This window comes from Cricetulus griseus, chromosome X (genome assembly GCF_003668045.3).
Source record: "Cricetulus griseus strain 17A/GY chromosome X, alternate assembly CriGri-PICRH-1.0, whole genome shotgun sequence".
Taxonomy (NCBI): domain Eukaryota; kingdom Metazoa; phylum Chordata; class Mammalia; order Rodentia; family Cricetidae; genus Cricetulus; species Cricetulus griseus.
The window spans coordinates 70,907,555-70,979,235 of NC_048604.1; the positions used below are offsets into that span (position 1 = coordinate 70,907,555).

Sequence of the window (71,681 nt, forward strand, 5' to 3'; positions counted from 1 at the left end):
GCTAGCAGAGCTGAGTTCTTGAAGCAAAGTGGTATGGCCTCTCAGATGTCCTCTGCTGAAGGCAGGGCAGTTGCAAGGGGTAACAACAGCTTGGAGAGGGAGAGGCAGAATTTATTAGCACGTCCTAGCAGGGCTCCTGTGAGTATGTGTGGTGGTGGTGGGGAAAACTCCCCAAAGAGTGCAGAGGAGCCGGTGGTAAGGCCAAAAGTCCGGAATGTGGCGACTCCAAACTGCATGAAACCAAAAATATTTTTTGATACTGATGATGATGATGATGTAGTACCACAGAGTACTCCCAGGTGGAGAGATGCTGCCAGTGCTGATGCTGGCGAAGCCCATGCAGAGGGCCTAGCAAGAAGAGCCCGAGGTGAGGGTGCAGGCAGCTCCTCTGAGCCAAAGTATCCTGAAGACAAGAAGGATAACAGGAATGGGCAGGTGAAACCAGAGAAAGTGTCAAGACGGCGACGCACCATGGCTGACTCTGACTTCTGGGCATATACTGATGACTACTACAGATACTATGAAGAAGATTCTGACAGTGACAAAGAATGGATGGCTGCTCTGCGCAGGAAGTATCGAAATCGGGAACAACCCCAGTCTTCCAGTGGGGAAAACTGGGAGCCTCTGCCAGTAAAGGAAGAACCGGAACCTCAGCAAGCTTGTGAGAGTGTGAACGCCAGCGGAGCTGGGAGCCTTGCCAGTACCAGTGTTGGCAGCAATGGAAGTGGCTATCCTGAAGAAGTGCAAGAACCGTCTCTTCAGGAAGAGCAGGCCTCCCTGGAAGAAGGAGAAATTCCTTGGCTCCGGTACAATGAGAATGAAAGCAGCAGTGAAGCGGATAATGAGTCCGGCCATGAGATGATGCAGCCTGGGATGTTCGTGCTGGATGGAAACAACAACCTGGAAGATGACTCCAGTGTGAGCGAAGACCTAGAAGTGGACTGGAGCCTATTTGATGGCTTTGCAGATGGGTTGGGAGTGGCAGAAGCCATCTCCTATGTGGATCCTCAGTTCCTCACCTACATGGCTCTCGAAGAGCGCCTGGCCCAGGCGATGGAGACTGCCCTTGCGCACCTGGAGTCTCTCGCCGTTGATGTCGAGGTGGCTAACCCACCTGCAAGCAAGGAGAGCATTGATGCGCTTCCTGAGATCCTGGTCACTGAAGATCATGGTGCAGTGGGCCAAGAAATGTGCTGTCCCATCTGCTGCAGTGAATATGTGAAGGGTGAGGTGGCAACTGAGCTCCCGTGCCACCACTATTTCCATAAGCCATGTGTGTCCATCTGGCTTCAGAAGTCCGGCACCTGCCCAGTGTGCCGCTGCATGTTCCCTCCCCCACTCTAAAGGCCAAGGCTCTTTACTCTTAGCCTGGTTATTTTCCCTATCTGAAACCCACAATACTACAGGAGCCCTCTTTCAAAATTAACAATGGCAATGAAATCAGTTGGTCAATTAAACTAAACTTGTTGATTCCTTGTGATTATTTCCAATGTGAAAATGGTTGTGTCCAATTACATTTAAAAACCATCCTTTCTTTTAGAAGGTAGAAAGGGGAAACTAAACTTTCTAAATGCTACTTGAGATTGCAGCAAGAACATAAATTTTCTAACCTGAAAGTTGAAACAAGTCATATTCGTTCTGTAGACTATGTTGCTCTTTCCTTGTTGATGTCAAGTTTATCTGTTAAATACGTTGGAAAGACAAAAATCACTTGCGTTGCATGTTATGGGTTAATGTTCCTGTATTCAGTGGTGTAAAAGCTTATTAAAGTTCTTCTTTTGGTTTGACACAGTACAATGGCATCCTTTGGGTTTTGTCTGAAATGATGATCCCAGGTAACTATAAGTTGATTCCTTGCATTTGCAGCAAAAGTATCATGTTTCAGTGTTCTCAAGTCTAGAAAACTGTTTTTTCCCCACTAGAAATGCTCATCAGAACGCCAAGAAACTTCTTTAAGAAGTACGAATAAGGTATGCAATTGCCTTCTGTATGAAAAAGATTGACTAGAGAGAGAAAAACGAGAGAAAAAACCTACAGAGAAACAATGGTAAAAATAAAACCAAACTGGCGGGGTGGAAGGGGGGTGAACAAGTTCAGATCACCTTAGAGAAAATAGAAACTGTCAAAATGGGTTAAAAAATAGATCTGAATGCCAGTTACACATCTTAACAGTGACACAAATAGGGTGCTGCAGGACAGCCAGGAGCCACTTGTTTTAACAGTTGGCCGTGTGGCTTCAAATACTTTTCTAGAATAAAACTCAGGCACAAGTGAATTCCTCACTCCTTATTTTACCTTCATTCATCCACAGAGGTAAGCACTACCCAGAAAAATGGTGTAAATTCCTTGTCTATATCTCTAGACATGTACACTGTGTGTGTGTGTGTGTGTGTGTGTGTGTGTGTGTGTTTGTGTGTGTGTGTGTGTGTCCACAGCAACTGGGTTTGTTTCTAAAATGGATATAGTTGGTGGGATGTATGCTGTTGTTTTCCAGCTTGATTTCTTTTCACTCAATGTTATTTTTCTGTATTTGGGATATTACACTTTTGGTAGATATTTGGTTTCTCATCAGCATTTTATGGCTTTTTACTCTAGTAGTAAGAACATAAGAGTGAAAACCAGAGTGCCATAGTTTGAGCATCTTCACCAAGTAGATATGGCCAAAATGCTGTCTTGAGTGACTGCACTGGTATTCCATTTCTACCAACAGTTTTTGGGAGGAGACTCATCATAACTGAAGAAGCCTGGGCATTGTTAGTCTTCAGCCCTTCAACTCACTGGGATTCAGTGATGGGTCAATGAACACACCAGAGAAACATACTCTGTTCTCTGGAAAACAGTTGTTTGTCTTCCTGATCATATCTAGTTTCAGCCCAGAAGAGGAGTGAGAGGACAAGCAATTGATACACATCTGAATTAGCTGCTTTTAGACAGCAGTTTGCTAGTAGCTAGCAGTCAACTGTACCCAATTGTTAGATAGTTGGGTAATATGGAATTAAAACTATGCAGTGGTTACAAGTTTTATCAAGTGCTGATAAAGAAAGATGTCCAAGACATTATGTTATTAAGGAAGAAAGAAAAGCATGGCATAGAACAGTAGAGACTCAGTGTGAAACCTTACAAAGCCAAACTAGAGAGCCGGTGAGATGGCTCAGAGGCTAAGATCACTTACTGCCCCTGTCAAGCAAGGACCCAGGTTTGATTCATAACACAGACATGATGGTTCAAAATCATCTATAACTCCAGTTCCAGGGGATCTGATGCCCACTTCTGATCTTAGGCACCAAGCACAGATGTGGTACACACCCACACATTCAGACAAATCACACATAAAGGAAAAGTAATAAACCTAATAAAATTTAAATTCAAACTAGACATGAAAAATGTCTAGAAACTCAGTGACTACATATCTTACTGATGGCACAAGATAACTTGTGGAAGGATAGAGTTGGGGCAGAGGAGTAAAGAGAGGGGCTATTGATCTTTCACTTGATAGAATGCCCATCCCCTGGCACTTGACAGTCTCTTTGTGTTTTCATCAATACTAGCTGGTAGCCAGCATAAAAAAAAAAAAAGTACACTTACAGAAAGGTTTTCTCCCACTTCACAGAAGTATGTGGAGAAGCCACAGCCCTTTTTGCTGCAACTGCTTGGGCTGTGACCTACAGCTTCATTCCTCATTAGTATTTCTGTGTTCTTTCTGGGTCTTGGCCCAATATAGGGCTCTTTTGGTGGATTCTGGTGGTTTGCCACGAACGATTTCTGTGCCCCGAGTGGTACCACATGTAAGTATTTTGGGAGTGCCCTTGGGTGCTGGTCATCTTCTCATTCCCATGGCATAACGGTGACCCACATTTCCCATTTAGGCAGAATGAGTCAGTTCATGAAAGGGGATGCCTGCCAGTGCCAGAGGGCCCCTACTAGCTGGAGAAACGTACCACTGCAGTCTGGGTAGACTCCAGACCTGTGCCTCTGCGACCCTGAGCAGCTTCAGACTCACACGGAGGGTGCCAGCCAAGGGCATCACACCTCTGTTTCCAGGCCTTGAAGTCTGAAGGAAGGATGTGTGAGGACCAAGAGTCCAGAAGCATTTCCTGTTGTGATGGCAAAAGCAGCAGTGACAGCTTGGGGCCACAGTAGTGTGGGGCCCTTGCAGCAGGCTACCAGCACTAGTGGAGGCTGTGTCTGCATCTGTCTGTTCTGCTCCTCCATTTTACACTCCCCAGCCTCCTGGATGATGTCACCCAGGATCCCCTCCTTCCAATACAGTGTTTTTGATGCTGAGTTGCTTTCTGTTACTTGTAATAGAAAGCCCCAGTGGTACACCTGTTGGCACCCTAGGCCCACTTTTTTGGCTGTGTTCCTTTTAATATAAAATATCCCAAATGGCTAATGGCCAGGCAATTTCTGCTTAAAATATAGCAGATCCATTATTGGCACCTGGAGCCATAGTTCTAGAACAGTAGGCCTCTAGAGATGGAGCAGATTTTTTTGAGACATATTCTTACTTTGTAACCCTGGCTGGCCTGGAACTCACTATGTAGCCCAACTAGGTCTCCAACTTGTGAACCTCCCTGCACCTCCCAAGTGCTGGGATTCCAGGACCCTACCACCATGCCTGGTAAACTCAGTCATTTTTTGAGAAGTTATTTGGTGTGTCAGTTGAAGGTCCTACCCACCACAGTTCATGGTTTCTGGCCTTGGTTTCTGGATAGGGAATAAATAGTCCCAAATTTTGGCCACTAACTTGCAGCATAAGCTACCATGTCTTGCCAGACCACATTAAGTTTCAGAGGTGGGACCCCCAGCTGGCACCCAGATTTTATAATCATAAAGCTTTTTCTTTGATCAAAGACACCATCCTGTTTTTATCCCTCTATTCTACCAAAACCCTTTTACCTATGTGCTTAGGGACCATGGTACTGAAATGTTCTTATAGCTGCCCCAATTCTACTCATCCTTCAAGAAGCCTCTTGTACCACCTCTGGAAAAAAGTTCTTGTACCCCTTAGTACCATTCCTCTTCTTAAAAGTATTGTATAAAGTAAAGGGGGAGCACATGGACCCCAGCCTGCTGTCTGGGAGGCCAGCACAGGACTGAATCAGACCCCTGAACATGGATGTCAATGAGGAGGCCTCGGCACTCTAGGGGGCCCCTAGTAGGGGATTAGTATTTTTCTCTGGTATAAGAAGGGACTTTGAGAGCCCATCCCATTTGAAGGGATACACTCTTGCCCTGGACACATGGGGGAGGACCTAGGCCCGGCCCAGGATGATGTGGCCGACTTTGCAGAGCCCCTGTGGAGGGCCCTACCCTGCCTGGGGAGTGGAGGGTGGATGGGGTGTGGGGCAGGTGGGGGTTTGGGGGGAGGGGAAGGAGAAGGGATTGACACGTGAAACAAGCTTGTTCCTAATTTGAACTAAAAAACATTAACTGCAAAAAATAAAAAAAATTAAAAAGTATTGTATATATGATATGTGTGTTGGGGAGGGTGCATGTGTGCAAAACACGTAGAAGTCAGAGGACAACTTTCTTGAGTCAGTTTCATGCAGGGATGAACTCAGATCAACAAGCTCACACAGCAAGCAGAAAATTCACCTGTGTAAGTTCTTCAGGTTAAGAGTTATGTTTCAGCCATTTCCATAGCCCTGGCATGTGGTGCTCAATGAAAGTATTCAGCAACATTTCCTGGGAGGGTGACTGGAATACTATCCCAAGGCAGGTGGGTGGAAGTATGGATGTGGAAGGGGGAGTGTGTGTGTGTGTGTGTGTGTGTGTGTGAGAGAGAGAGAGAGAGAGAGAGGGGGGGGAGGGAGGAGGGAGAGAGAGAGAGAGAGGGAGAGCGCCCCTCATTCTCCCACAAGCCTCAGCAGGCATTTCTCTGGCCTGGGTTGAACCTCAGACTCAAGTGCAGATCATAGCACTCGCCTACCCTGTCACAACCTTGGACTGTCCTCATACTGAGTAAGGAGTATGCTGGATTGTGGGACCCCTGAGCCACCTTTCCAAATGCCATGGCATTTGCATCTGCTGACTGGCACTTTGTGAACTCTGCATGTACTCCCCCATTCCAGTTTTCTGTCTCCACACTTCACTATCCCAAGATGCTCTTGGGACCCTGCTGCCCCAAGCCCCTTCCATACAATGCTTTCCCTGGCCCCTTCTGTTAATCTTAGAAGGAGAGTAGCAAGGAGGCTGGCTCCAGAAGCCAGTGACAGTCTGCAGCCAGAACAGAAGGATGCTGGAGGAATGGCAGCAGGGATGTCTTAACCCCAGCACCCCTAGTCTCAGAGCAGCTAGGAGCCAGTAGGAATCTGGAGGTCTGTGGAAGAGCTAGACCTCGTAGACCTTCTTCAGGTGTTTCAGTCACAGGTGCTATGTGTTGCCAAGCTCTTAGAGATCTGCCAGCTGCATACTGCAGATCCAGCATGGGAGCAAGGGACAGAGGGCACCTTGCTTGTGGTGACAGGAAAAGGAGAAACAAGACACGGGTACCTAAAGGGCACCTTCTGAGGAGCTGGGGATAAGCAGACAGCATCTGATCACAGAGACAAGGACATTGGGCTGGAAACTAACCATAAGAGAGGAGAAACAGGGACACTGACACAGGCAGCCAGTCTTCAGGGAGCAGGGGAGCCGAGCAAGGCCTGCTCAATCAGGCCCATGCTTGTGTTCAGCCAGCAAGCTGAAGCATAGCAGACTAGGATTTTTGTGTTTTCCTTCAGAGCTTTGAAACAGGGCCTCAATCTGTGGCTCAGGCTAAGCCCAAACTCACTGCAGTCCTCCCACATCAGCCTCCTGGGTGCTGGAATTACAGGCAGACATCACCATGTTTAGCTCTGTTTCCTTCAACAGCTTCTGCTTGTAGTGTGTTCAATCAGGGCCTGCAGGAGATGAATGGAGCTTATTCCTTTTCTCAAAGAATTTGTGCTCTAGAGTAGGAGATGGGTTCAAGACTGGACAGTCACATCCTGGTGAAAGTGGAGGCAAACACAGAGTATGCTGAGGGCACAGCATCTGATGGGCCAATCTGGGAGGAGGGCTGGTGCTCCCAGACATCAAATGTGAGGCCATTTTTCAACCTTAAGGAGGTACCAAGAAAAGGACAGTTGGAGAGAAGGATGGGTCCTTTTAGGGCCTGTCACTGTTGTCAACTGGTTGTATTTGTTTGAAAGATACTTCAGTGAGCTGTATTAGCATTTCAAATCCACACACACTGGCCCAGCAATTCCATTAGTGGGGATTTATCCTACACGAGCAACAGCACAGTTCGTTTGTACAAGAATATTTATTGTTGTGTTGTTTGTAGTTGCAAGATGAGCAAGTGTTTAAACGTCCATCACTGGGGGCCTAGTTAAATAAATTATGGCACAGCCATCAGAGGCTTTACTGGACAGCCTAGGTCCATTGCAAAGGAGACCCTCCAGACTGCTGTGTAAGTCTCCAGAAGCCTGCAAGTTACAAAATCCAGGTACAGTGTAGTGGCCTGTTCCACAAACGACCATATTTCACAAAAAGATATATGTGTGTCAGTGCTTAGCTAGCTGTACCACTGGAAAGATATACATAAGCTGGGAACAAGGTTGGCAGTGAGGATGCTACTTTTCCTTTCTTCCTCCTTCTCTCCTTCCCTCTCTCCCTCCCACCATTCCTTTTCTTTATAAAGTTTTTGTTACGTTTGTATTGGTGTGTGTGTGTGTGTGTGTGTGTGTGTGTGTGTGTGTGTGTGTGTGCGCGCGCGCACATGGGTGGAAGTCAGATGGTCAATTCTCTTCTTCTATTAAACTTAGGTTGTCAGGCTTGGAGGCAGGCCCTTTATCTGCCAAGCCATCTTGGTGGCCCCTCTTCTTATCTTCTGCATTGGTGGAGGCCTAAGGCATGGAAAGCAAACACTGTACCACTGAGCTGCACCTCTAGCTTACTGTGTGCTTTTTGTAATGTTTGGCAATTTGATTTGCTTTTGGCTTGTTTTTGTTTTTGTTTTTGTTGTTGGTGATGGTGGCTGGTTGTTTTGTTTCATTTGTCTGTTTTGAGACAGAGTCTTACTATGTAGGCCCTGCCTGGCCTGGAACTCACTATGTAGGCCAGGCTGGCATCAAATTCACAGAGACCCCCTGTGTCTGCCTCTGCCTCTGGAGTGCTGGGATTTCTTTTAATCATATGCATATATGACAGAAACAGAGAAAAGAAGGAAGAAGAGAGGCAGGAGGTCGGGATCTCAGGCAAAGGTAAATGAATGAACAAAAGTCTGGAGGTATAGCATAGGATGTAGTGTGTCTTTGTGCCCCTGCATCTTGGGGCAGAGACTCTCTCAGCTGATCTCCAATAATGTGATGGAGAATTCATGGTCAGGAGTAAGGGGGGGGGGGGCTTAAAGCACTCTCAGCCACAAGGCCAAGGCCCCAGAAAATCACAAGTGTTGGCACATGTGAACCTCCTAGGGAGAAGTAGAACCCAGCTAACCTGAACTCATAAATATACAGGGTACATGCTAGAATGTGGGAGGTGGCCTAGAGCAGGGCCACTGGGATCTCAGGCTGCCAAATAGACCTTGTGTATGTCCAGAACTGCTTACCAGGAAATCTGCCATTGAGTTGCCTGCTGCTGATTCTCTTTTCACTGGTGGGGTTATAGGTCATTTTAATTATCTGTGTGTTTGGGGGAAGGGGCATTTCTTAACTATTCCTCAACCAGCACACAAATGGGGAGTAAATTTTTTTTAATGGAAAGTTGCTGGAACACTGACTCACCTTCTCAAGGTGGGACTCTCCTTAGGGAAGCAGAGCAGGCCCACCAATGGTTATCCTGTGTCTTTGAAGGACTTGCAGATAAGCTTTGCTTCGTCTGGGGTATGAAAAGACTTTTGCATATGAGACACAAGCCTAAAACAATTTCAGTGCTAGTTATCTGTGAGCCCTGAGCAAGACGCAGGACACTCAGTCTTGTTTTGCTGACTTACAAAATAGGACACAAGGATCCTACAGGGTGAGTTGAACGCACTGAGATAATGGATGGGCAGGCACTTAAGCCATTCTCCCAGCTCTCGCCTCTGGGCTTGTCGCAGCCCGGATCTCAGGAGAAAAGAAACGAGCACCCCCTATGTGAAAAGACCCCACACCTCATCATAATCTACGAAGACTAATTCAGATGGCTGACCCCAATCTAGAGGCCAGGGTTCCCTTTGGAGGGAGTATGACAAGGTGGTGAGGATGAAGAAGCAAATATTTTTTTTTTTCCTGTGCAATTGACTGTTCGCTGAGGCCTTTGCTCACCAATGTCTGCAGGCACAGATGGCGGCTAAGGCTCCTTGGTGCAGGGCTTGGCTTCCGGTTGAGCACTGAGCATGCTCGCCCCATCCAGTCCAGCTGAGGAATGTGGGCTGGTCTAGGCTGGATGGGCTCTGTGTCTCCTCTGGCTCCTCCCAGAGCCCCAGATTGACCCCTCCTCAGGCTGAGATGAAGGAGCCTCTGTCTCTTGGGGCCCCTGCCTGATTAGACATGGCTGCCACATCAGCTTCTCACTTGCAGTCAGGCACTGAGAGAAGAAAGGCCCAAGGCCTCCAGGCTGAAAGTAGCTGGCTTGAGGTCTCATCGGGGAATGGATGAGTCAGAGGTCCACGCTGGTCTCTGTTCCCAAGAGGAAACTTTGAATCTCCCCAAGTTTTTAGGGCAGTGAGGGTGGGACTTGTCCAGCCTTGTCGCTAGAGTTATCAGTGAAGGCTCAGGCCACATATGCAAATCCGATGACCCTCTAGTTCTACCCAGTGCTGCTTCTGCAGAGGTGGAGCTTGTTCATTGGCTGCAGTGGGGTGGCAGAGGTGCCGCCTGTGGTCACTACACAAGTAGCTGATTGGGTTGTTACAAGTACCTTGCAGCTCTGCCTTGACGGGAGGGGTTTTTCTTCCTGTTCTCCCAGTTATGTGCATGCTTTCTATCTCAGTATCCTATGTACTGAGCCTCAACTTCCTCATCAGGAAAACAGGCACAATAACATCTGGAATGTCTGTGAGGAGGACTTAGGGACCTAGTCCACTGACAGCCATAGGATACCTTCCATAAGGCCATTTCCTTCCTATATTTACTGACTACTTCCTTTTTGAAACTCCGAGGAATCCTGAAGTGACTTAGTCTCTGCCCTCAAGCAGTCTCATGGGTTTGAGTTCCCTTGGCCACTAGCCCAGACCTGAGCTTGCTTTTGGCCAAGAGAATTGTGGCCTGTCCTCTGGTACTGCCTCAAGGCCTGCTGGAGCCCATAGCCAAAAGATGCTTCTCTCTGGGTGGGCTGGCAGGCTGCTAAGCACTGCTGTGGATATCATACCTTGAAATTTTCACAGCAGCCCCTCAAGGAGTGGCTATGCAAGAAGGCTGCAAGTCCCGATTCTGTTTCACTTGCTCTGTGACCTCTCTGTACCTTAGTTTTCTCATCTGTGAAACTAATTAGATTAAAAATAGCTCTGTTTCTAAGAAGTAGTTCTAATGTAACTTCGCATATGCCTGATAAATAGTAAGTTTCCCAAATGTGTTAACTGTCATCCTTAGGAAATGACTTGCTTAAGGTCATTCAGTCAGAAGCAACGGAGCCAGGCATGAATCCTGGAGCCAATGCCCCCTTAATCAGGACCGGTCTTTCTAGCTTCCTGCCAAGACGATTGCAAACACCTGTGGCCAAGGTCTCTCCCTGCAAACCTTTGTTTCCCAGGCAGGCCTTCCTCTGGGCATCAGTAAGGCAGTTTATTATCATGTCCTGCCACACTCTGTATTTTAAATTGTGGGTTTTCCAATTTTATTTATTTTTATTTTATGTGCATTGGTGTTTTGCCATGGTTGTCAGGTCCCCTGGATCTGGAATTACAGACAGTTGTGAGTTGCCCTGTGGGTGCTGAGAATTAAACCCGGGTCCTCCGGAAGAGCAGTCAGTGCTCTTAACCCCTGAGGCATCTCTCCAGCCTCCATACTCTGGTATTTGAAATAACAATGCTAATAGAACTCTGAATGCCTCTCACTTTAAATATTCACATATTCAATCCCGAGTTTAGAGCTCAGGTGTCTCCATTCTCCACACCAGAAAACTGAGGCATAGGAAGATGAAGTGAATAACAGCCCAAGGCTCCACAGTAGCAGACTGAGAAACCAAACCCTGGCACGCTGGCTCCAAAATCACTGGGAAAGCTCGACACTGTAGCACGTGCCTGTGATTGCAGTATTTGAGAGGCTGAGGCAGGAGTACTACCATAAGTTCAAGGCTAACCTGTACACAATGCAACCCTGTCTCAGGTACCCTCAAAAATTAAATTACACAAAGCCTAAAATAAATCACGGCTTGAGGTTAGTATGCTCTAGCTCCTCCAGTGAAGAGTGTGAGCCAGTTGGATGTACATGGCAGGTGCTGAATAAACAGTGGTTGAATGAGTGGGTGGGTGAATGAATGAACGAAGTAAGTTACAATAGAGTGTTGGCCATAAAAAGGGAGAGATGAGACAGATTTGAAAGCAAACTGACTAGATTGGGAGATGAAACCAACTGGGATATGAAGCAGCCTTGGATGACTCCCAGCATTTTGGATTGGGTTGACTGGATGATGAGGTCATTTACCAAGATGGGAAGCCCACCGGAGGGACAGCATGCAGGGCTGCGGAGAGCAGCTTTGATGAATTTAGTTCATGATGAGTCTGTGGTGTCTTTGATGCAGGATAGCCAGGAGGCTGTGGGATAGCAGGTTAAGAGGAGGGAGGTGGGCCTCCTGCCCAGCCCCTTCCCATCAACCCCCACCCCTTCCATCTCACCCGAAGCCGCTGGCCCCTTGGCCTTACTCTTCCCACTGGGAAGGAAGGGAAGGGATCTTTGATGGTGGGAATAGGAGGGGTGGACTATTCTAAACCAAACAAACGCATACACAGTGCCTGCTTGTTGCCGCTCCGCTTGCCTGGCTCTGGGCACATGTAGGCTGTTTTCCAGGGCAGACCCCCCCCCCCCCCGCCAGCCCCTGCTGCCTGCTCCCTGCCAAGGTGAGCTCTGACAGGGCGACTTGTCATCTTTTCAACACCTCATTTTTCCCTCCTTACTCACTGCCCGGGGAGAGGTCCTTCCTGTTTGCACACCTCGGGGGCTAGGCCCTGAGGAGGAACAAAAACAGCCTTCATGGTGAAGGGGGAGGGGAAGGCAAGGGAGAAGGCCCAGGGAAGAAGGAGGAGAGAGATGGGCTGAAGAGGAGGGAAGAAGACAGAGCCGATGCCACCCCCTCTCCTGCCCCGCCCCCCACGAGCACACAAGCATACCGCCTGCAAGGCATCCTGGCCCTGGGTGGCTGACTCTCAGGTCAATTCTCTGGCTCAGGACCTAGCTGCGTCTAGAAACCAGCTGTGTCTGGAAACTAGTCACTATCTTGCCTTTTCTACCTCCACAGCAGAGGCTTCGTTCGGGCCAGAGTTGCACAGTTGAGAACCCTCAGTCTTTTTCTACCCACAGTCAGCCGGGTTCCCAGGGCCTCCGTCGCAGCTTCCCCACAGGTTTCCTCTGAACCTCCAGGTCAGCTAGTCTGTACCCTCTGGCTCCAGGCCCAGGGCTCCTCCGCCCAACAACCCTCTCCCTCCTGGGAACCCCACCCCGACCACTGCCAAGCAGGTAGTCCTCTCCCTTTCCCCCATTGCTGACAGCTCCAGCCTCTTCCAGTCCCGCCAGGTCCAGTGTCCTCCAGCCCGCCCCCGCCCCCACTCAGCTCCCACGTGGGGAGCCTGGCTCCCAGGCCTGGGCTGCCCCATTCACAGCGCCCTCCTCCATTGTCCAGGCCTGTCACTCACGCCTGGTATTAGCATTTCTAAAGCCCTTTCCTAGACGCCGCTTCTGCCCAGCCTAGGCAGAAGAACTTAGCCCTATAGAACAAGGAACAATTAAAACGAGTCTTCAAGAGCACTTTAGAGTATATAATTCACTTTTCTATATAGCGATTTCATTTACTTCTGCCAACAGTCTTCAGTCGTGGGACACTGACATGGAGAGAAGTTTGTGAGTTGCCCAAGGTCACGGAGTGCGTTTCCAAAGCCAACGCAGGTTTTTCTGATGCAGGTTTTTCTGATGCCAGAAACGTCATTCTTTACACTCCCGCACCTTGCCTCTGTCAGGGCCAGTTTGCTTCTGCTTGGCCGGGCTTTCTTAAAAGGTGGGCTCAGTAGCTGTGCACTCCTAGGGGGAGGAAGGCATGCTGGATTCAGTCTGTAAGGGCCTTAGGGTGGCTTTCCTGCTGCCTGTAAACAGTCAGCTCAGAGAATGTCTCTTTTAAGTCGCCAGTGGGGCAAGATGGCCTGACCTAAAACGGCCTAAAATTCAGTTAGGAAGTAGGTAAAGGTTCCCAAGGCAGATGGCCAGCTGCATATCCCCTCTCTGCCCCTTAGCAACTTTGTGACTTTTTTTAGGTGAGCTTTCTTCTATACAAGGAAGATAATAATATTATCTCCTAGGGTTAAAAGTGAGTCTTACACGGGTTAATAGAAGGACAGATCAGGAACTAGACAGCACTACTGGAACATATTATTATCCACAGTTGTTCTTGGGTCTGGAGGGGGGTAGGTGAGTAGTGGAGCTCTGTTGTTACAGAACTTAGAATTCAGAAACTATCTCTACCATTTACTGTGTGGCTTTAGTAAATAGTTTACCCTCTCTGGTCATTAAATCCTTATCAGTAAAATGGAGATAATAATATTTCTTACTTCTCAGAGTTGTGAATGGTAATACGAACACACTTGTTTGTAGAAAAAAAAAAACCAGAATGCTATTGAGACTATATGTTTCTTATGAATTTTGCCCAAGACTTTATTTAAGAAGGCAGAAGAGGTGGTTCAGTGCTTAAGAGCACTAGCTGTTCTTTCAGAAGACACGGGTTCATTTCTCAGCATCCATATAGTGACTCACAACCTCCTGTAACTACAGTTCCAGGGGATCCAATCCCCTGTTTTGGCCTCCAAGGGCATCAGGCACACATACAACATACACACACGCATACATACATACATACATACATACACACGCGCGCGCACGTGTGTGTGTGTGTGTGTGTGTGTGTGTGTGTGTGTGTGTGTGTTTTATTAAAAGGCTTCATCTACAGGGGCTGGAGAGATGGTTAAGAGCACTGGATGTTCTACCAGAGGGCCAGAGTTTAATTCCCAGCACCCACATGGTGACTCACAACTGTCTGTAACTCTAAGATATGACACCTTCACACAGACATACATGCAGGCAAAACATCAGTGTACATAAAATAAAAATAATTTATATTTTAAAAGACTTCATTTACCTCTTCCTACCCCATCACTGACTTGGGGATGCCTCTCTCCCAGCCTGGGCTCCAATGGCTCTCCAGTGATGGGAGCTCACATGGAGCAGAGTAGATATTTTTGTGCCCCTCCTCTGACACTGAAGGTCTATAGCAGAGAGCAGCTAAGGACAAGCATTTTTTGTTTTCATGTTGTTTCCTTAGGGTGGTGAGATAGAGGGACTAATCCCTTACATAGGCTCAAGCCCTTAAAGTCTTCAAAGCCCTCCTCACTAGCACTCTAGGGCTGGGTAGAGTATACAAGTGGGCCTTACACACAAGAGACACCAAGGTGGGGGCTGGAGAGATGGCTCAGAGGTTAAGAGCACCGACTGCTCATCCAGAGGTCCTGAGTTCAACTCCCAGCAACCACATGGTGGCTCACAACCATCTGCTATGAGATTTGGTGCCCTCTTCTGATGTGCAGATATACATGGAAGCAGAATGCTGTATACATAATAAATAAATAAATCTTTAAAAAAAAGTAGAACTTGAGGTCTACTTAAAAAAAGAGAGAGAGAGACACCAAGGCTCACAACAGGGAAGATAATTCAGCATAGTATGCCACAGACAGACCCAGGAGCTGAGAGCAGTCCTGAAGCTGTTTTTAGGGCCAATGGCAATCCTAGCAAAATGGCCTACTTTTTTTTGAGGCAGGAGCTGGCCATTTAGCCCAGGCTGGCCTAGAACCTATGATCCTTCTTCTCAGTCTCCCCAAAGCTAGGATTATAGGTTCATGCTAATTTGTACAGTATAAATGTCCATTTGTCTCTGTCTTCATGCACATTAACAAAGTTTTTCTCCCTCTAAAACACACTGGCACATCCCATCTTCAAAAATGAAGTCTGTTGAGGAAAACAGTACCAAGAAAGAAATGAATAAAAGATGGTAACACAATTCAGAAAAAGTATTTAACAGGTCAAGACATCTGAGAAGACATTTGAGGCAAAGTCAGTGTTCCATGCTCTCCCGATTGACATCAATTAAGCCCTGGGGGACAGGAGTGGGGAGGATGGTGTGGACAAATGCAGGTGGTGATGCAAATTGTTACAAGCACTTTGGGAAGGGAGTTGGCAATATCTATTAAACTCTATGCTCCTGCCCCTCATCCAGAGCAGCATTTCCTGCAAGTTACTGTCTTGTTTAATCCTCTCCCCTTGAGTGGAGGTTAGACCCAGTCTGCACCTTTTTTTTTTTTTTTTTTTTTTTTTTTTTTTTTTTTTTTTGGTTTTTCGAGACAGGGTTTCTCTGTGTAGCTTTGGAGCCTGTCCTGGCACTCGCTCCAAATGAATTGTAACTAGCCCAAATCACTTTAAAACTTCCCATCTCTTCAGATCTCTGGATTAGAAACCAGTAAAAACATTCAGCTAATGTAAAAAAAAAGAGTTCTGATTAGGTCACTGATGCTTAGTCAGTTAGGTTTGGAGGTAGAGACTTAATGGTCACAGTAGAGTAGAGAATTCCCAAGAGTGAGGCAGGAGAGATGGCACAGTGGGTAAGAGAGCTTGCTGCTGAAACACAAGGACATGTCTGTGTTCAAGTCCCCAGAATCCACACTGTACATGCTAGTAACCATAGCACTATTGTATGGAGGAACACTGGAGGATTGCTGGTGCTGGGGCTTGCTGGTCAACAGCCCAGGTCTGGGTTCAATGAAAGACTCAGTCTTACAGAAAGAAGACAGGAAATGATAGAGCATGACACCCACCATCTTCCTCTGGTTTCCATATGTGTAAATACCCTTCACACATTTGGGTGTGCAGACATCCTCACACATACATAATAAATAAATACAAATTTAGAGAAAGAACCCCCAAGGGTGTATGTAGTTTGTCAAAGCAGACTCAAGAGACCTATTTTTCCAGGTGGTCTAACCTCTAAAAAGTCAAGCTTGCATCCAAACCTGTTTGCTTGTTATGGGATATACAGAAAACGGAGGCGGATGTGCATGGGTGAAGACAGAGATACAGAGACAGCCCGCCTAGATCTGCCTGGTGCACCTCCAGGCTGGTTTCTGCTGAACTCATCTGTGTAATATGTGACCTGGCTCTTTGCAGATTTTGGTCTCTGTGACAGTCCAAGGTCAAGTCGTTGCACCCATTGTTCCTGATGGGGGGAAGAAAGGGAGTTCCATCTGACCAGGAATATCTCCAGGAGAGGCACCAGAGAAATAGTCTTCCCAGTGCATGCATGCTTTGAAGCACTGCCTCTCATTCTGACTTCTCCATGGGTGTGAGCAGAGATAGGAGGGTGGGTGTGTTGACTGCAAGCTTTTGAAGTCAACCCCTTCATTTTATGTCACTATACTATCGAGAGAAGTATTTATTGAAGCTTTCTAGTGACCTAGCCTCAGAACCCAGAGTCGAACCCAGGTCTCTTGACTCCCAAGTCATTATCTTTCCCAAAGGCATTGCACAGCACAGCATACTCACACCCATTCTATTTCAGTTCACTGCAGCCCAGATGCTTTCAGGTTCACACTCTTTGAATCTGTGTTGTTCAATACGGTAGCTATATAAACTGAAGGCATGACTGCCCCAAGGTGTGGTTGAGGGGCAGGTTTTTATTGTAGATGTGAGAGAGAAGACAGCCAGAGGCATCTGAAAGAGTCCAAAAGCAGGGAGAGAAAGTAGTACACTGAACATGGCCAGCAGACTGGACCAGGCAATGAGAGGAGGTGGGGGTTTCGGGGAGAGCCAGAGAGGAAGACAAAGAGGGTGGGCAAAGGAGACTAAGATAGCTGGGGCCAGGTCCAAGAGAGGAAGACAAAAGACAGCCAAGAGAAGCCATGGCTGAAATGACAGGGTTATATGGGAATGAGCAGCTGGGGGAGGGAATACCTTGCACTGGAGAAGATTAGGCTAGGGGGAGGGGTGAGAAGAGCTGAGAAGAGCCACAGGTACTGAGTGAGCCTGAAGACCAGCATGCTCTTTTGTTATGCTAATAGACACCACAGACAGCTATTTGTCCAGAGTTTCTTTTGAACCTGACAGTAACCACTTACTACCTGTAGCAATTAAATACTTGACACTGAAGTTGAAGGCACTAGCTGTAAAGCCCTGGGTTCCATGAATAACAACACAACAAAGGACAATCCAGTACATTGGAATTAAGATGTACTGGAATAGCAGGGTGGTAGTGACTGGTGGCACACATCTTTAATCCCAGAACTCAAGAGGCAGAGACAAGTGGTTCTCTGAGTTCGAGGCCAACCTGGTCTACAGAGTGAGTTCCAGGACAGCCTGGGCTACACAGTGAAACCCTGTCTCAACAAACAAAAAGTGCTGAACAGAGGATGCAAACATTGTTCCGAATACTCCCCAGCTAAATGATTACTGACAGTGTGTTCAATAAGATGTTCTAAAAGATGTGCTGGCAATAAACAGATACACTGTTCTTCAGATATTTAGTATGGACTAAAGAAAGCGGAATGTCTCCTTAACAAGTTTTATATTGGTCCCCAGAAGATTTCTATGTTCTCAGAGTCAGCCACTTGCATACCACCAAATACAGGGGGCTGGGGTAGGGAGAGACAGATTTTCACTATGTAGCCCAGGCTGACCTCAAATTTACCATCTTCCTGGTTCAGTCTTCCTAGTGTTGGAATTACAGAAGATGCCACAAACTTTGGTTTAAGGTTGTTTTAAACAACTAAGAAACAAGTTGGTGTGAAATCAGTTGCAGGTGGTGGTCACACCTTTTTACAATGATCATGTATTCAATCAATCATATTTTGGATAATTGGACTGAAATAAAATATTAAAGTTAATTTTACTTGCTAAACTTAGTTTCTAGAAAGTTCTAGTTCTCTTGTGTGTCGCTGTGCTGCTACATGTTCAGCAGGAAGGAGTTAACCATGTTGTCAGTTTTGAAGCACTAATAGGGTAGGCAATGGGGCAAGGGGCCAACAGATAACGAGAAGCAGACACTGGCAGGACAGACAGAAGCACCAGGCAAGCATAGCCTCAGAGGGCTGGGCTGACCACAAACTAGTGAGGGCTCTGGTAAGAAGCTCTGACACAGCCAGGTGGCAGCGGTGGTGGTGGTGATGGTGACGGTGGCAGCAGTAAGAGCACAAGCCTTTAATCCCAGCAATTGGAGCAGAGGCAGATTTCTGAGTTCGAGGCCAGCCTGGTCTACAGAGCAAGTTCCAGGACATCCAGGGCTACACAGAGAAACCCTGTCTTGAAAAAAGAAAATAAAAGAACCTCTGATGGCCAGTCCAAGCAGATCCCCGGGTTATGGGCTTTGAAGGCCTAGTTTCAAGTCTGGGAGAACTGGGAAACATGGGCAGAAGCTCGGCAAGGCTGCCACAATAGACTTAAGGACATAGTCTGTGCACTGGGCTGTACTTGACCTCACTGTGACATTTAGCCTCTCTGTGCCTCAGATTTCTCTCCTGTGAAATGGGAGTACAGCTAAGTTCCTGTGTCATAGGGAACAAGTAAAGATTTCAGAACAGTGCTTGCCACACACTGAGGCCCTCAAAAGTCTTAATTGATGTCATGATTAGTACTTGTTGGGAAGCCAGCAGTGGTTATCCACCTTAGCCCTCCTCCTATAGTCCTATGATGGGCCCCAGCTGATAGCTTAGGGTGCTTGCTGTTAGGTGCGATTACACAGCCAAGAAACAAGTTGGTATGAAATCAGTTGCAGGTGGTGTTCACACCCAAGGCAGAGGGCCTGGGGCTCCAGGTGAAGCTACAGCTGAGGTCAGAATCCTCCCTAGGGGTTGGCTCTGTGTCTACAGCTGTGGACATGAGGCTGCAGAAGGCTCAGGAACAGGGACAGCCCAAGCCAGCTGAGCCTCTACTCTTTCTAGAAACATCCCTGGATGTGACAGGCCTTGTCCCAGTCCTGCCTATGCATAGGGATTGTGGGCCTTGGCTGGGAGAGGGAAAATCACATGGAGACATAGAAATCCCTCTGTCTATAGCTCAAATAACAAGCCCCAGCTTTTGCTGCAAAGCACAAAGCCAGAAGCAGCACTTGAGGGCTCGGAGAGCTGCCAGCTCTGTGTCTGCTGTCGCCAGCCTTAGAGCCCTGGGGTAGGCAGGCACCACACCACTCCATTTGTATGCCCAGTCATGCCCTGGGGTTTGCTTTTCTTCCCCAGAAGAAGGAGGTTGCAGTCTGGGTCTGGCCCTTCAGTTACTAGTGTCCTAGAAAGTGTGCCCTGCCCCCCCCACTGTGTTCATGGGCTCATGAAGAGGAAAGCACAAGTGTCAATAGTAATGGCATAACAAAAAGACTAAGGAAATACTTTTTAATATATAATCAGTCTAGTGAAGCAGGAGACTCAGGCAAAGGAGGTTAGAAGAGGCTGAGATGGTGTAGTCTGAGGAAGGGAGTGATTTCTGGTTCCCCCATGGCTGATATTCCCTCTCAACTTCAGAAGTGGGAGAGATGACTGGCCCATCTGTTTGGAATTTACTGCAAGGAGAAAGAGAGATGGGGAGGGAGGGAGAGAGGGAGGAATGAAGATGTGTGTGTGTGTGTGTGTGTGTGTGTGTGTGTGTGAGAGAGAGAGAGAGAGAGAGAGAGAGAGAGAGAGAGAAAGAGAGAGAGAGAATACGATAATCCAATCTTGGCCATCTCTCTCCTCAACCTGTTCCTTACCTTACCATTGACCTTGGCAGCACTGGGGGTTCACACACAGCAGTCAGGACTTTCCCAACTGTTCTGGAGCAAGTTCTTTGAGCAGACAACGGGCCATCCAGACTGGTAGTCATCTGAATTGATTTGACTGTGGAAGTGGGTATTAAACCTGGGGTTTCACACATTCTGGGCAAGCACTCTGCCATTGAACTACACCCGCAGTTCTCTTCTTACATTTTCTTACATTTCAAGACATGGTGTCACTGTGTTGGCCAGGCTGGGAGTGAAGTCACTCTGTAGTCCAGGCAGGCCTTGAAAGTTTGATCCTCCTACCTCAGCCTCTGGGGTAACTGGGATTATGGGGCTGTGCCACCAGACCTGGCTCAGGCTGGTAGTCTTCACCTGTTACCAGATGTTTCTGTGAGCAGTGTTTGTATGTCTATACAGTGAACAAGCATGTCTACGTTATGAAACTATCTATGGAGTCTCTCTGACTCTTAAGGAACCCAGAGAGCACCCGCATATAGCCTTGAGGGCTACTTCAGGCTACACGAGTGTCTGCTCCCTCTACCTGGCTTCAAGTGGGTATAGGTAAAGACTGGGTTATAAAGAAAACGGGACAAAGAGGGTAGACACGAGAGGGAAGAAACTTGGTGCAATGCAGACAGCCTAGCTAATAGCCTCGTTGCCTTTGTCCAGGTGCTTGCTATGCAGCCACACTGTCCACCACTAATTATGCATCCTTGGGGCTGGCCAAGGCAGGGGGACACTGATAGGAATTGTCTCACAGGGAGCAGTGATGGCACAGCAGACGCAGAGAAAGCACTGTAGAGATCAATGAAACAGGTTTGAATGGTGTTGAAGAGAGAAAAGATGGGTATCTGCTTGCAGTGAAAATGAAAGAGCACCGGACCAGAGGCCAGGAGGCCTGTGTTCGTAGATCCATCCAAAACCTGATCTGCTGCTCTTCTCTGGACCTCGGAGTCCCCATCTCTCAGGAAGGGGCCATGCTCTGGTATCCCTGCTGCCAGTTCCGATTAAGTCAGGACCCACTGAATCCAGATATAGAGACTCTATTCATGTCTGAGGACATCTTTGAATCCTTTGCATCTGGGATTCAGTGGGACCTCCCAAAGCAATCATCCTTCCAGGCAGCACCCCTCCCCTAACCACTCAACGGAGAGGAATCTTTAAGGAACTTGTATTTGGGGGAAGGGGCAAGCTCCCCCTTCATCTTTCCCCATCTCACCTGCACCTCCGGAAGTCCTTCCTGTATCTCCCTTTCATCCCTTCTGTATATTTGGGTTCTCCTGAAAGGAGAGTCTCTAGGGTCCCATTTTGAATTTCTTTTGTTTCCCCCAACCAAGGAGAGGAAGAATCTGACTGCACATCTGTTTGGAATTTGGGGTGGGGGTAGGGAAATGAGGCAGCTCACTTCTGGAGCACTCCATGAGTTCCAGGGTGGGGGGAACCTGGGAAAAACCAGAGCCTCCTGTTATCCCCTCCCCTGCTTCCCCCGCCATGGTCCCTGTCAGCTGCCTCTTTGGCCTTTCTCATCTCTGAAACAAACAAACAATCAGGAGGCAAACCTGAAACCTTGTGCTGAGACGGTAAACAGCGCGGCCGGCTGGGCTCCGGCCTTAATGGGCCCCAGCCCCGGCCTGTCTGCTCCCGCCGGCCTGCCTCCAATGTGTTTCTGATTTGTACCGAGCTAGCGGCTCTGCCACGCTGAATGTGGCAGCTGCCTCAGCCCCGCCTCTCGGGAATGCAGGGGTGGGAAGGTTGGGAGAAGTGGGAGGAGGGGACCCCACCTCCTCAAGCAGCTTGGTGCAGAGGCCGTGGCAGGAACTTCGGAGCCATATACACAGACGTGGTCAGGGAAGGGGGTGGCAGTGCGGATGGATTTCATCTGGCTATAAACAAACATGCTTCTCATTTAAGGACCCAGGGGTGCCAGTCACCAGATCCCTCTTCCCCATTTTCCAGGGGGGCAGGCAAAGCAACAATTGAAATAGGGATGCTTGGGGACCAGAATGGGTTCTTTTCAAGGAATCCCACCTTCCCCAAAATGGTGGGAATTTTCTGAAGGTAGGAAGCTCAGAAGTGGGCTGGAAGAAAATGAAGTTCTCTGGACAATTGCCTCCAGAAAACCTGTGAGGATATGGACACAAGAAGTTCTTTCTGCAAAACAACTGAGGGGCAGGGGCCAAAGAATGTAGTGTTTATGAACTCTGACTCTAAATCTTCAAGCCAGAGTTTGGATGGCCCAGGTCCACATACTATTGGGCCTGGTTTCCCCAGACACTTGTGAGGGAGGGACCCAGTGGCCATCAAGAAGGCACTCGATGAGGAAAGGCATGATGCCACCTCTGCTTAGTGGCTTTGCATACCTATGCATACATTCCATGAGTATTCCTTGTAAACTCAGCTTAAGCATCTTGACCATTTTTCTTGTTCTTTTCATCCTTATGTTAAAATGTAAAACCTATACATTCCCACATTAACAGACTACTGAGAAAACAGAATTGGCAAAGGGCTTTCCATCAAACGGGTTTTCTTCTGACCAGGCATGGTGGTACATGCCTGTCATCCTAACCAGGCTAGTGAAGAAAAATTGGGAGTTTGAGGCCAGCCTGAGTTACATACATAGTGAGACACTGACTCAAACATTAATTTGGGTTGGGGATGTAGTTCAGTTGATAAAGTGCTTGCCCTAGCAAGTACAAAGCCCTGGGTTCGGTCCTCAGCATCAAATAAAACTGGGTGCAGTGGCACACCTATAATCCCGGCACTTAGGACGTGGAAGCAGGAGATCTAAAAGTTCAAGGCCATCCTCAGCTACATTGCAAATTCCAGGCCAGTGTGGACTACATGACACCATGTTTCAAAAATATAAATAATAATAAACCAAACACAAAATTTCCCCCAAATCATCCAATAGATTGACTTCTTAGCAATTTTCCCATCTTTCCCAGGTCCTTAAGTCACTCAGGGGCCCCTCTGTACTTGGAATTAAAACTAAGATTGAGGTCAGGATCAATATGGTATAGAAAACAGTAGCTTCAAGCCAGGTATAGTGGAGGGAATAAAGCTGGGGGGATCATGAGTTCGAGCCTACCCTGGAGTACATAGTGAGACTCTGGATTTTTGTTTGTTTGTTTTCTGTTTTTAAAAAGACAAACAATGGAAATAAAGGGAAAGAAATGAAAGGAAGGAAAAAGACAAAGACAAAGCAGTAGTTTTACTCTGTAGACTTATTCAGTTCATATGGTGACATCTCAAGCTCTGGCTGTCATAGTTATCCAACCACTGCTCTCCCAGCATAAAAGACTGGATCCAACCAGAAGGCAGGCCCCCAGGGGTAGCAGTCCAGTCCAAAAAGCAAACCATCTTGGCTGCCTCCTTCCTAGACCCCAACTCACAGGAATGTGGGAGGTGGGGGAGCAGGATGTCCTCGGGAAAGGAGCCCCTGGGACCCTGTGGCTTTGTGGCTGTTTATTCCCCCTCCTGCCTTTTCCTCAAGTCCTGCTTACTTCCCACAGTGTCTAGCCAGTTCAACTTATGCAAGCAGCATTGTATATTAACAAGGAAAATTCCCATCACTAGTGTGTACATACCTCTCTTCTAGCTGCAACGTCAAACCCTGCTGAGAAATGGAGAGATGAAGACCCTGTCGCTCGGTGGCACGGTTACCCAGAGGGTCTGTACTACAAGTACCTGCATGTGGGTGTTTTTGGTGTAGAGCATGGGGAACACACCCTTTCTTTACAGACATTTTGAGGGTGGGGAGCAACTGGTTTAGCCTTTGTAGCATCAGAGCAGACAGAAGAAGATTGTGACCTTTAGCCCCTTCTTTTAGGTGCTGCTTCTATAAGCACGTGGCCCCTACTCTGCTCCCCCAGAACGGTGAACTCCTCCTCTTTCTTTCCAGGTTTTCGACCTTTCCCCACTTCCCATGTCTCTCCTATCCATTGAGGCCAGTATCTCAAGCTTCTGCACACTCCAGGGACTGCAAGGGATACCATAATGGCAGCAGAGAGATGACATACAGCCTACCAGAAGGCTGCTGAAGCCAGAAGAGCAAAGAAAGCTCCTGGCTGACCCCTGCCAGTAATGGCTTCCAGAATCAGATAACTCATTCTCCTCTTTGATTTGAATCTCAGTTTCTCATCTAAGACCTTTGTGGGAGGAGATGTTAGATTACATGGCCATGAGGGGGCCCTACTTGCTGCATCCCACCGTGACATGACCCAGTACCACTAGCAGCACCCTAGGGCTCCACTGTTTTTTTCCACAGGTTACTATCTTTTTTTTTTGTCTTTTGAAACAGGATTTCTCTGTGTAGCTTTGTAGACCAGGCTGGCCTCGAACTCACAGAGATCTGTCCTCCTCTGCCTCCTGAGTGCTGGGATTAAAGGCATGCACTGCCACTACCACCTGGCTGAGGTTACTATCTTTTATAAACCCTTCCCCACACAGCCAACGACATCAAGCCAGGCTTAGTGAGGGCTTAGTGAGGCCCAGGCTGTATCAAGGGATGCAGAGTATCAGAGCTCAACCATTCATTCATTTTATTCATTCATTTTATTCCCACATCCATCTAATAATCCTGTATTGGTATCCACTGGGTGCCCAGAAACACCCAGTCTCATCTCCAGCCCAAGATGTTTGTTTTATTAAATTGTTACTTATTTAATTATTTGTGTGTGACAGCGTGGGTGGTAGAGAACAACTTCCAGGAGCTGATTCTTAATTTCTACCTTCTTGAGACAGGGTCTCTCTTGATGTCCCTGTTGCTGCAGTTGCATACATTAGCGTTCCCCCCCCCCCATTTTGCAGTAGGAGTGCTAGAATTACAGATACATGTGTGATACACCCAGCTTTCTTTTTTTAAAATGTAGGTCCTGGGGATGGAACATGGGTCACCAGACTTGCATGGAGAGTTCTTTTACCCGATGATCCATCTCCCAGCCCCAGCCCAAAAGATTTATCAGCCTCCCATTTCTCTGGCCTAGGACTCTCCTCAGTTCAGCTCCAAAGCAGTTGCCCCATGCTGCCATCCATTCCCTCTCCTCTGCCTAAGTCCACTGACTTTCTGAACTGACACATTTGAAGCAGCAGCTTGGCTGTGCTTCCGATCCTACCCTCCTCTATAAGAACATCTCGTATTTAGTCCTCCCAACACTGGGGAATAATCCCTTGTTTGCCTTATCTGAGGTATGGCTGGGCCCCCCAGGCCTCCTAGCCAGAGCCTTCTGGATTCATTTTATATTCATATTCTCCTCCATCCCCATCCCCATCCCAGTTCTTTGCACATTCCCTGCCCCCACCACCTCCAAGTGCTTCTGTGGACAGCTGTGGGCAGCCATGGCAACAAAGAGAGACATGGGTACAGACATCAGGAGTGGCCTGGTGCATCAGTTTGGGTGCACTTGTACAAGGATAGTGAAGGCATAGGAGCAGAGGGAAAGGGGTGGGGAGGTACCAGTGAGTGTGATGGCAGAGTGCAAGCTGGGGGAAAGCCAGCTGGGGTATATGTCAGACTGAATGGGCCGGTGTGTGGCTCCATGTGTGACCCTCCCAGCAGCTGTCAACCTGCATTAGCACACACATGGGCAAGCCTACACTTATACTCAGGAGGCAGCAGGGTAGAAGGGAGGGTGGAGAAACATACTGACTGTGGAAACAGAAGAGGTTTCTGGTCTGAGCTTTGCTGCTGGATTTCTAAGTTTCTGCCCCCACTCTGGGCCTCAGTTTCTCCATGTCTAACCTGAGCATGCAGAACGAGAGATCTCTGAGGACCTTTGGCAGTTCTACTATATATGCTCCAGTTCCTTGATGTTCTGCGTGTGATAGCAGACTCAGAAAGGCTTCCTTCCTGAAGGAGGACATCAGGGAAAGGCATGCAGAACCACCACTGAAATATGGATGAAATTTCCATTACTCTGCCACAACATCCAGCCCCTGTTTTCTGTACTTCTGTCTTTTTACAACCAAAGGAAGGGCAGAAGCAAGGAGGGTGGGCTATGTCTGACCAACCTCCTCTGATTTATGAGGGGTGGGCCAAAAGACTCCAGGATCAGCCCTGGACCCAAGGTTGCTTTAGGTTCCTTTAGATCCCTGAGGTTGCTTTAGGTTCACAGACACAGCGAAGAGGCTGCTGAGGAATACAGAGAGCCCTTGCCTAGCAAATGACCAGTCACTATTTTGTTCTAGTGGGGATTTTAAGGGCAGAAGTAGTGTAATGGGAGGTTGGACATTTCTGGAGTTCATAAAGAACACGGTGTTTGTAGAAGATGAATAATACAGGGCTTTTGAAGATCAATTCATTTGTGGTTTACACCAGATTTTAAATTTGAATTATTACTACAATTGTATTGGAAGTTGCTTAGAAATTATAGGGTGGGGGTGGAACCTCCCCATACAGCTATCGGTAAGACCACTGCTGAACTGATTTTTAATCTTAACTTCCTGCAGGCTTCCCTGGATCATCCTAAAGCACTCTGATTCTCCTGTGCCTCAACTGTCATCTGTATAGTGCTGGAGAGGTGGGGAAAGGGGTTGAGAATGGTTTCCCGCTGCCCCAAGGGCCTACCTAGCCAGCTCTCATAAGCAGCAATTCCATTGTTCTTACAAGGCCTTGAGCTATGGAGTTGCTGCAGAAGAAGAGGTCAGCTCCATTCATGCTGCAGTGAAAACAAGAGGCCCAGAGTGCACACTGGGACAGGCAAGCACTTTCCTATCCTTGATTTGAGGTCAGAGAGGTACAGAGAGGTCACAGAGAAAGTGAGTGGCAGAATCAGGCCCAGGCAGCCCTTCTGGATCGTAGTCCGGTACTCTTCCATTGTCCCCCACCCCCCATATACAATTAATTTACCTCTGGAGGTTCTAGGAAAATGGGTGGGAACTAAGAGCGCTCTCAAGATCCACAGCTGGGTCTGAGAAGGTTAAATTCCCAGCTGGAAGCATTCAGCGAAGCTTCCAAAAATCGGGCAGTCCTTACAACTTGCAAATAAGTACTTCAGGCCACAGGAAATGATCCTAGACCACAAGGCCCGGGGATTGCACCAGAACAGTCCTGCCTGCGTGTCAGCACCGTGTGGGAGCAGCAGCCTGGGTAAGGTTGGCTGCGAGGCATCCTACAGACGTCAGGGTTTACTTTTGTTATTTTGCTAGAGAAACCCCCTCCTCGAAGAACCCTCTCCACAAAGCCTTCGAGAACTGATAATGATGGACGGTAGCCACTAGGGTTTCTCCGAGGCCCCACTGGCCCGGTGGATGTCCAAAAGGCTTTGCAAGCTTTCAACTGCCACTCACTGTTTTGGAAATGCTGCTTGTACACATGAACTCTGGGTAACCAGAGGAGGTAACTGGTTGTGGCCAAAGCATCCAGTTTGAAGGAAAGCAAGGGAAAGGAGACAGGGTTATGGGGGTGGGGGGCAGTGGAAACTGCAGGCCCCCGCAGCAACCTTTCCTGCTCGGCTGACCGGCGGGTTCTGAGGCTGAGGCCCGCGGGCAGGAATGCGGTTCCACAAAGCTTCTCCACCTCGCCGAGCTGGCGGGACCGCTTAGGCGCTTGGGGACTGGGACGGGGATGGGGACGGGGCGGGGACAGGCCTCTGGCCTTTTCTTTGGGAAGAATCTCCTTCCAAGAGGGGTCCCGGCTAGAACCCAGGATTTCCATTTCAATGCTCCCTGGCAAGCTGCCCTCCTCCAAACTCGGCTAAAGGCTCGCGGAAAAGCCTTTAAAAACACACTAATTACAAACAATTGCCGGGCCTCTCCTGATTTCCCTCCACGCGGCTCTGGGGGCGGGGCGGGCCGAGCGCCCAGGGGTCATTTACATGCGCCTGTCGCTGCTGCTTGGTGTGTGAAAGCCCATGCCAGCAGCCCCATGCTGACCCCAGCCGGCCAGGACTTGAGCTCTTGTTTCCTTCCGGGTCCTTGAAGGCCTCACTGGACCGCGGTGGCGGTGGCGGTGGCCATGGTGGGCGGAGCTGCGGAAGCCTAGAGCAGGCACCTGGGCAAACGCAGCATGACTCCAGGAACCTATTGTAAAGGACACCAGAACAGGTCAGGCATCACCTGCCCTCAGTGGCCTGGATCCCAGCTGTGGGCCCTCAACCCTGGCCTGATTGCTCTGAGGCCTCAGGAAGTCAGCCTCTGCTATGATGCCACAGGGCAGTGGGTGAAAGTGGACTCTGGCCCACCTTCTACCTCCTATCTCTGATTCCCCAGGGAGAGAGTGAGGCTACTTTCAATGGTTTCTGAGCTGGCCAAGACCAACAAAAACCCTTTTCAGAAGGTTCTGGACTGTTCTAGCCTAATCTGGAGGAGCCTCTGGTGGATTCTGGCTAAAGTCATGCTTGCTCACACTAACCTCTCTAGGCAGGGCCCCTCTGGAAGGGCCTGGAGGATGAATGAAAGAAAAACTCATCTATTCCAACTGGTCCCAGCTTGTTGTTCATGAAAGGAATGTGAGACCTTGGGAGAAGGACACTGGCTCATGTCTCTCGAGCCTGTGGCTGATAGTAATGATGCTTAGGGCATGTACTCTGTGCCTGCAGCCCGTTAAATATTCATGGAGCATGTTAAATAGTCACTCATTTAATCTTTTAATCGGCCTCATGCTGAAGAAACAGATGCTCAGAGAAGTCAAGTCACTTGTCAAAAGATCACAAAGTGGTAGGTAAAGAAAGTAGGTTTGCATGTCAAAAGAGTAGGCAGAGATGAATTGGTGGAGGATATCCGGTGCCCTCTTCTAACCTCCATACACAGGAAAGAAAGGTGGGGAGAGGGGTGTGAATATTAAAAATACACTGGTTTGGAACCCAGATGGCTCCAGAGTCTTTGTCACTGAGCCCCAAGATTAAATCTGAGAGGATGAGTGCTGCCATTTAGTAGTGCCTACTCAGTGTCAGTCATTTTACACAAGTACTCTCAGTTGACATTCTCATCAATTCTACAAGGGAGACCAGATTGTCTCAGCCTTATAGAAAGGGCCATAGAGGCATGGGGGTATGTGATTTTTCCAAGGCCCTATAGTTGGTAAGCAGCAGAGATGAGACTTCAATGTTGGCTCTGCATCGGGTACTCTACTAAATGAAGCATTGGGCATACTATCTATATCATCTCTTGTGAGTCTTGGACCTAGCACGTGAGAGTGGGCTGTTTCTATCTGCAGACAGCATGCCCACCCACCTCATTTCCATCCCCCTTTCTTTGACAAATAACCTCCCCAATCCTCATTTCATTCTCGTCAGACTCCTAGCTGGAAGGATGTGGGTCTTGTTAATAGACTTGATGTGCTGAGTAAATGTTGGACTTGCAGCTCTGACACGTCTGAAGTGGACAAGTCACTGTCCCATTTGAGCCATGGTTACTCAGGCCCAGGAATAAAGCTGATCAAATGACAAAATAAGATCGAAAAGCATCTTGTAAACTCTGGAGGACGGTGCTGAGGTGAGTGGGCACTCTGAGATGAAGGCTTCCATCCCTAACATTCTGGCATGACCTCATTGCACATGTGTCCACCACATGCATTGGCACCACTACTGAAACATACATACCAGCATTGGTAGGCTTCAAACAGATGGGTGGGAGGGGATTGTCCTTGCCCCTGAGTTGTCTCTCCTCCAGACAGCCATCCCATAGCTCCTTTAATCCTTCCTTTTTAGGGCAAAATTTCCAGACTTCCTCCCTACCTAGACAGTTAGGTGCAGTAGAAAAATCACCTGGTTGGAATCCCAGAGACTCAGTTATTTTTGTTATCTGTTTGTTTTGTTTTCTATCAGGTGCTGGGCATGGAACTCAAGGCCACGTGCATTCTAGACAAGTATGGTACCACTGAGCTACTGGGCATCTCAGATTTGGATTGAATTAAATGAAGCATTCTGCAGATTTCTAGCGATGTGGTCTTCAGAAAATTCCTTCACCTCTCAAATGACAGCAATAATAGTAATACTATCAGGCTAGTCTGAGGTTCATATGAAAAATCACCGACAAGTGATAAAGATGCAAAACCAGGAAAACGAATACCCCCACCCCTCAGGGTAGGGAAGCTGGGCCTGGGATGCAGGGCTTTGTGCATGCTAAGCACATGTTCCACCACTGAGCTGAACACCGAGCCTAGCAGATATCTTGCCATCAAGTAGCAAGGGAGGGGGAGTCAAGCAGTGGGCTGAGGGTGTCAGTTGTTGTGATAGGAATCAGTCAGGACTCTGGACCCCCAGAACAGGGGCACTGATCTTAAGCAGGGAGGGAGAGACAGAGTCATAGAGATGGGGCTTCAAGTGAGAATGATAGCTGATATATATACAGCATTCCTTAAATTTATGTTTTTAGTTATATTTAATCATGTTTGTGCATGTGTGTCTGTGTATGGATATGTGCACATGAATCCAGTGCCTGCAGAGAGCAGAGACATCAGACCCCTTGGAGCTGGAGTTCCAGGCAGTTGTGAGCCACCTGACATGGGTGCTGGGAACAGAACTCAGGTCTTCTGCAAGAGCAATACATGCTCTTAACCTCTGAGGAATCTCTCTAGCACCCTTATACAGCAGTTAATAGCCATCACTTGCCATTCCAACGCTTCATAGCTTGATCTAATTTAGTCTCTTAGGAGAGAAACTTGGCATTATAAAAATAACTGTTTCTAGCCCTGTTTTACAGACAGGGAAACAGACACAAAGCACTTAAGTCATTATCCTAGCTAGTTAACCAGGCTCCTAAGAACACACTTTCTTTTTTAAAATTCATTGATTTATTGTGTGTTTGTGGGCATGCTTGCACATGTGTGCCACAGTATGCATGTGGAGGTCAGAGGACAACTTGCAGGAGTTGGTTCTTTCCTTCTCAGTAATCAAATTCAAGTTGTCAGGCTTGGCAGTAAATGCCTTTACCCACTGAGCCATCTCATCGGCCCAATACACTCTTTTGTTGGTTTTGAAAGCATTTCTGACTCTGTAGCTCCGACTGGTCTCAAATTCATGTTCCTCCTGCTCCATCTGCCAAAGTTCTGGGGTTATAAGTGTGTGTTACCCTGCCCAAGTAGAAACTCAGAAAATTTACATTTAATTTGTTTTCCTTTTTGTAGCACTGGGAGTAGAACCCAGAACTACAGCCTTACATAATCGAGGCAAAGGAAGTTGTTTTATATTTTTCTTCAACCACTGAGCTGCATCCATCCTTCCCCCGCCTAACATTTTAACCCCAGACGTTTAGCATCCTCTGGCTCAAGATGCTTATGTGAATAGAAGTTTTCCAGTGGAAGCAGAGGCCACGTGTGGAATGTGACACCAGCTCAGAAGTCTTGCTGGGGTTGGGGGATGAGCCAGGTGAGTGAGGGTTGGAACCTAAGGGCCCTATCTGCCAGGTTTAGGAACTTGGACTTGACTCTGGAGGCAATGGAAGGAGAGTCACTGGCAGGTTTTCAGTGGGGAACAACTCACAGAAAAGATCTTAACTGCCTGTGGTGTGGAGGCTGCTCAGGGGAGGACGCACTCTGGTGGCTGAGAGATGATAAAGGCAGCATTTGTAGGGATGGAATGCTTGGGATGGATTCCAGAGCCATTAAGGAGGTAGAATTGGCAGGACTTAGTAATTAATTCGATGTGAGAGGTGAGAGAAAGGGAAGAGTGAAGGTTTCTAACTAGAAGCCTGGCTGCATTGTTTGGGGGAGATCCTTCCCCTAAAGAAATGAAACTAGTATGGTCAAATGGTACTGTGGGTTATATATGAGGAGAGCAAATTGAATGTATCTTTGGAGATGGCCACCGAATACATGCCTATGCAGGCTGGAGCTTAGGAGAGTGAATAGTCCAGGCTGAGGCAGCACAGTATTCGCTGGCTGAGGATGGGGAGGAAGCCACAGGCATGGTTGAGAGGGCCCAGGGGAACTTCTATAGGGAGGCAAATTTTGAGAAGAGCACTTGGAGGGCCCCAGCATTGAAGGGGCTTGCTGAAGGAAGGCCTGGGAATGAAAGAGACTGAGAAAGATTATGCAAAGTACCGAAGTCAGGAAACACATATATAAGTAGAGAGGTAAGAATTAGGGAAGATAGTGCCATGAAGCAGGAGCCAGTCAGATGTACCAAGTGTAGCTGAGAAGCTTATGGTTTGCTTGCTATAATTAGGTCTTTGCAGAGAGAGAGAGAGAGAGAGAGAGAGAGAGAGAGAGAGAGAGAGAGAGAGAGAGAGCACTGATGTAGTCAGGGAGTCAGACAGTGGTGGTCTAGGAAGCCAAGGGCAGGTAGAAAAGCCTAAAAGCCTAGGGAAGACCCTGGGGAAAGGAGAACAGAATGCCAGCTAGGGGGAGACACTAGGTCACAGGGGAAGCTGAACTTGGCTAATGGGAATGTTAGTGTCTTCCCTCCTAGCTATTTTTCCTCCCTGCCTCTCCCCCTGCCCCTCAAACTTGGGTCTCTGCCCTGGGCATGCTGGGGTTTGTCTATGCCTTTCAAAGTGCCGGGCCCTCCACCTCTCCTCTGGCTCCCTCATGTCTTCCAGCAGAAACCTCCCTCCCTTGGCTTTGGACTAAGCCCCCGAGAGAGCTGATGAGACAGCAATTAGACCAGTTGCAACGGCCATGCGTTCACATTTCTGTGCCAGGGCAGGCCTGCTGGCACCCTGCCAGACTCTTCTGGGCCAGCCTCACTGCATGGTCTCTCTCCTGTGTGACCCCACCACCACTGCCATCCATGAAGGGGCAAACACGGGAATAAAGGCTAGAGGCACAGCCTTAAGTCCCCCTCCCCAAGAGTTGGGTGGATATGCATTCAAAAAGACACGTACAACACTCCCAGCCACAGGACCAAGCCAGTGCCCACCAGCTGGGGGGTAATGGAGGGAATGGACCAGGGTAGGGGCGGGCCTTCATCCCACGTTCCTGCCCTTCACATCTTATGTGACTCAAGATGCTTTCCCTTTCCCAGGCCGCTCTGTCTCCCCCTCCACAAAGCTTCTAGGGGACACCAGGCCCTTGGGAGAAAGTTACCATTGTTGGGCTGGTTCTTTGGAGCTTACCTGCTGAGTTCTGTGGCTTCAAGGGCCTAATTTTCTACAGGCGTTTGGGCCTTGGTCACAAAGTTTTCATAGTCCTTCTGGTCATCTGTCTCACATCTCTATCTAAATAAACAACACATTCTCTCTTCCTCTTTTACACTTGGACTTGATGTGGGCAGTCCCTGACTTTGATCTCAGCCTCTCAGAGTTGATGAATCCTAGAGCTACCATAAATGTTCATCTATCACAACAGTACCTGGTGGAATAAGGAGCACAAATACTGGAATTGAAGCTGTATTTTACAGTGGACTCCTCCTATCCTTCCCCAAGTACTGCATGACTGCTTCTGCACCGAGGGACATGAGGAGGGACAGAGAGACATTCCTGTGATCAGCCCCACTCTCCCACAGCGCCATCTGGGGGAGCAGCAGGTCATCCAAATATCTCTTTTAAGTGTCATCCTGGAAGACTGGTTGAAGTGGGGAGAGCTCAGGGAGGGGGAGGGCAGAGGAATCAGAAACAGAGGTGTATCACAGTGTGTAAGAAATGGCAACAGGTCTCGGGATGTGGGGAAGCAGGCAAAGGAAACATCATGAGACGAAATCCTGTGGCACATAGTGACTTGGTATTTTTGTGACAAGGGACTGGGCTCTGGGCATATGTCCTGGCAAGGATAGGACTGCAGAGGTATGGGAAAGATGTCGTTGGGTGTGGTAGTGGAAAAGCAGGGGAAGCATGTAAGCTACAGCTGGAGGGCAGGAATCAACAGTTGCTTGTGGCTTACCTGGCAGAGATGGAATTTGAAGTGGGTTGGGCAGGGCTGGGCTATTAACTGGTACCAGAGGTTTGAAACTCTGTCTTCACTTCTGTAAACTGGGTATATAATAACATGCACTTTATAGGCTTGATGTGTGGGAGAAATGGCAGCATGCCTATAAAAGGGCCTTGAAAATGTCAAGGTCTATGCCCGTGGGAAAGATTGGTGCTATTTTGGGACCCTTGGTCTGGTCCAAGGTTCAAAGTCACCAACGTTAGGCTCCACCAGCCAGCAGTCCTTGCCCTGCTTCTGACCACTGTTTGCTTAGCTTCTCCCAGGGAAGGCTGACCTCATGTCTGACATCTCTCCATATATTCAGGCATGGGCCCAGTGATCAACATTCAAGTGTGTCCACACATTCAGGTGAAGAAGGGAACCGAAGCATCATGGTTAAAAGTCCTTGTAGCCATACTTAAAGTTGCCCCTGTGGGCTAGATATGTCCTTAAGCAGGCCCCATCCATGAGGATGCCTAATGTCTCTTTCTGTCTTGTGTGCAGCCAGATACACATCTTCCCACAGGAACAGCACCTTTCCAATTTCCTCTAGCAAGGTGTCACACTCAATACAACACACACTAGTTTACAGACCAAGAGGAGTGAGGTCCAGAGACTTCCTGCACAGGCAGGAAACTGCAGTGGGCACACACTGTCTCAGAACATGACCTTGGCCCCTTAGCACACATGAGCCCCCCTCCCAAGTGGCTTCTGCTCCACATTGGACACTACAAGGCATCTGTTTAACCTTGGGGAAGGCTCACAGAACTGGTCACTTTCTGGGAGGCCAGTCCTGCTGGGCTGGGATGCTGGGGAGGGAACATGAGGTGGGGAGCTGGGGAGTGTTAGAGTTGAGGGGGGGAAGGAAAACCTGATCAAAACCATGTCACAAAGAAGGGGGAAGAGGGAAGAGAAAGAAGAGAGAGAGAGAGAGAAAAAGAGAAAGAGAGAGAGAGAGAGGTTTCCATTCACAAAGAAATCATTATGGTTAATTTAATTCATTGTAGCGTTTAATACAGAAAAGCTTTTCTACAGAGACTGGGCAGCAGGCCAACATTTATATATAAATGGGTTTTATTTGAAAAGCGAATGCAGTGAGGGGGATAGGCTCAAGTTGGTCCTCTCATTCCCTCTCTCCTTTCCTCCTCCCCTTTATCTACCTTTCTGACCCTGTATAGACCAGGAATTAGGTACGCCACGAAGTGACTATGTGTACTCCCCACTATGTCCCAACGTTTCTTTTTCTAAGACCCTGCCTCTTTCCTCTTCTCAGACCACAGGGAGACCCCTGGCTGGGCCTAGCTAAGAGCAGCATTGGGAAATAGCAGTCTTGGACTGTTCTCCACATGACAGCACTTAGAGATCATTCTTCTTTTCTTGTCCCCATCAAGTCAGGCCCTACATCCTGTACAAAGGAGGACACCAGGGCCCAGAAGAGCAGCATGGCCTGCACATGACTTGATTTGGTAAAGGAAGAACTCGAACCTGAGTCTTCTGGTTCTCATTGTGATGCTGTGGAAGATTCGGCCCCCTTGGCCTCTCAGCTCCTCAGTCCTTGGGGGGGGGGGCTGGCTCCATTCTTCTGCACCTGAGTCAGGCCCAGATCTTCCCTGCCAGGCTGCAGAGGAAACGAACGCCCTCCCATCGCTTGCAGTCCTCCAGCAAGCTAATCAGCTAATTCACACTGTGGTGTCAATGGCAAATAATAACTTACTGTAAAGTGCTAATGGTGTAATTTCAGGCTCTCTGGGCTGGTTGGAGGCTGGAAAAGAGCTGTGGGGATAGGACCGACTTTTAAAAAGTTCATCATATTATATTACAAATCGTTTATCCCATGCCCTGTGCTGCCACATAGCATGCAATACCCATTGGTTTGGGATCACAGCCGACTGAGGAACACATTCCCATGGCTTGAGTGACACCTGCTCTTAAACGGATACTTCTGAGGAAGCACCCAGATTTGCCCGACTTCTTTTCCTTTCCAGTCTCTAGAATACTGGAATGACATGCTCAGGGGCATGCATTTAGACATGAAGTTTGACTTGAATATTCATGTCTCATGACCCTTGGCCTTGAGGCTGACAAAACCTCAAGAAGAGTAGTGGCTTCTCAGGACAGCTTAGGGCTTATGACTCTATCATATACAACAGCCTCTCCATGAGCCTCACAACTACTCACTAGAGTCATCAACTAGAAGGCAAGTGGCTAGTGGAGCCAGCAGTCTGGGCAAAGGGATCAAGCACAGACTCAGAATTCAGAGGCCCCACAGCAGTCTTGCCCCCTAGACAAGAATTAGCAGGCCTGACACTGGGGTCCATGCCCTCAGGAAAGGTCCTGTGTGTCCCTAGGTCTCCTTGTAGCCTGACTGGTATTTGGGGTATTTGGGGTTCAAGCCCAGCAGAGGGCCACATCTGGATCCCCTTAGCTCGCTGCGTTCCTTCTTGGCTGAGAAGAATGTATTCAATGCCGGAGGAGCTGCTGGACTGCGGACTTGCTGCCCGGACCGGCTATCAAAGCAGAGTGGCAGCAGGCCCCTGAGGAGGGGCTTCGTGGGCTCTCCATCATCGAGCAGAGCAGCCCGCCCCGCCGCCGGTAGCTCCAGGGTGGAGCAGGGGCCTTTCAGCAGGCACTCGCGGGCGGCGGCGGCGGCGGCGGCGGCGGCGGCGGCGGGCGGCGGGCGGCGGCGGGCTGCAAAGAAGCCAGACAAACTGTCGGGTGCAGCCCCGGCAGGCCCGCTGCTTCTGATTAGTGGCTCACTCTCTGCTCCTGCCCCACCAACCTGCCCCCCACAGCCTGAACTGCGGCAGCCACCATGTGCCCCCAAGACCAAGGTTGTGTGGGTGTGGCCTGGAGTCCCTAACCAGGGCTGAGTCAAGCTGACCTCTGCAGACCCTTGAAAAAAACAGACACTTGTTTTCTTCTTTCCACATCTTCATTTGCTCTGCCTTTGACTTCCCTTTCTGAACAGTTCCAACCACAACCAGCCTTAGTGAGAAGCAGTTATTAAAAAATAATACTAAGGCATGTGCATTCTTTTATACTACAGCATAGCAGTTAAGGGGAAAGGTTTGGAGCCAGGCAGCCTGGGTTTAAAAGCCTAGTTTTGTGACTTAATACCTCTGGGCCTTAGGTCTCCCCAGGACCCATTTTGAAAGTGACAAAACAGTAGGCCACCAGGCCCCAGGATTGTCCTGAGACTTAAGTGAGTTAATACTATAGAGGGCATAAAATAGTGCCCAGCAGAGAGTGAGTACCCAATAAATTCTTAGTGTTCCAAAGTTTGTTTCCATCCCTTGACTCATTTGAGCCTCTAGCAAACCTGGGTTGTAGAGGTTGTAATGGAAAATAGGTCATACACTGAATAGAAGCAAGGTTGTAGCATGTCCTTGGCAGGGGTGGCATGTCCTCAGCAGGCATCTCTCCCCTGCTCCCCAACACTCTGTCCTTTCTGGCACTGCTCATGGTGCATCAACCAACTGGCACTGGGAAAGAACTTTTCTCAAGGCTACAGTTTTTCCTTTTGCTCTGGGATGACTTGCCAAGGAGGCCAAATCAAAGATTTCAAAGTGGGAGGCCAGAGAACTGCTAATCCTTCCTAGCTGTGTTTTCAAAGTAGTAGTGTAGCCCTCAGAGGAGTAGCCCAGACTCCCCTGGGGCTCTAAACAGTCCACGCATCCCCCCAGATGCATGCCTTTTAGATTTGTAATCTACCTAGTGGGGGTGAGAAGCCAGGGATCCACAAAGTAGCTGGTTGCCTGGAAGAGACTTGGTTCTGATACCTGTGCCCTAATAGTTGAAAGGACAGGAGGGCTACCAAAATCCTTGATTGGATAGTCTCATCAGAGAAAGAGAAAGAGTAGGGAGCAAGAGAACCCAAGGGACTGCCCTTCAGGCTAAAGGGTACTCCCATACTCTGGGTACCCCAAGTCAACCCCTGTGGCCCTCTTTCATCCCCTGCTTTGCAGCACACTCTGCTGCAGGGCTGAGGATGGGGTTAGGATGCCACAGAAAAGCGTGCACGCCTCTGTGTGTGTGTGTGTGTGTGTGTGTGTGTGTGTGTGTGAGAGAGAGAGAGAGAGAGAGAGAGAGAGAGAGAGAGAGAGAGCCCCTGTTCTTTTCCTGCAGGCTGCAGCCAAGGGATCTGGGCCAGCCTCACAGGGAGCTGGCAGGAAAGCCTCCAGGGAATGTGACCACAGCTCACCCTGCCTCTGCCACAGGCCAGCTGGCCCAAAGGCCACACGCACCCTTTCTAAATTGAGCCCAGAGATTGCTGGATTGCTGAGGGTTGAATTCTCTAGTCGGGAGAGAGAAGACCCCCCAAATGCTCCTGTAGCAGCAGTGAGGCAGCCTCTCTCACACAGTGGGTGGGGCAAGAGGGAGGGCAGAGGCTGAATCTGCATTCAGGTCCAGATCCCTCCTGCCACCTGGTAGTGATGGGCGAGCTTCCAGATTCTAATCTGCATGTGGAAGTGCTCAAACCTGTGGCTCGAGGCTGAAGTGGGGGCAAAGGACATGCCTTGCAGAAACAGCTGTTACAGGTGGGACCTGCATTGAACTAGTGCTTATTGTGTCTGTGACCAGACCCTATGCAACCATTCCCTGATGAATGATGGGTAAGAGGCACACACACACACACACACACACATGCAGCAGTGATAGTGTCTTGACCAGGCTGTGCTGGTTTGATAGGCACTCTGCTTGTGTCCTGTTTCTCAAAACTTTTTACAATCTCTGGCTTCTACTCACTTTCAAGTCTGGTTCTGTTTTACCCACAAGTTCTGTGAGAACCACTCCATGAGCCATGGGACAAATTCCTAGGTAGCTCAAGTTAGCCAAAGTTTGGTTTCTGTGCATGTGATTGGAACTCTATATCAATCCCTATCAGACTGTGGAGACAGGGTTTTGCCCCATGGCTCTCCTCTCTCACCTTTTAGGGACTCACATGTGTGCCTGTATGTGTGTGTGTGTGTGTGTGTGTGTGTGTGTGTGTGTACCTGCTGACTATTATTAGCTTCTATCTGGCCCACTAAAGTGCAGGAGAGATCATGAATTGGCTGGCATGATAAGAAACCCATCTGGTGTGGAGGCAGACATTGAAGCAGGGTAACTTTTGAAGGCATTGATTAGCTTCAGGTGAAAGCTACCCTCAGCAAACAAGTGACTAGCCTCAGCAAGGGCCTGGTGTCAATGGGCACCCAGTTTTACCTCTTATTCATAATCTTGCCATTATTGGACCAAGAAGGCTAGTTCAGTGCAGAGCCACAGGCCAAACCTGCAGGCTAGGGCTGGCAAGTCACTACACCTGCAACACACACTTGCACACACACACACACACACACACACACACACACACACACACACACACACATGCATACACACATATGAACGTACACATGCAGTGCTTTTATTTTCATGCATGGGACCTTACTCTATGCATAATCGTATTTTCCCAACAATGTTGACAGCAAATTGGGGCATCGTTGGGCGATGCACTTGTGGCTAGCTTATTCTTTTGAATGGCCATATTGTATTCTGCTGTACTGAGTCACTGGGAGCAGTCCCGTCACACAGGGTGCTTAGGCTGTGTACAATTACTGCATCTGAACAAGAATTTCATTGCTAGAAAAGGACTGCTGAACTTAATGTTTACATGTTATCTTTCCGCTCTGTCCCCTCCAGTAGATGGTCACTTCCTGGCGGGTGGGTTCTGGCTTGCAGGTAGAGAAAGCCATCACAGATCCCAGGACTAGCCTTCTGAGGCCTTAGGTGGTGAATCCAGAGCTGGCTTTCTGGTCATGCCCACAACAGAGGGGTGAGTTCTGGCATAGCTGAGCCAGCATATCCAGCAGCCTCACTGCCCACATCGATACGGACAGGCTCCTGAGCAGGCTGTTTGGCTAACCCCTCCATGTGCTTCTGGAACCTATATTGCCTCCAGTCTGGGGTCCCACTTCTCTATCCCCATTTGCCTGGCAGAGACCAGGGTGACAGCTTCCCGCTACTAGGGCTGTACACCTCCAGAAGCACATCCAGGCACAGATCATAGAATCCCCAGAGCTTACAAAGTCCACTGGCAGCACCTTTCGGACGTGGGTGGAGTGGAGGCTAGAAGCTGGGGATTTTTCCTTAATAACAACTTGGCGCGCCCCAACTCATTGGCAGCTCTGCCTGCCTGCAAGCCAGCCTGCCCCCCCCAACCAGGAGCCTTCATCTTCAAAGCCTTTTGGGAAACAGTTAATTAACCCTCACAGCCCTACTGCCTTCCTGCCTGCCTACTTGCTTGCCCGCCCAGGAGGCTGTGCTTCTCTCAGCTCCATGAAGAGGGGGTTTGCTGAGGAAACCAACATCTAGAGAAAGGGCATGGAGCTGGCACCAGAGTGACAGTAGGCTTCTAGGCGATGAAGCACTCTGTATCCCAAGCCCTCCCATAGCTAGTGGGAACCACAAAGGTAATCCATACTATCTATGGACTAGGTGTTGAAGACCTTACCTTCAAACCCAAGTCATAAACCCTCCTGTGCCTCAGATTCCTCATCTTAAAAATAGCTGCTAATAGGACCCAGGCGTCAGAAGTCCTACGGGACAGAAGAGGGGCAAGTGCCCTGGGAACTGTGTGTCCAAATGCCAAATGGATGGAATTGTGTTTGGAGAGCTGCCTCAGGCAGGGTACTGAATGGAAGAGGCCTGAGCAGGCAGAGAGTCTAGTTGGGTCCCCAGAGCTCTGTGACAAGGGGCTGGTACTGGAACTGGGAAAACAGAGAGAGGAGGTTATCACCTTGCTCCTTGGTGCCAATTCTCTCTCTCACCCCCTTCCTCCCTCTCTCTCTCTCTCTCTCTCTCTCTCTCTCTCTCTCTCTCTCTCTCTCTCTCCCTCTCGCTCCCTCTCTCTCTCACACACACACACAGAGCACTCATCTATACATGTGTGAATACAGGCATGCACATGAGTAAACACACCAAAATAGCCAAAGCAGACCTGTGGGATGTACCACAGCTTCCTATATGACTGCCCTACACACAGATGCTCCCATTTAGGTGTTCAGCATGCGGGGAGCTCAGGAAGGGATGGATGAGAATTAGATGGCAAGTTGGATGTCAAATGAAGTAGCCTCCTTTAATAACCCTATCTTCCTGCTCTTGTTTTTGTGACACCCCAACCCTCAGTTTCTGAAGGCAAACCTCACAGTTTTCCTGTGGCTCCATTTAATGATTCCACATACTCTGTGTCCTCTGTAAGACTAGATGCTCACCAAGTATAGTGAAAGGATCCTGTTGTTCTGTGTCGCCAGCCCCTAGCACATTGGGAACTGCTGGCATGTACTGCATGTCTTCCCTGTGCTTCATTATGCGGTGGGGTACCATCTTCATATCAAAGGAGAAAGTTGGCGTCATCCTCCACATAGGGAAACTGAGGCTTAGCATGAGAAAGCTATTTGTCCAATGTCATATAGGAGAGGTAGGATTCCAACAACGGAATGCCCCAGGACACCACTCCCCAGCACACTGCCTTGTCTCTATGTGTTGCCAGGGACCTCCTTGCTGGTGGGCAGAAGCTGGTCAGGTTAGCACCTATTCCTTAGGTTCTGATGGAGCCATCTGCAGTCTGAGTTGAAAGGCTGCTAGGCCTTCACATGTCTACTTCCACTCCAGCCCATCTGTGCAGAGATTGAGGGCAGTCACCATTTTACATGCATCCTGACTGGAGAGAAGGAAGGCCCAGAGAGAGAGAGAGAGAGAGAGAGAGAGAGAGAGAGAGAGAGAGAGAGAGAGGCTGGGCCTGTTGGGGTTCTAACCAACACACTCTCCAGCATTCTCCCTAGGCGTGGGCAGAAGAGGGGGAAGTCTGGCGCCTGGTAGGAGGGGCAGCCAGGTGAGTAGCCCTCCCCCAGAAGGAGGAGGGAACTGGAAGTCCAGAGGGGGAGGCTTGTTTCTCTGGAAGGGAAACCTTCAAACACTAATTGGTAGTTGCAAATAATTAAAGTAATTTACTAAGATTATAAAGAAATTTCTTAAGAGTGATTAAGCAACTCTGGCTGTGTATAGCTGTTGGTAATCACCTCCCCAGGGGGGAGAGTGCACTTGGCAGGGTGTCACAGGGATGCTCACCCCCATGGGTCCTGATTCCTTGGCAGGGGGTGGGTCACAGACGCTGCAGGGCATATCAGGAGACTGCTGAGACTCTCTGGAGCAGTCTGGGACAGGTCTGAATGTAGATGGAGGTCCACATGTTCCAGGCCCCCTCAGAGGCTCAGGTATACCTGGATACCTTCATGCATGGGCTCTATGTTAGCATGTTATCCCAGATACTCCCAACCCCAAATGTGTGGTGGAGACTTTCCCACAGACAGTCACAGGCAGAAAGTGACTGTCGCCATCATGGCCTTCTCCCACAACCACGTGTATACTCCTGGGCACCTACACAATTCATAGAGTATGTGGGCACAGCTAGTGGTACAGCATTTTGCACCACACTCAGCCATACCCAGACACTGGCTAGATGAATTCACATGATTACAGGCATGCATATACACAGCTGTAGATGTACCTAAACACAGACACATTGACATAAGGAAATATAATCCATATGCACAGGGTCACATGTGGACAGACATGCATATATAGTCATCTACGTCCAGGCATCTATCTGGAGCATCCATCTTAAGCACAATAGAAAATTGACCTAGACACTCAACCGAGGCATCATGCATTCACACTCACACTCATAACCATTTCTAAACAAATCTTGTGCACACCATTCCCCGTATCTGCCCATCCTGCAGTCTACTGAGAGCTGCCTCCCAAGTCCTCAGAATCCTCAGAGGTGATCAAGTCAGAGCCTGTTGTTCTGTAGGACACTGTCTCCCATGAGGATTCCACATGGACCACTAAGATCCAGACCAAGCCAGGTAGAGTGGGGGTGAGTTGAGGGGGGCATGGCGAAAGGACCCAGGCTAGAATTGAGCATGGCTGGGACAATTTGGAGGGGCCCTTTGTGGCAGCAGGAAAGCATCACAGGATACGGCTCTCTAAGTTTCCAGAACACCATTTTCTAGGTGGATGGCCTTTTTATCATGTCCATTTACAGTTGTGATATTTGCTTTCCCAATCTGTAAAGTAAGTGTACCTCTGCCCCCCTCTTCCCAGGCAGGACTGCCATGAGGATCAGAGTCTTGCACATAGTAATTCAGCAGTGGCTGGAAGTTTCTCCCTGTGAACCTTATGGAACTTCTTGAGCAGCTCCTCACCAAGGGACAAATCTCTTTGGAAACTCTCTGTGTAAAAAGGGCAGGAGCTCATTCTGGTGTCCTTCTTTGGACCATCCACAGCAACCTAGACCCTTGGTCCTCAAAGTTAACAATGAAAGTGCAAAGTTAGCCAGAACCCTCAATACTCTCAGGATCCCTGGCCTCTTTGGTCCCAGCATAAACCTGGGCAAACCTGGAGAACCTCCTTCCCTTCTCTGGGCCTCAGTTTCCTTCTTTGTTCTAAAGGACATGCATAGAGGGAAGGGATGGCCTCGATGGTTACAAGCCCCTGCCTTGCACTGGCAAACTAAGGTTCATGTAAATGACCCACTTGAGTCTGGGCCCAGTTGAATGATGCTAATCATGATGCCTATTATTTTGCCCTAAGAGGGTCTCTGCTCCCCTAGGGCCTATTGGTGTTGATGAGGGGTGGGGGTGGGAGCTGATCATGAGGGTGTCTTGCTGGGGAATACAGGAGTTGCAAGAAGGGGCATAAAAGACAGAGAGAATGAAGTTACAAGCAATGTCCATGAAACCATAGAAGAAAAGGGATCTGGGAAAGGCCCATGAGAATGGCTGCCTCAGCCCTATTTCCATTTCAATGAATACCAAGGGCAACTGGGACCCTACTCTCTTGACCCTTTGAGGCTTGCCCTCCCCCACTTGCCACTTGTTTTTCTGTCCAGAGCAACCTTAAAGTCCTTAAAACACAAAAGGGCCATGGGTCTGTTGCAGGGGCACCAGACAGAAGTGATGCTGGGAACAAATTTCCCTTCCCCGGTGGCCAGGGGAAGAGCAGGTGATGTGGCTGAGGAATAGAGTGAGCCGAGCCCACTGCTTGCAGTGTGAGGAAGAAAGCAAAATCCCCTAAGCAAAGCAGGCTCTGGCCTTTGCCAGGCCCAAGCTATACATTTCTTATTCTGCACCCTCCTCTTCCCCAAAGACTTGCACGTACTCGACACATTGAACTCCATTGGTTTATGTAGCTTCTAACACCGAACATCCAGGTGCACGGTCCCTTCTCCAGGCACCAGTGCATCTGTTCGCTTCTTTCAGCCTGTCAGCAGCTCTGTGAGGGTGGGGACCAGGCTCCTTGTATCCCAGGAACTGTACCTCGGCACTGACAGAGGATACCAGATGCTCATGTGGAGCTTCATTTTGAATGAATCAGACCCAATCTCTCTGCCTCGTGGGAGTACAGCCCTAATACCTGCTTTCTCTGCAGTCAGAAGGGGACTAGCCTTGGGATTACCCCCCAGCCAACTCTGGTGCCCAAACCCGTGCCATCAGGAGTTAGAGGTGCTTGGGCCCCAAGTAACTTCACCACTGGTGGTCAGGTTATTGTTTCTGACAAGTGGGTCTATGCCATACTCAACCTATTTCCTTCTCTGCCAGTAACAGTGGCACAGCTTGTCACTGCTCTGCTTGGACACTACGGTTTGTAGAGTAGTGGTCAAACTCTGGCCTGCTGCTGTGTGTGACCTTGGCTAAGTCACTTCATCTGTCCAAATGAGCCTCAGGTTCCTTACCAATAAAATGAGCTCAGTAACCCCCTTGCTACAGTGAATGAGATTAATAGATTTAGAAGTACCTGGCATAGGTCCTGTTCTATATTTGGCTTTCAGTGAGGAGTAATACCCCCTGTGGCCCTACTCCGTACAGTCCCAAGTCTTTGTCCTGGGCCTTCATAGGCTCGTTTACTTCTTCCTGCTTCGTGTCCAGGTCTTGCCCTGTATTGTTTAGCCTGGGCCCTCTCGTTCCCTGAAAATGTCTACTCCCTTGACTCTGAAGAGAGGAACCCTTTTGCCAGGGAGAACTGGTGAGGACGGTGACCTACTCTAAGAGTTTCGGGGAGAGGATGCTGAAGCTTAGGCTTAAGGTTGCAGGTGCCTGTAGCACTGGCTTCTCTAAGTTAGAAAAAGGGCTTTGTCCTTTGCAGCTCCCATTTTCCTGTCCACTTCTTCTCATCCTGCTGTCAGAAAAGGAAGAACAGCTGGTTCCCATCCTCTGAATAATAAGCTGGCCGTGCAAATCGTTTTCCAAAATCATTAAGGCCACAAAGATTCTATTCAGCTGCAGTGTTTGCATTGGTCCCACCCTCATTTCCCTGCAAGATGGCCACTTAAGGGAGATAGTGCACAGACATGCACTCGGGAGCCAGAGACCTCAGCTCACAGGTCTGTGCAGACTGTCCTAGAGTAAGAAACCCAGGAAGACAGATCCCAAGGCTCAGAGACCAGGAGTATAGGAGGCATGTGGAACATTTGTCCTTTCAGAATGGCCCAGAGCAGTGCCTCAAAGCAGGAGCAAAACACAGATTAGCCTAAAGCCTCCCAGGTGTCTAGCCTTGTGCCTTGAGGGGGGACTGAATAGAAGGGACACCCCTACTTTGGGGAGGCTTGTTGCATTATGTGGAGACAGCACACAGTAAGACGCACATACAGAAATGCATTCCAAGGAACACGACATATGTGTTCCCAACAATAGGGCAGGAGGTGTCTTCAGGCAGCACAACCCCAGAGTGCATATGGAGGGCTTTATTGGAGAAGACAGGTACCACATAGTGTCCTTTCCCTGGCCAACACTGCCACAACTGTCCATTCCATGGAAATGAGACAGACTCCTATCTTGGCTGCTCAGACCCACAGCCTTTGGGACCACCCTACTGACCAATGTCTACCCTGGAGATTTCCCAGTGAAGTGGTTTGACTGCCTAGCTCCCAATTAAGGATGCTTTGGGGCACACAGTGGGTAAGGTGTCTGGTGACTTTCACACTTGACCAATGTTTGAAGGGAGGAAGAGGAACCACTATAGCCTTGGAATGCCTGCTGTGTATAGTACAGAATCCTCAGAAAACTATGGATTATTTGACCATTTTCTGGGTGAAGAACCAGGTGCAGTAGTAGGGAGAGACATGAGCAAGGGCACAATGTCAGGAAGTGACGATGCTCAGTGTCATCACCAACATCTTAACAAAGGCCATCATCACTGTTGTCATCAACAACAGTTTTCACATTCACCATACCATTATCATCACCACCAACTACCAATATTGTCAGCCATGCAATTTCCACCCACTACCATCGCCTCTACTACCTTCTCTGGGATGCATTTACTTATTTAGACATGTAAAGGGCTAAAGGTGTAGCTCAGTGGCCAGGACTTGGGTTAAATCTCTGTAGCAGGATGGTGGGGAGATGAGGAAGAGAAGGAAAGAGTGGAGGTAGTTTTGCCAGGTGTGTTAATATATACCCGAGATCCCAATAATCTGAAGGCAGAGAACAACAGGAGAACTATCTTAAATAAAAAGAAAAGAAAGAATATTTATTTATTTATTTATTTATTTATTTATTTATTTATTTAGGTTTTTCCAGACAGGGTTTCTCTATAGGTTTGGAGGCTGTTCTGGAACTCTCTTTGAAGACCAGGCTGGCCTGGAACTCACAGAGATCCGCCTGCCTCTGCCTCCCGAGTGCTGGGATTAGAGGTGTGTGCTACCACCGCCCAGCCTTAAACAAACATTTTAAAGTCAGTATTTACTCCATTCTCCATCTGAGGAGAGTCAGTAGATCTATCCCTCACTTGTAGTCAAAGGCTGATACGCTAACATGGAACCTGCCAAAACCAGTCTGTGTACCTGTGTAGCCATTGCCATGTATATGAACCTCCATTCAGGTTAGGACCAGAGCCCTGCCAAAACCAAGGGTGCCCTGGACCTGACATGGGTCAAGTGCAGTTCCTTGGTTGATGTGGGAACTGCGCCCATGACACCTCTTGTGCTAGCTGTCCTCACCAAGACTAGAAATCCCACTAAAGGCCAAGAGCAGAGCAGATAAAGGAGGCATGTGTGTAAACACATGGCAGGAGTAGGCAGAGCTAAGAGTGTAGCTCAGGCCTGGGGGGTGGCCATCCATGGAACCTTGAGGTTTTCTTGCTCTCATGGCTCCCAGGAAGACTTGTGCCCACATGTCCATAGAGAGGTGGTGACTCATGCCAGGCTCCCGGGCAAGGCGTGAGAGGCAGCCTAGGACATGCCCTCCTGTCTTCCAAAGACTAATAGGGTGTGTATGTGAATCTGTTTGATGTGAGAGGAAGAGAGAGAGAGAGAGAGAGAGAGAGAGAGAGAGAGAGAGAGAGAGGAAGAAAGAGAGAGAGAGAGAGAGAGAGAGGAAGAGGAGGAGAGGATGAGAGTGGAATATGAATCTTTTGTTCTCTGCGAAGATGTTGAGTACTGGGGGTAGGGCAGGTCAGTTGTAGTATGAAGAGCATATGGGCTCCAGCTTGCCCTCAGAGAAAGTTTTGCAACCTGAAGGCATTTTAGTACTCTCCTTTCTCAGATAGCAGCTCTGGCCTCTGCTCCTTGGCCTGCACCCCATCGATTCAGTTATGCACTAAGGCAGGGCCATTCACTGTGTCTATGAATGGAAAGGGGCCTCAGGGGTACTTCTAGCTCTCTGGTACAATGAGCTCCCTTCCTGTCCCTGCTGGATGGCAGCTATAGCTCAGGCGGGGCTGACTGTTAAATCCCCACCTTACTGAAAAGATTCCTGTTTCAAAAGTGGGGAGAAGGCAAAATACCATTGGCCACGATTTGGTAATTATTGAAGCTGGGGGTGGGGTGTCATGAAATGGTTGGGTCTACTTTTGTATATATCTGAAGATTTCTCTAATAAAAAGCTAAAGTGAAACAACAAACTAAAGTAAAACCCCACATATGTATAGAGCTTAAATCATACTTTTCAGTAGTTTCCACCCACAGATCCTGATATGCCTCCTCGGACCATACAAACCACCCTTGTTCCCCACTCTCGTGTTGGCCTTTAGCTATTTGGACAAAAGTATAGTTTTTGGCACTAAGTAAAGCTGTGCTATGTATGGGCTCTGCTACTTCCTAGATGTGTGATTTCAGGCAAGTTACCCCTTCTTAGTCAAATGAGAATGGGCACCCCTTCCATTGGGGTTATCTAGTGTGGGTTTGTGTTGGGAAAGCCCCTTCCCTCCATACCTGGCACACGGCTCACTATGATTGTGCCCCTGAAGAATGTTGCTGTTTTGGGCCAAGGCTCATGAGTCTCCTTGGAAGAAAGAAGTGTCCCTCATTTGCCCTCCTATTTCTCACAAACAGTACTTCTTCAGCCCAGGGGACATCTCCTTGGCTGTTTATCAATGGGCCTTGGCAAATGTGGGCCTGTAGTGGGGCCCTTTATTGCAGATGTTCTGGACGGGTGGAGTACAGTAAGCTATTACCTCCTTGCATCTGGGGACAGGATTTCTATGCAGACAGCCCAGGATTTCATTAGCTCCCTTAGCTACCACGTCACACTGCTGGCTTCGGAGAAGCCTGTGGTCAGACCGGAGCCCTTGGTCTTTTTGACACAGATACAATATTCTGCCTCTGCAGGCCGTATTTGTGAAGTTGGGTTTTGAATCTTCAAGCAAGGTTTTCCATATGCTCCTCCTCAATTTGATCTGGCTGGCTGAGTCAGGTCCCTGGTTCCAGTCTGTGGAGAGGTTTTTTTTTTTCATTATTTTAATATATTAGCTGTCCTTTGCATGTCCAGAATGGGGAATCTCCGGAGATGTGGTAGTGATGAAGCTTTCCGTGATCTCCTTCAGATCACCAACAATCTCATGTGCAGGATGGTGCAGAGGCCTGCTGCTCTCTGGGGTTCCCAAATAACTTTTTCTTGGTTGATATCAGCCAAGGCTCTTTACTCTGAATTGTTCAGTGACTAGCTCACCATATGTGAACAACTCCAGCTCACAATTAGCTCTCCATCTTAAAAGGACAACATGATAGCCCTTGTTGCAAGCTGTGTTGAACTCCAAAGACAGTCACAAAATAGAATGGGGCCTAACTGACCTCAACAAGAATGTACTGCTTGCCCATGCTCCCAGCTTCCCTTGGGCATTTCCTGACAGCCAGCAACATAACACCTCTTTGGAGAACTTGGTTGAGGACTGGGGTTGATGCTCCCATAGTATACCCTTCCCCACTTAGGGTAACTGATTGCGTACTTGCTAACCTCCTGGCCTCCATGAGTTTTGAAAGTCCTGATAGCAGATGTGACAGCAGTTTGCAGTAGCTGTTAGTACCTAAACTCAGGCGCGAATTATTTAAAACAACAGACACGTTTAACATCACAGGTGGGCAGCATGGTCACCCAGAGCTGAGCTAGATAGGATTCTCCTATTCAGCAAGCTGCCTCCCTTTCTATACAGAGAGATAAGGAAAGCTGGTGGTGCTGAAAAGAGGCAGTGGCTGGGATAAAACCTGGACAGATGCAGTGTATAAAAAGATTAAGGGGCAAGGGCTGGGAGGAAATTAGGGAAGGCTTCATGAAGGAGGTTACCACTGAGCCTACTGTGGACCTTAAACTACAGGAACGATTTGGATATGTGATGATGGGGTACAAGGTGCACCAGACAGGTGGAGGAGCTGGAGGTGAAGATGCAGGTGGGAACTTTGCTTGAGGTATGTGTAGCATGAACAGAAAACAACATTCGTAGTTTTGTAGTTTATCAAACATTCCCTATGTGCTGAGTTGAATTAATCAATTGTAGGCATCTTTGGGTAAACATACTACTTCCTGTAAAGTATGGACTGTGACCATCTAGGAACAGACTCAGTGAGGTCAATTGTCTTGCCTTGGATCACACAGGTATGATGTGGAAGTCAGGCTGATGATACAGGGCTGGGTTGTCCGTCTCCAAAACCCATATACTCTTTTAAACACTTGTTTATTTATTTTGTGTATGTGTGTGTACATGTATTGTGTGGGTGCATGCATCCCATTGTGCACATGTAGAGGTCAGAGGACAACTTGCAGGAGTCAGTGCTCTCTGTACTGTGTGGGGCCTAGTGATCAAACTTGGGTTGTCAGGCTTGGCAGCAGGCATCGTTATCTGTTGAACCATTTTGGCAGCTCTCACCTTTTAATTTAATTTTATTTTAATTTAGTTTAGTTTTGAGTCAAGGTTTTACTGTGTAGCCCATGTGTCCTGGAACTCACTCTGTAACCTACGCTGGCCTCTAACTCTCTATCTTCCTGCCCCATACTTCCAGCTGCTGGTATTTCAGGTATGTGCCACTAGGCCTATCTGAAACTCCCGTTGTTGACTCCAGTGTCACCCAAGTCCTGACTTTCTAGCCTCTTCTGAGCTTTGGTGCCCTCTTGCTGGTGTTCAATTTTCTCTATCAGAGATGGAAAACCAAGAAGGTCATGGAAGAAGCTTTGGATCATGCTTTCTCTCTCATCTCTGAGCTTCTGGCTGGGTTCTTCTTTGGCTTTTCTTGAGATCATGTGAAGCTCTAAGAGGCTACTAGCGGCTCTCACCCCCTCTTTATTTTCTTTGAGACAGGGTCTCTCTTCATTCTGTAGCTCAAGTTGGCCTTTGATTTACAGCAATCTTCCCATCTCTGCTTTAAGTTCTGTGCTTATGGGCAGGGGCTACCACACGTGCTCTGCTGATTTCATTACTCTCTGACCTCATGCAGGAATAATATGCAGTGTCATGAAACTTTTTTTTTGGAGACAGGGTCTTGCTATCTAACCCAAGTTGGTTTCTACTTATACCCTCTACCTCAGTCTCCTCCTGGGATTCCATGTGTGTGCCACCACTCTTGGCTTCAAGAAATTTTTGTTTCCATTTTACATATACATATATCTCATACATATATACTGGGTTTTGATGAAAACATTATTATGAATGTACACATATACATACATGCATACATTGTTTTGCCATGGGTTGTAATGCAAAAACAAAACATTTCAAAGTACTGATCTATAGTCTAATTTTTGTGGGACTTTTAACCAGTCCCTTCTGCTCTTTGGCCTTCATTTCTCTCGGTTGGGAAGTTAGATTGGAATCTCTCCTCCTGTGTCCAAGGGACATCTCAGGAAGCCCTTTGAACATGGAAATATTTTGTGCACACAGGGGTCACCCCGTATGCTGTGCACACAGGAACCATCCTTTTAACTATACTTCTCCCAATTCTTTCTCTTTCTTCCCCAGGACTTCACAGCCACTGCTGTGATCCATTTGGAATGCACCATGGCATCTCTATTGTGGGGATCATGGGCTACAAATGGGAAAATCCAACTTGCAAGCTCTTAAGGAGCTTCTTCTTCTTCTTCTTCTTCTTCTTCTTCTTCTTCTTCTTCTTCTTCTTCTTCTTCTTCTTCTTCTTCTTTTCTTAAGGAGCTTCTAGAGGTCCCCCATCCTGGCAGAAAATCAGGAAGAGCATTCTGGGTGGGGTGATCATGGGCTACCTCCTTTTTGTTCAGAAGCCTAGTCAGGCTTTCCTTTCCTCCCCTTGCTCCCCCTCCCAATTAATTTCCTTTCCTTTCCCATTCAGCAAAGGAGACCTTTGCAGATGCCCACAAGATAACTTCCAGAGATACTAAAGTAGGTAGGGGGGAGAGTGCCAGAGGCATCACAGAGACAGTTGGGCTGGTGTCTGGGGCCCCTCTCTCAATTTGTAGCTATGTGAGCAACGGTGAGTTATTTCATCAATGTCATCCTCGGTCACCTCGTATGTGAAATAGGTACCAAGAATTCTTCCTTTGCAGAGCCATTATCAGGCAGTACTTAGCTACCACATGGAAATGACCAGTGCAAGAAAGAACTGACTAACCTGGTGTCATGCCTATAGTCAGAACACTCTAGAGTTTGAGGCAGGAGGATTGGAAATTTGAGGCCAGTCTGTCATACATAATGAGGCTCTGTCTCAGATGTCCCCCCTCCACCCTGAAGCAAAGAAAAGACTATGGCTTCTCTGGACTCCCGTGAGCCCCTGCCCATACACTCCCACTTTAGTCCCGGGGGAGTGCAGAAGATCTAAGATCTGCGATGATCTGCCAGTATGTGTAGATGTGCATGCATGTCTCTCTGTGTGAGGTTTGTTTATATAAATGCAGAATGGAGCTAAGGGGGATCTGTTTCTACCCTCTTTGGGGGAGAGTGTCTTCAACCATTTTTTTTCTTTTTTTTTTCCAGGCAACATTTCATCTCAAACACAGGTACATTGTTTCTGTTTTTGAGCTTTAGTTTCCACAACTGCCTTAATAGAATCAGTGTCTGGTCTTTTGTGCCAAGACCTTGGGCAGAGAAGAGAAGAGCATGAGGCCACAGCACTGGCCTCTGGCCCCTGGCCCTCTGTGGGTGGGATCCTTGTGTGGCCTCGTCTCTGATCTAAGCACCTGAGGCTCCTGGGAGACAGGAGTAGACCTGCTTGGGAGGGTGGGCTCTCTTGCTCCCACCCCCAGGCTGCCAAACAACCTTGAGGCTATATGTGTGGCCGGACAATCAGGCCCAGGCCTGGGAATAGCAGCACAAACTCACAGACTCAGACCCATTAGACATGGAAGAGACCCAAGTTGGCCCATGGCCCCACTGGGTGGAGGGCAGAAAATGGCCAGTGGCCTGCCTGCTCCATGGGAGGGGCTGGAGTAGGAGGCCAGCATCCCAGAAACATGGGGCTGACACTGAGGCCCTCTGTAGTGATCCAGGGCCCTGCCTCCAAGTGTAGCCTGCCTCATCCAGCCCAGTCCTTGCACTGACTGGCCAAGCTCCCCATCTCCCGCCTCCATGCATCCTTTTCCTGACCCTGGGCTTCCTGCTTCTCGTCTTCCTCCTCCTTGAAGCCCTACTTGGCTGTTTACACCTCAAAGATATTTGTAGATTGCTATCTCTGGAGGCTGTTGGCCTGACTCATCCCTGAGCCAAGCCCTGTCTGTTGGCTTCTTTAATCTTTCTCATTCAGCCAATCCCTCTTCTCCTTTAATCATTTGCTCTCTCCCTCTAAAAGCCCTACAGCAAGTCTGGCTCCCCATGTCTCCAGCTTGCCTATTCTTTTCTTGAGAATTCTTCAGGGGAGCTACTGTCTTCCCCAGTTGGGCCCAGGGCAAAGTGGCAAAGGCCACTGAAGCTTCCTCTAGGCCTCTCGGTCAGCAGTTCATACTGGCAGGCACACCAAGTGGAAAGTGTCTTTGCTCTTCTAAGCTTTAGCTTTGTCTTCTAGCAAGTGGGAACAGCCCTTAGGAGACCAGAAGACTTCAGGGCTCTCTTTCTCTCCTCCTCCTCCTCCTCCTCCTCCTCCTCCTCCTCCTCCTCCTCCTCCTCCCATGCCTCTCTCTTGGTCATTCCTCTCATCTATTCTCCTCCTCTGCCTCTGTCTCTTTCAATTGCACTGCTAGTTTGGAAGGTCCCACCCACCACCGCTCGCCCACACCCCTCCTCCAAAGGAAGGATCAGGCCAATCCAGGGCTATACACCATTGAGGGGCAGTCTGAGCCCATGGGCAGGGATGGGCTCCAGAGGTGAAAAGAGACTGGGTACAAAGATCTGGCTCAGGCTTTCCTCAAAGTGCCTAGTCCAGAGAGGCAGAGGTGTAAATGGCTTCATGATGCGACAAGATGGTTGGGGTAGGAATGGGCCTGGGAGTGGGGTAGACTTGCTTGCACATAGTATATATAGAAATGAAACTAGCCTCTGACAATTTGCCAGACTTTAGATGTCCCTGCTCCCTGGAGCTCACATCTTGAAGTGTCCTGGCTCACTCCTGTCTGGGCTACTATGTCTCCACCTATGCAATGAAAAAGGTTTGGATTATATGGCTTCAGGAGTCGTTCCAGCTGAAACTGTGTAGCCCTATCAGATACTATCTAGGTCATGGCTCCCTGGAGGTCAGTGCTTGGGGGGGGCTCAGGGTGGCATCTCTGTGAAGCCTTGGACATCACCAGCCCTGGCCCCCAGGTTTTCACATGGATCGTTTGCTAGGAAAGGGCAGAATCTACCCAGAAAGAGAGCTGTCAGCTAATGGCAGGCTCAGGCCTAAGGAGCGTGGCATCAGCACAGCCACAGAGCAGGCCTTTGGCAAGTCGCCAAGTGGGCACAAAGTCCTGGGATTGGACACCATGAAGCACTCCGCTTCACTTTGAAAAATAGCACAAAGAGCCTTCCATCCCAGAATAGGAGGAGGGGCCTCAGAGAGGCTTTAGAGGGTGCTCCCGCCCCGCCCGGACTTCTCCTCTCCCCTGCTTTTCCTTCTCCAGGCCAGTGTGCAGGGGCTACCTCCCTCCTCCTGTGCCCCTCCTTCAGGCTCCACACTCAGTGTCTCAGCAGCTAGCGGCTTTGAAGACACATGGGAAAGAAAGTGAGAGAGGGCAGGACAGAGAGCAAGGGAGAAAGAAAAAGACAGATGGGGGAAGACGGAGACACATAGACACAGGGGGAGGTAGAGACAAGAAAGGAAATAAAGACACAATTAGGGACACAGAGATAGGGATCTAGAGAGGCAAAGAGAAAGGGACAGGTAGACAAGTAGAAAGGACAATGGTTAGACTGAGAGCAGGGAGAGACAGACGGGTTTCAAGCACCCAAAGAGAATTGAGGCTGAGAAAGAAAGCTAAAGCAAAAAGACCCGGGGAAGTTGGAGAACGAGAACGGAAGGAAGGGAACGGAAAGGAAGGGAAAGAAGGAAGGAAGGAAGGAAGGAAGGAAGGAAGGAAGGAAGAAAGAAAGGAAGAAAGGAAGAAAGGAAGAAAGGAAGAAAAGAAGGAAGAAAGGGGCTGTTAGTTTAGGACTTAGCTAGAACTGAGCCTGCAAGCCTGCAGGCTGACACAGCACATTCTCCCCACACCCCCTCCCTCCATTGCCTGCCTTCAACTCCCCTTCCCCGTTTCCTTATCACTGGGCCCTTGACAGGGAAAGAGGCCTCATCTTCCTTTGTGTTCTGTGCATTATTCTAGTCTGAGCTTAGCTGATGTTCCTAGTACGTTCCCAGCCTTCCCTTGACTCAGCAACCTTGGTGCTCAGGTGGGGAGGAAGCAGGTGCCCACCCCAGGGATAAAGGGCAGCTTCCCAACCCCTCCACAGCCCAAAGAAGAGTGAGGTTTGGGAGGTAGCCAGTGCCTGCCTCACTGGCTTGCAAACTCCTGCAGATTGCTGTCATCTCCTGGAGAGCTAGCCAGGATCCCAGGGGCCTGAAGTTCTGAGCTAGGCCTCAGGCATGAGCCCAGGATTGTGGTTCACTGCTGAAGTCAGCCCGACCTGAGTGTGTGGTGGCTCCAGGGGGCTGGCTGCTCTTAATTCCTAAATGGAAGCAGATCCCCTTTCCCCCAAACCATCCTTGATGATGATGGTCAGAGATGGATAGGCTGTCATCTAAAGAAAGCGAGACGGTTCTGAGGGGAAAGGTAGGGCAGCAGAGAATGAAATGAACACGCTCTAGGGATGGGCTTGCTTCTTGGAGAGCTCCCACGGCAGTTTGCACAATTTGCCTCTGGAAAGGTGAGAATCAGGAAGGAAAAGGAAAGGCAAAGGTGCCGTGTGCCTACTCTAGGCTGCTTTCTGGGATTTTAGGAATACAGGCAAGGGAGTCTGTGCCAGGTCAAAAGGAAGAAGAGAACGTGGAGGAGTACAAACTGGCCTCTGTTCCGCCTTTCTGAAAACATTTCTGAGAGTGAGTCACGCTGGATTTCTGCCCCTCCTGCACTGAGGGAGTTAGCTTCCCTGAAGAGGAGACCAGCTCACACCCTAGGAGGGTCGGCAAAGGAACTGGAGCTGTTGATACTGGAAGAGAGGAAACTGTGGGAAAGGGTGGGAAGTGTGAGCTCCATGCGCAGAAATACGAAAGACTGCCACGGGACAGAAACCTTACCAAATCTTTGAGCTTCATGATTTTTATCCAGGCCCAACCTGGAGGGGAGGAGAAGGAGCCACGGCAGCCAAAGCCAAAGCCTCCTATCTTATCATGAGCTGTGGCCTCCACCCTGATTGCACTCCCAGCTTGGAGAGTTTCAAATGCAGACTAGATGGAAGGAAGAAGTTACAGGGAAGGGAATTCCAACCAGTAATATGGGTTCACTTTCTGACAATTAAGACAGGTTAAGAAAGTAAAGGTGCTGAGTTCCACCAAGCTGGAGGGGTACAAGGAGAAGGACATTTGGTGACATGGGATGCTCTCACTTTTGAGATTCCAGCCAGCCTTTTAATATTGATGTTAAAGTGATACAGATAAGAGAGAGAGACCAACAATAACAGCAGTCCATTGGGCTGCAAAAGAGCCATGTACCAGGTGGGGGTGTGATTGATCCCAGCCCTGGGGAAGCAGAGACAGGAAGATTGTGTGTTCAAGACCAGTCTGGGCTACAAAGAAAGGCCTTGCCTCTGAATAATATAAATAAGTAAATAAATAAGTAAACAAACAAACGAATAAGCAAGGGCCACACACCACTGGTAACTCCCTCCTCTCTCTGGGTTTCCATTTTCATTGCCTTAGCTTTTAGCTCCCCTCCTTATGATATGAACTACAAAGAAAATTCAAGGTCATTCAGAGCATCTTAATGAGACCCTGTCTCAAATTTTTAAAAGAATGGGGGGTGGGGTGAGGTTGTGGGGCAATAAGATGGCTCAGCAATGAAGGGCTGCTGTGCAAGGCTTACAATCTGAGCTCAATCTCTGGACCCCACATCAAATTGGGAGAAAGGACTCTACAAAGTTGTCCTCTACCCACCCCCACTGTGACACCAGTGTTCTCGTGCACTTGTGAGCACACACACACACACACACACACACACACACACACACACACACACACACACACTAATAAGTTTTTAGTAAAGTAAGAGAAACAGGGCTTGGGTGTAGCTCAGTGGATTGCATCCACAGTACCTGGTGTGTGCATACTCAGAGCCCAAACTTTCATGCAGGTTGCTAGCTCTTCAGCTCTCATCTTGCTGCCTGATTTACTCTGGGTCAGTGTCCGAGAATTTCATTTAAAGAGGCAAAATACAGACTAGAGTTGGTGGCACACACCTGCAATCCCAGTGCTTTGAAGCCTGAAACAAGAAGATAGTAAGTTTGAGTTTAACCCAGGCTACATAAGGATACCCTGCCTCAACAAGAGAGAGAGAGAGAGAGAGAGAGAGAGAGAGAGAGAGAGAGAGAGAGAGAGCAGTTGATGGTTACTTTCCAACCTGGCAGTGCAAATAAGAGTCATGGAGATGGAGGAGGTGACAGTTCCCAGGGTGGCACTCAGGTCTCAGGTGTGGTCAGGAGGATGTGGTGACATATAAGTTGGTCCTTGGTTAGAACACTTTTTTGAAGAGAGTGAACAGTTTGTCCCAGGATGCCTTGGAGGAAATACTGCATGATCCCTTGGTAGAACACTGTACAGGGAGTCATGCCGGTTTCAGAATCTAGAGCTCCAAGGCTTGGTGATCTGTCTGGGCCACAGCAAGCAGGTGTCTTCTGGGCTGTTGCCAACTGGAAGCCTGGCTGGGCCTGGGCTGAGCTCTGATCTAAGGGCTGAAAACTGCAAGGAGCCCCCACCCTAATTCACCTGCTGAGGCTGACTCCAGTCTGGAGCTCAGCACACCTCTTGTCTGGCCAGGTGTGGGCAGGGTGGAGCGCATGTGTAGACGTGAAATGAAGACCATATGGTTGTGGGGGGGACCCCACCCCTGTGAAGGGTCTGGAGGAGTCCCTGAGGGCTGCCCTTGTCTTATATGGAAGGAAGGAGCTGCACAGTCTTAACTTATCTGTTCTTTCTTTTGCTGAGAGCCCTGGCCTGGTGGCCCAGACTCTTTCTGGCTGGTTGGACTGATCCTCTCTTATCTCCACCCTCATCAACATTCTTCATTCAGGCTTCCCTATCCCAAGCTGGGACACATACCTAAAGGGCAGATCAAAGGTTCACAGCTGCTCTTGTCAACTCCCATTAGACCCCAGCTGAGAAGGGGAGCCCACCCTGGCTGGCTGCCCTGGCCCCTCACCCTGCCTTCGTCATCCGTTATCCGGGCTTTCTGAGCTCACCCCAATTTTATGCCTCCAGATGCAGAGGGAGCCCCCTCAACCCTGTCCACTCCACCCTCTCTCCTCAGAGGAGAAAAGTGTGCCTTGGATATCTTAGTGGGAAGGCCCAGGGGCTGACCTGGGCAGCAGGGGACTGCTGCCTGGAGAGCAAGCGCAGACCTGGTGCCTGGGGAAGGCCATTCCCAGTCTCAGCTGCCCCACTCCCCAGCCCATATGAGAGCTGAAAATTCATGGATCTGGCCTGAAGGTCCAGTTTGCCAAAGCCTGGAGGAATCCTGTGCTTTCTTCCCAGGCCTGGCGTGTATGGAAAAGGAGCTGTTGAGGCCTTCTGTCTACTGTCTCCAAACATACAACACACATTTCCTTCACCTTTCTGCTCCTGCACCCACTTCCCCACCTGCTTCCGCTGCTGTCTCCACTTGAGAAAAGCCTATTCCACAGGAAGAAACAGAGATACCATATGACATATGTAGTGCAGGGCATCTGGTTTTTATAGAAACAGCACATGATAGAGTTGGATGGCCACTGGAAGTAACTTTTGCTTACAGCCTGGTTGAATGTGGAGGACTCTTCTAGGTCTTGGTGTCCAAGCATAAAAATGGTAGCTTCTGATGCACTAAAGCTGATTGCTACTCATTAAATATCTCAGTTAATCTGGATGCCAGCCCTAAAAATAAGTGTTGTTGAGACTGGTGTGGTGGCACATGCCTGTAGTCCCAGCAATTTTGACATGAAGAGAGAGTTCAAAGTTCAAGGCCAGTCTCAGAAAGCAACAATAACAACAACAACAACAACAACAACACACACACACACTCACACACACACACACACACACACACACTCCCCCAAGCCTCTCCCACAATGGTATTCTTTTCATTCCTTGTTTACCAATGGCAAAGTGAAGATACCCTTAGTCATTCACCTAATGAGCAGCATAGTTGGAAGTTGGTTCCAGGACTCTCATCTGAGAATCCACATGTTCCCCACTGCATTCTGCCTCCTGACTTATGCATGGCATTGAACATTTCAAATGTCCTAACCTGGCCTAGAGGATGAGTTCTAGGGCACCCAAAACATTGATACTAGAACCTCTGGATGCTCCAGGTGCCTTGCATTGTCTAGAATGGCAGAGTATTTGCATGCAACCTATGGGTATCATCTCATGTGGTCTCACCATCTGTGAGTTACTCATAATACTTAATACATTGTACAAGTTTTGTGTAATTGATACAGGGAACTTTTTTGGAGTGCAGGAGATCTGTGCCTGTTCAGAGTACACACAATTTTTATTCCAGAATATTTTCAATCATAGCTGTTTGACTCCACCGATGAGGAACTTACAGATATGGAAGGCCAACTGTGTGTGCTTCAGGCTTTTTTCTTACCATCACTCCAGGAATGAGAGGCAGTAGAGTGTAAGGGCTCAGAGCAGAGTCTGGACCTAGGCAGCCTAGTGCATGTACCAATTCTGCTACTTGCTAGCTCTGTATCACAGGGCAGAATGTTCTATCTCTCCAAGCCTCAGTTTCTTCATCCACAAAATGGGGATGGTCATTGGATATCCAATTCACATGGTTGTTATGAAGCTATAAAGCACTTTGAATGAAATCTTGAGCATAGTGTTATTGTGCACCTTATTTACTTTTTTGTTTGTTTTTGCTTTTTGTCTTTTGGAGACAAGGTTTCCTTATGTAACCATAGATGGCCTTGAATTTGATAAGTATCCTAGGATAACCACAATCTGCCTGTCTCTCAAATGCTATCAAATGGGCACTGACCAATCTGAACAGTCCAGAAGTGGGCATTGGATCCTTTGGCAATAAAGTTGCAGATGGTTGTGAGCTGCCATGTGGGTGCTAGGAATCAAAACTTGGTTTTCTGGAAGATTGGCCCATCTCTTAACTGTGGGTCTCTTAACTGCCGAGCCATATCTTCAGCTCCCCTGGTACTGTTTTTTAACCATTGCCTTTTCTCCAGAACCTAGTCAGGGCCAGGCACAGAGCGGTCTCAAAAAGTCATTTTAACATACATTCATGGAAGACCTAGTGGTGTGTGCCAATCCATGGGCACATAGCTAGAAAAGATGATGTCCTTTCTCAGAGTCCAGAGTAGGCCAAGGGACACAAATTTGAAATGGTACAAGAGAGAAGCTGGAGGGACACTTTCACTCAATCACTACCTAATACTTATCAATCATTTATTAAGTACCACACACAAATCTCAGAGGTTTATCCATAGACATTAGCATATTGGCAGCCCAGAGGATACAGAATTCGACTTGGGGAAGCCCAGAGAGAGACTCAATGGTGTCATAGCAAAGAAATGGAACGTCCCCTTTGTCCAGGCATGCGTGCTAAGGGCACTAAAACTGGGATTTCAACAGCCTCCCATATCAGCACTCCAAGACAGATGTCTCTTTGCCCCCCTCTCGCTATGTCCTTGTATTCCAGGAAATGGGAGTAACACATGCAGGGCCAAGGGTGAGGGGTGCCTGGTGCATGCCTAACACTCTGAGTCATTCAGCTGATCCCAGGTGGATCAGGCAAGGCTGGAGGCCCAGGAAACAGCAGTGAGGGGGGAACAGGCTGGAGAGGAGCTCAGAGACTATAGTGAAGGCCTGATCTTGCAGGCCATGGACAGTACCCAGGAGGTTTCTAAGCGAGCGCATCTGATGGCTGCTTCCAAAAGTGCACCAAGTGTGTGAAGATGAGCTCAGCCTGGGTCCCGTTGAGATGAAGGGACCTGGAGGTCAATCAAGTCAGGCTGAAGCTCAGGGGAGAGTCCTGGGATGGAGATTATCAGCATGTAGATAGGAACTGGAGCCCAGAAAGATGAGCTCATGTGGGGAGATGGAAGTTACACAAAGTGGGGGAAGGACTGAGCCCTGGGGTCTTCCAACATTCAAGGACTAGGAGAGGAAGAGGAGCTGGCTAAGGAAACAGAGAGAGTAGCCAGAGGGCAGGGAGAGAAAGCAAGCAAGTGGTGGGGGTGGTCAGTAAACCTTTTTTTTTTTTTTTACATGATCTTGAACTAGGACTGATAAAGGGCAGTCGTGGAAATTAACCCTGTCTAAGTAGAACTTCATAGTTGAAGAATCTGGCAGAACCTTCATGAAAGATTTCCTGGCTGTAATGCAGACTCCTGAGCCTTGCCTCAGGGATTCTAATTCAGTGAGCCTAGGTGAGACCTGGTATGTGTGTATGGGGGGGGGAGGGGATAATTTTTCACAAGCACTAAGTGATTGAGGACCATGGTATATGGCTTTGACTGGAGGAACAGCCGTGGTGGCAGATAGTGAAAAGAGAGAACTGGGCCATTGAGAAAGCCCCGATGACCAGCAGCACTCCCCCACCCAGTGTATACACACACACACACACACACACACACACACACACACACACACACACACACACACACGCACAGAGTCCCAGACCTTTCCCTTAGAACCCAGGTGCAGGCCCGGAGCCCAGCCAGGAGTAAACTGAGCCTCAGCGTGGAAAATATGGAACCAAGATATCCGGGGAGGTGGGGGGCTGGCGGGAAGGGGAAAATAATGCAAACCATGCAGATCTGCCCGGGAAGGAGCAAGGCTCGCTGGGGGGGGGGTGTGCTGGTGAACAGCAAATGAGATATGAGACTGCAATGTGATATGGTAGCCCACTAAAGGCAGCCTCCCTCCCACTCTCTCCCCCTACCCCACCCCCATGTGGCCAGGCTGATGCAGCATGGAGCAGAAGCAGAAGATCGCCTGCAAGGACTGCAGGCCCAGTCGTGCCTGGACACTATCTAGAAGCATCCTCAGCACATCCTGTTCAGGAGAGGCCCCCAAATCACTCAACGTTGCTGCAAAGGCTTCATCAGGATTGTGGGACAAGCAGCAATCCAGTGTGCTATGTCACAGGCAACCTGGATCTCAGTCCCTCTTCTCCAACCAATGGGCTGTGTGCTCCTGGAGGTCACCTGCTCTCTCTTGGCCTTTACTGCTGCCTTGAGAAGAAGCTAAGTCTAGAAAGGTCAGGCTTTCTAGAGTTCTGATGTATCCCAGCCTCAAGGACTGCTGCCTTTGAATCGGTTTTGTCCTGACTCCTCTGCAGGGAGGAAGGTGGGTGGGCGGACTTAGCACTGTGCTATGAGTTTTGCCTCCAGTCTCATTTCAGCTTCAAAACAGCCTTCTGAGGAAGGAGCCCATGCCCACTTTCCAACAGATGATGTTGAATTTTGTGGAACTGGCCACAGCCCTGGTGCTTGCTTCCTTGGGGGTGATGTATCCTGGGAATCCCTAGATTCCATATTCCCAGTCCCAGCTCTTATACCTTCCTAGGAGCTTGTGTGACAAATCAGCCCATTGTCCTCAGAAGCAGCCCTGCCAAGTCCATAGTGTTTGTATTTCCCCATGAGAGTTAAACACATGGCCTGCACTCCCCCCACCCCTGCTCTGTGTGTGTGTGTGTGTGTGTGTGTGTGTGTGTGTGTGTGTGTCTGTCTGTCTGTCTGTCTGTCTGTGTCTGTGTCTGTGTCTGTGTCTGTGTCTGTGTCTGTGTCTGTGTCTGTGTCTGTGTTTGTGTCTGTGTGTATGGGGGGCACAGCCCGATAAGGGGGCTGAGCAAGTCTTTCAAACGTCTTTTTGACAGGCTCCCTAGGGAGCCTGAAGCCGTGGGAGGCCCTTGGTGTGCGGTCTGGGTACAGGGTCCTCTCTACCAGCCTCCCCTTCCCCTTGATCCATCCCAGAGTCTAACGCTCTTGACAGGGACCCTCTGAGCAAATCTGATGACTGCCAGCTGGGACTAGAGGATGCAGGGCAGAGGCCACCAGGACCCACCTCACCCTGACTCTAATTGGCTCTCCTCCTAGCTAAGGATGGCCGTCAGCTTTGAGTTAGGCCTGGCTTCTCTCAAACCAGGACACTTGCCTGCTCAGCCAGGCCCAGTTTGCCCCTCCCTGGAAGCCTTCCATGGAGGCAAAAGATTATCGCCTGTTTCTGGCTCTCACTTGATGCTCAGACCTGGCCCAGGATTTGGGGTGACTAGGAGGATTCTAGGGGGCTTAGCCCCCCATACCCCTTCAGATCCACACCTGCCAGTTTGTATGGGTGTAGGGAAATGTGTGGTGCTGCTGTGAAACAGGTTGCTTTCCTCACGTCTCCCCAGACTTTGTGCTTTAGGGACTCTCTCTTTCCCTTCTACCTGTGTCAGTCCTTGAGCAGTGCCAAGAGCCACAGGAGGCCTGGATTTGACACTCACTAACTGAACTTGCCCTGACCATTATCCACTCCTGGGGTTCAGTGTTCTTTCCAACTGGGGCACAGCAGGACTGTAGTCCTTCCCATATAACTACTTGAGTGTGGCTTTTCTCTGCAACTAGGAGGAAGTGAATTCCATTCCTGTTCTTTGCCTGGCATTTAAGTCCCCGATTCTCTTCTGTAAGGTTTGGTCATTGCCCAGGGTTCCTCACTATTCTCAGAATACTGTGGACCTTTCCCCACAGTGTTCATTCTAGCAGTAGTTAAGGAGTGTCAGGGCCAAGCTACACCTTTGCTGTGTAGTACTTTGTGACCTTAGGCAAAGTTATTTCACCTCTTTGATCTCGGTGTTTTTGTTCAGATCTAAAAATCAGGCATATTCATACCTGTTAGTGTTGTGAGGATTCAGGCAATAAACACAAAACACTCAGAACTACACTAAGTCTTTAGGTAAGTGCTAGCTGTCTGTCTATATTTAATTTAGTTATCTGCCTTTGAGACATGGTCACACTATGTAGCCCTGGCTGACAAGAACTCTCTATGCAGACCAGGTTGGCCTCTGTCGCTGCCTTCTGTATACTGGGACTAAAGGTGTATACCACCAAACCTGGCCCTATGTTTTCTTTTATTCATGCATTTATTCACATTGTCTTTAAGTTTTAGTTTGGTTTGGTTTTGAGACACAGTCTTACTATGTAGCTTCGGCTGCCCTAAAACTCATTACTAACTATATTATCCATCAAATGGGGCTCAGGATGCCTGAGCAGCAGAGACAGAAACAGGGCATAAAAGAATATAAGAGCTCAGAGAAGCCTCTCGATCTTGGAAGCTACACCACACAGTAACTATTCAGGTTCTTATGCGTGTGTATGTTGTTCCCGTTGCAATGGAGTGGGTTGACAGGCAGGTAGGGCATTAGTGGGAGCAGTTGGTGTGGCTGCAAGTTTGCAGTGAGTCTGATGTCTGTCTCATGGCAATGAACTCAAAGGATTTCCCAGGCTGGCAAAGGTACTCAAACATTGCTGCGGAGCTGATGATGTCTGAGATAGTTTCTCAATTATCTCCTTATTTGATTTCCCACCACAGTCTTTTCAGGACACAGAAAAGTTACGGAGATCCTTGTTTGGGGGGCAAAACAAATGGAAACCATAGGAATGGGAAATGACTTGCCTAAGGTCACACAGATAAAAATGGTCAAGGATCTCAGTCCAGTTCTTCTGAGTCTCAGTGCCCAGAATTGTTAGGAGTAGAGGCTAGAACTCACTTATTTCTCTCTCTGCCTTCTATGCTGAGGTCTGTTCCATTCAATAGATTTGCCCCCTGGCAAGTCCTATGCAAGGTACTGAGATGCTGAGATGAAACCACACAGATTCCATCTTTGAGGAGGCGTAGGAGACACAGACAAGAAAAGTCAGAAATGTTGGTGTAATGAGCTAAGAGCTGCTAAGTACAGAGGCATGTATAGAATTTAGCCAGAGCATAGAGGAGGGAGAGTTAGTGGTATATAGGGCAATAGAGAAAGAAATAGGAACACCAATAATGGGAGCAGAAAAGAGATGGTGTTCAAAGGGTGGGTGAAGCTCCTCCCAAGCTGGTGGCAAGGTGTTTGGCTTGGAGAGTGAGTGGGCCAGCTGCAGATGATGGATTACCCTCCATGCTGGTCTGTCATTGATGAGCTGGCATAATGCCACCAGCCTTATGCTTGGGCTCCCTCATTTCTATATTAGCCACAGCAATAAGCAGGATAGAGAGTGATTGGCAGAACTGTATTCTTCCTCGGTTTCTGCACTGGACTAGTGAAGAGCTAGGGGTTACAGTGGGGTCTGTATTGCCAGCCCCAAGTTTATGGGTGACCCCGGGCTTTGGACAACAAATTGCCTTAACCTAGTTATATTGCTTACTCCTGAATCGAAGAGATGGTGTGAGAGATTCTGCCAAACAGGCTGACATCTTAGAGTAGGTCTGTGCCATCAGATCCTGGTGACTGAGAGCAAATTCACTCCCAACCCGAGTTCTTTACCACAGCAAGGCCTGTTCTTGCCACTTGACATCCATTATCTCAATGCATCCTCACACTAACCTTGTGACTTACCCTTGTGCTGCAGATGCAGCTCAGCGGGAAGGGACCTGGCCCAGGTCACATCAAAGTAAGTGGTGGTCTGTGTGCTCACTTGCCCCCACCCCCTTCAGCTCGCCTGCAGCTAAGCGGCCTCCCATTGCGAGCCTGCCAGAAGTAGAGCCTTCTGCTGCTTTTGGTGTCAAAAAGGAAGAAACTGACAGGTCCTCCAGAGGCCTCAAGTTTATGCTGGTGCTAAATTGGGAGAGAAATACCTCGTGTGGGCCCTTGCCCCAGGGCACTAAGCAGCCCAGTGGACAATATCCTGGGCAATGGCTTGACAATCCAACAGACACCGTTTACACGTGGCTGTTTGCCTCTCGTCAGATAATGTTTATTTCTCTTCCTGATTATGAAAGGCATACAGCCATGCCTGTTTCTTGAAAGGGCCTTTGATAAGAGCCGAGGGCAGCACATGAAAGGGCTGCTCCACGAGAACCATTCTGCCAGCGCCTACACGCATGTGGCCAGGGCGGGTTTTTTTTTTTTTTTTTGTTTTGTGTTTTGTTTGTTTTTTTTAGGAGATGAGGGGAACAACCCAAGGAGTGGGCGCCCGACATGGCCCATGGCCGCTCCCCCAGTAAGCAAGGCAGCTCACAGAGGTGCTCTTGTTCCCTTGCTCAATGACCCTGGCTCTGTCTGCCACTCAGGGCATGGCCTTCTCCTCAGCCCTAGGCATTCTCACTTTTAGAGGCTTTACCCCACAGCATGTCAGATATGTGAAAATGCACCCACATCCCATATTAAATGTAATTTTTGCTATAAAATATTTCAAAGGATTTTTATAATTCTGCTTTCAAAATTATTTGCCTATGAGTAACTCGTTTCATTCCCACTTGGCCATGATTTCTTTGTAATCATCGTGCATACTTGGGAATTCTTGCAAAATGAGGAAATCTAAGCAACAAATTGTTTTCAAATGTAATGAAATTTTTAGGAATACTAAATTTAACAATTAATGAGGCTGATATTATATTATGTTTTGTAGACATATAATAGAACATTTATTAATTCCAATTCTGCTGTTTTCTTTTCATATTTTAGAGCCAATAAATTTTCTTTTTCTTGGGACTGGAAGGTTTTCTTAGACCCTCGGAAAGCACGGAGGCCCCAGGTTCCCTGCCTCTAGTGCCACGTGGAAAGCACAGCCTGGACTTGAGGTGGTCTTCAGCTCAACACTGGAGAGGAGACAAAGGAACCAAGGGCACTGCTCAGAAGAGAGCAGTCGGATGCATTTGTGCGAAGCCAGTTTCCCACTGTCTCTTCCATTCCCACAGCCACTCCAAGAGCCAGCTCTTGTCATTATTGCTGTTTTCCAGACGACACTTAGGAGGCTGAGAAAGGGCATGGTAGTGGCTTGGAGGCACACAGATAATAAGAACCAAAGGGAGGCATTAACTCTCTATCTGTTGAACTGGGGGGAGGGGGCTCTTCTCCCCTGGGACTGTTCCTCTAAAGTTACTGTTGAGAAACTGAGGGAAGTCCAGTGCAATGAAGATGAAGAAATAGTAGCCACTCCTATTACTGGTGCTAGAATTTTTCTCAAAAGAAATCTGCAGTTAAAAGGATCAGCATCATCACCAGTCCTGGGCGTACTAGCTGAGTAATTAAGTCATTTTGGTAATTTGACTATACTGTCTGTGCCTCAGTTTGTTCACCTGTAAAGTGGGACTCATAGAATGTGCCTCAAAAGACATTCATGGAAAGGTATGAGTTAACACCTGCAAAGCCCTTAGTAGAGTGCTGTAAGACACATAGTAAAGCCCCAGTAAGTATTAGCTCCAATTACAATGGCCATTTTCATCATCATCATCATCATCATCATCATCATCATCATCATCATCATTATTGTTTCTGGTGCATCAGGATCTAAATCACTCACTGTATGAAGCAAGGCCCCAGGACGCTGAGGAACAAAGGAAACAGCGCATTCAAAGCTGGAGCTTTGGGCTGGACCTGAGACTTGCCCTTGGAGAATCTGATCTCTTAGGCTTTGAGGGGCCATGTACACCAACCGCCACCTGCCAGGCCTCTGGAACCCTCCAAGTAAGAGGGGCTTCTTCACATCCAAAGCCGGCTGGCCTATTTTTAGTGACTATAGCAGCTGGCTCCTATGCCCTCCCAGAAAGCCTAGAGGAGAAAGGTGAGAAGAAGGGAAGGGGAGGGCCAGAGGGATTATGCTTGTGGCTGCCTGACCCTCCCTTCCAGGGCCTCCACCAGTCCTTGTGCTCATAGCATGGTGATAGGTTAGTATATGAAGAGTCTCCCAGGTCTGGGGAGCCGGAGACATTCACATCCCTTCAGGCTCAGCCCTCCTCTCACAGGCACCCCACAATCTCTTTTGCTTCCTTCCAGCCGCTCATAACCATCAGTCCCGGATGAATATTCAGGGCCAGATTGGAAGGACCCCAAACTCTCCCATCAGGCTATGGAGGCCCAGAGAAGGGAGGGATGGATGTAGCTTTAGTCATGCAGCCTGTCAGTGAGTGACCTGGGGCATAAACTCTGAGATACCTCCTTCACTGCTTTGTGTTCCCTCAGTCTAGCTTGGCAAGTTCAGGGCCTTGGGTAAGCACTGCGACCTCTAGACCTCACATGTGTTTGGGGTGGCTGCCTTGGGTCAGATGAGAGGTTCCCCCGGAAGGCAGGCAGCTGCAAGGGTGGGGGGCACTCATCCTGGATTCTCTGGGGCTCAGTGCCATGTGGTCAAGTGCATTTTACACACACACACACACACACACACACACACACACACACACACACGCTTTGCCAACATTATCTAGGCTAGGGATCACCATGCCGCATGTGCAACCAGTTTGCCTATCCTCTCTGAATCTAGAGACGGTTGAAGCGATTCTAATTACAGCCTGCATTCCTGCTCTGTCTGAAGGCTTTCCCTTTTTCAAACGGTCTATTTTTTTTTAACTCAGCACTTGGCTCCTTTGCTCCTTGTTGCTTGACTCCCCCAACACACACCTCATTCTCACGCCCCTGCATCTCCCCCCTTTTCTGAGTTGGATTGTTCAACTTCAGCTTGATTTTCTGCTGTCTGAGACTTGGCAAGACTTAAGAAAACTCAGTTTGAGCTGCCTGCATATGTGTGTGTGTGTGTGTGTGTGTGTGTGTGTGTGTGTGTGTGTGTGGTGTGTGTGTGTGTGTGCACATGTGTATGCAAATATGATTATATGGGGCAATGTAGGCAGGTGTGGTATGTTGGCCCTGTGTGCATGGTGTTATGGGGATAGATGCAAAAGTGTCACTATTGCATGTATATGTTTCTTTCCCTATGTGTGTGTGTCTGTGTGTGTGTAATATATATATATATATATATATATATATATGTGTGTGTGTGTGTGTGTGTGTGTGTGTGTGTGTGTGTGTGTGTGTACATGTATGTAACTTTGCTTACATGTTTGTGCTTCATACATCCTTTGTGTTTATACATCCTTTGTGTGCATACAAGCGTGTATCTGACGTGATAAAGTCACGGGTGCCTAGTCTATGGTATATTTTCAGATTCCAGCTCTTTTCCCTCATCAGAAACACTGCCCCCTGCAGGGCAGATGAGGGCATACAGGCGCACATGGGCCTCTCCAGAATCACCAGCAACCATCAGTCCACTCAACCTCTCAGAACTAACACTGTGTTGAGTAAACTTTCTGGAAGCCACTCTGTTCAACCCATCAGGATTCACATTCATGCAACTAGATCACCAGAGAAGCTTGTGCCTTCCCATTAGTGTCCCTATGTTATATATACACATGTCTTTGCACACCCACCTCCCACCCCCCACCCCCACCCCCACAGACTATACTTGGGGCCTTGTCTTAGGTCCTTTCTGAGCTTGGGAAACCCTCTTCCCTGACACCTGCTACTCACAGTCCATTGTCAGCAATTGCCATTTCCCCATATTCTTATTTTTTCAAAAAAGATTTATTTATTTTTCTTTTATGTGTATGAGGGTTTTGTCTACATGAATGTCTGTGCACCACGTGTGTGACTTGTACCTGAGGAGGCCAAAAGAAGGTATTGGATACCCTGAAACTGGAGTTACAGATGATTGTGAACCACCATGTGGGTGCTGGGAATCAAACCTGAGTCCTCTGGGAGAGCAGCCAGTGAGTGTTCTTAACCACTAAGCCATCTCTCCAGTCCTCATATTCCTAATGTCTTTTGACCATTTCATTCACATGCCTCAAGGGCACAACTGTCTTGTGATATTTAGGGGCTCTATTTTTCTTCCATAGTCCACATTCCACTGTGCAAGGAAGTGGAGACAGTATCCTTATTGTTTTTTATGGCTGCTTCTGAACCATTTGTCTTTTTTTTCCCCTCTGAAACAATGGATATGCTCATGAGTGCCTCATCTCTAACCTCTCCTGGGGCTATTATTATCTGACCACCTTTCAGTGTCCTCCAGTGTTGGAACTGTCAGTAGCTGGATGGGTATTTCTTCCCCCATCCCCTAATTCTGGCATTGTTCTTGGCAAGTTCTGTACTACAGAATTACCCATCTGGCTTTGTTCTCAAGTCTCTGGGTCCTGCACTCCACCTTAGTCTCCCACTCCCTATAGCTATATGCTCTTGACCTTACCATAAAGATATGCAAGTTTGAAAACCTTGATTTTAATCACCCCACCCTTTGATGTGTCCCTCCACATTCTTTCCTGTAGGGCCCTTACTCTGAGAAGGCTCTGCCTTCACCTAGACCACTAACCCACTGGCTTTATTACTCCTTCCTTTTCTTTCTGCTTTCCTTCACAGCAGAACCCTCTGAAGATTCTACTGTACACAATAACTCTACTTCCTCATAGCCATGCTCACTATCACCCCAGAGAACTTCCAGCCCCACTAAAACCACTCTTGTTAAAGGTCATCAGAAGCCAGGTGTGGTGGCGCATGCCCTTAATCCCAGCATTTGAGAGGCAGAGGCAGGTGGATCTCTATGAGTTTGAGGCCAGCCTGCTCTACACAGTGAGTTCCAGGACAGCTAGGGCTACACAGAGAAACACTGTCTATGAAAACCAAAAAAAAAAAAAAAAAAAAAAAAAAAAGTCATCACCATAGCCAAGCCGGGTGACCTGTCTTACCTTTCTGGGTCCCCCAAAGGCACCTGCTCCAGTTGAGCACATTCTCCTGTTGCTGGCTGTGCTCTCATTTTACTGGATGCTCTTTCTTTGTTCTTTCAGACACTCCGCCTCTGGATGTTGGGACTCAGTGTCTGGTGTTTGCATCTTCCTACCTACATTTTCTTAGTAGATCATTTTTGCTCAAGTCCCATGGGACTTGAGCAAAAAATAGCATGTGTATGCTAATAGCCCACCAAATTTGTATCTTCAATCTTAATCTGCCCCACATATCCTACATATTTTGTGTCTAGTATGTCATTTGGTGGGAGGAAATAAAAGATTCTTTTGTAGCCAAGGTACATTTGAAACAGCATCTAAATAGAGGTGGGGCCATAAATCTGTGGTTATCACTGAGAGCCTGATCTTCCTAGATGACTTGGGGGTAATACATTTAATATTCCGCTCTGTTCTACTTTGACATTAGCTAAGCCCAGGCCACTGTCAGCTCTTACGAAGACACCTATACAACACATCCCTACTTCTACACTTGGCCCTCCATTCTCTGGAGCCATTAAAATTATCTTTCTAAAACACAGTTTCAGAATTATTCTGCATAAAACATTTCTTTTCTTTTTTTCTTTTTTCTTTTTTTTTTTTTTTTGAGACAGAGTCTCACTATATTTCTAAGTCTGGCTCGGAACTTATGGTGTAGCTCAGGCTAGCTTGAAAGCTATGACTCTCTTGCTGAGAGATGGGGTTCTGGGTCTTTATTACCATGAGCAGCACTTGAGATTCTTTAATGGCTTCTTTTACAATTTGTTTTTTAAATATAGTTTACATGTGTGGGTGTTTTGCTTACAAGCATGTTTGTGCACCACATGCACATCTGATACCCATGGATACCAGAAGAGGGTGTCAGATCTTCTGGTGCTGAAGTCACAGATGATTGTGAGCTACAATGTGGGTGCTGGGTATCAAATCCTGGTCCACTAGAAAGCAACAAGTTCGTTGACCCACTGAGTCATGTCCCTAGTCCTTTTACTGACTTCTTAACACATTCAGCCCATAAACCCTTAACACAATCATACTTTGAAACCCAAACTCTTAGGTAGGTATGGTAGTACATGCCTGGAACCCCAGCAGGTACTAGATCCTCAGTTCCAGTCCAGCATCGATTACATAGGAAAACCCTATATAATACCAACAAACATAGCCCTCATTTTGCTGTGGCCTACGAAGCTTTTGATGCTATGGGCTTTCCCTGTCTTTCCAGCTTCAGTTCTTTCCTCCCCTTTTGCACATGCTCACTTCTGCCCTAGCACCCTTATTTTTCTCTAGTCTTTCTCCCTCGATGTCTTCCCTGGATCCTCACATGGGTGTTGTACCTGCATGTATGTCTGTGCACTGCAGGTGTGTCTGGTGCCCACAGAAGTCATGATCCCCTGGAACTGGAGTTACAGAAGATTCTAAACT

The 71,681-nt window shown here is 48.4% G+C and overlaps 1 protein-coding gene across 3 annotated transcripts in view; it reads left to right on the forward strand.

Annotated features, from left to right (window-relative positions):
* Positions 1-1,794, forward strand: part of Pja1 (praja ring finger ubiquitin ligase 1) — a 4,489-nt gene extending 2,695 nt beyond the window's left edge. For all 3 annotated transcript variants that reach the window (XM_027431751.2, XM_027431752.2, XM_027431750.2), the window contains exon 2: positions 1-1,794. This exon is cut by the window's left edge. In XM_027431751.2, the coding sequence (XP_027287552.1) occupies positions 1-1,344 (1,344 nt within the window). In that variant the 3' untranslated portion in view covers positions 1,345-1,794.
* Positions 1,795-71,681: the final 69,887 nt, after the last annotated feature.